At 39.4% G+C, this 72,089-nt stretch overlaps 3 protein-coding genes and 1 long non-coding RNA gene across 4 annotated transcripts; 3 read left to right on the top strand and 1 right to left on the bottom strand.

Annotated features, from left to right (window-relative positions):
• Window positions 1–12,657: 12,657 nt before the first annotated feature.
• Window positions 12,658–14,117, top strand: LOC144057237 (uncharacterized). Its single transcript, XR_013295192.1, has 2 exons — window positions 12,658–13,026; window positions 13,665–14,117. It is a non-coding gene; the product is annotated as an uncharacterized LOC144057237 (long non-coding RNA).
• Window positions 14,118–22,335: 8,218 nt separating this feature from the next.
• On the bottom strand, window positions 22,336–26,175 carry LOC144057224 (uncharacterized). The gene is made up of 2 exons (XM_077574522.1): window positions 26,053–26,175; window positions 22,336–25,592 (listed from the first exon to the last, which is right to left on the bottom strand). The coding sequence occupies exons 1-2, from the start codon at window positions 26,072–26,074 to the stop codon at window positions 24,115–24,117; spliced, it is 1,500 nt and encodes a 499-aa protein (XP_077430648.1). The 5' UTR covers window positions 26,075–26,175; the 3' UTR covers window positions 22,336–24,114.
• A 2,090-nt stretch (window positions 26,176–28,265) lies between these two features.
• On the top strand, window positions 28,266–31,613 carry rrp15 (ribosomal RNA processing 15 homolog). The gene is made up of 5 exons (XM_077576352.1): window positions 28,266–28,349; window positions 28,780–29,093; window positions 29,334–29,431; window positions 29,508–29,700; window positions 31,181–31,613. The coding sequence occupies exons 1-5, from the start codon at window positions 28,307–28,309 to the stop codon at window positions 31,274–31,276; spliced, it is 744 nt and encodes a 247-aa protein (XP_077432478.1). The 5' UTR covers window positions 28,266–28,306; the 3' UTR covers window positions 31,277–31,613.
• A 2,080-nt stretch (window positions 31,614–33,693) lies between these two features.
• Window positions 33,694–71,827, top strand: tgfb2 (transforming growth factor, beta 2). The gene is made up of 7 exons (XM_077576350.1): window positions 33,694–34,708; window positions 60,655–60,818; window positions 64,328–64,460; window positions 64,546–64,656; window positions 64,780–64,954; window positions 66,297–66,450; window positions 66,528–71,827. Exons 1-7 carry the CDS (start codon window positions 34,321–34,323, stop codon window positions 66,684–66,686), a joined length of 1,284 nt encoding a protein of 427 aa, XP_077432476.1. The 5' UTR covers window positions 33,694–34,320; the 3' UTR covers window positions 66,687–71,827.
• Window positions 71,828–72,089: the final 262 nt, after the last annotated feature.

Below are 72,089 nucleotides of genomic sequence, written 5' to 3'. Positions count from 1 at the left end.
ACTGAGCAAAATATATCCAAGTTAGTGTGTCTGACGAGAATGAAATGCCGCTAGTGTTTGAAAACTGGATGGTCATTTTTCAAGAAAGTAATGCGCGATTGGATAAAGCTGCCAAATCGAAGGTCTCTTCAAGTAGTAGTGTGGATTGTGACAGTTACTGTCTAGATTACATCAGATAGTTATATCTGGGTACCTCCCACCCCACTGCAAACGGGGGCGATTCTCACCGTTATCCTGGTCTTATATCCAGTAACTCGCCCAGATTTGGTATCATATGCGCAACCAACAACTTTGAGGCAGGTCAATCATCTGCTCAAAACAGTAGGTTTATAATCCAAGGTCGTTGACACATTGGCTTTCCTGAAGCGCAATGTGCACTTGACTTCAATACAATGCAAAGTGAATGGGAAGGTGTTATCAAGGGTTGAGTTGACTCAAATGCAAGAGAAGCACGAGAAGCAAGCCATTAGTTATGGCAAAGTTATTAGTCAACAACCCCCCCCCCCCCCCCCCAAAAAAAAAAATCTAAATTCAAAGTAACAAAAAATGACTAGGAAACAAAAAAGTCACTACTACAAGTGCCAAGGGTACGTGACTTATGACAGCGTCGACTATCTGACAGAGACTGCTTCTTCTCTTGGTTTAATGGTGGATCACAGCTCATTGGTGCATACCGCCACCTACTGTACAGATATATGAGGAGAGATATGTCTCAAAATTATTCACACACGTTTTTCTGATCCACAAAAATATCTGTCATTTTTATGTTTTTTTTTTAAATTTTGTGTATGCATTTTTCATGACTTATCATTTGTAAATATTCACTTCTTCTTGCCCTAACCCACCACCAACCCACAAACACACACACTGTACGCATACGGTATATAGAATAACTGCATCCTTCTTATCAAACCTGCATCATTAAGAAAATGAAATAGAGATTTAACCCTCAATGTTTATTCTCCTTGTAGGCCTATTCCATTTCTCGTTCCCTTTCACTCTACTGCCATCTGTGTTCTGTGTACTTATTACACTTGAATAGTACATGATCTACATCCTCTAGAACTTGGCAAACACAACACAGCCCATCCCTATCAACCTTAGTGTTCAATAAAGATCAGTGTGATCCAACCTTAATCTACCATATACTGTACTCCACTTTTTTTTTCGTTTTTACTTATTCCCCAGGTGACCCACCCTCACAAATTTTTCTAAATCGCATGATAGTGCCTTGAATTTTGGTTTGCCTCCCATTCATTTTGCCATTTCAACAGAATTTCAGATTTGATTGTGTTTTTGGCCTCTTCCTTCATTATTGCAATATTTTTATTTATTTATTTTTTTTTTCAAAAAAAAAAATTTCTGGAGAGCTCAGTTCATTCGGTAATTTTACCGATTTGACATGTCATCATCATTGCTCTCTTTTTTTTTATTTTTATTTTTTATTATTGCAATACTTTTAGTGATTATGTTCTTTTTCCAGCATTGTCTTCACTATTTTGTCTCATGGCCTCTAAAAACCCAATGTGCCGAGACCCAACAAAACTCAACCATTATTCCATTTGACAAAGATTGATATAAAGCAGGGAGATGAAAACAAACAAGGAACACCTAGACAAGAGTGGCTGAGGGAGCTCATTGGTACTACAAGGGACCAGGTTAAAAAAACAACAACTGATGAGCTACACAGGATGGAATACACATCATTAAACCATGCTAAATATAATTTAGAAAAAAAACACAAATCAGGTGTGTTCTGAAGTAAAATACAAGATAAAAAGTACTCTTTATATTTACACACATGCCAAGTTGGCCTTATTTTGGCGCTCATGAACTTGACCAAACACAAAGGAGATGTAAAGTGGCCTGAAATGGTCAATTAAATGCTGCCACCTACAGTAGAATGCTCCACGATAGAAGTTCAACTTGTTATGTTATGGAGTTCTCAGTAATACGATATGTCTTTCAGCTGTCACACATGGTGAGCAAAGCCAGTGGTGAGGTATAACGTATGTTGACTACACTGCACTAGTGACTCCCTCAACAGAAGTCAGCTGATTTGGCCCTGGATACATAACCAGTACTGAATCTCAACGGATCTGCCCCCTGATGGAAAGCATAAACATTCATGATTTGATTTACTAATCCCATGTCGATTGTTACAAATATAATAAAAATATCCGAATTTATGAATCTTGGCTGTTCTGATGTAAATAACAAACAAACAAAAAATAACACAAACATCATAAAAAAATGTAAACATTGTTCTATATAACAGCAAGGTATGGTCGGCATTGTGTTTGCTCTAAGTAGACATGACTGTGGTAGCGGCAGAGGCTGCAGCTGATGATGAAAATCCAAAGTAGACAAATGGAGTGCTTGTCAGGGAAGGAATTCAGTAAGAGAAACAGTAGTTAACCTTGATTTTTAGGTCTCTAGTTTTATTGTACGTCCCTTGTCGTTCGTTATTTCTTTCCTTTCCTTTTGGCTTGTCCCCTTAGGAGTCGCCACAGTGTGTCATAGTTTTCCATCAAATTCTATCTTCTGCTTCCTCTTCTCTAACACCGACTGCCCTCATGTCTTCCCTCAATACGTACATCCTTCTATTTGAGGTCTTCCTCTTGCACTCTTTTTTCCCCCAACAACTCCATCCTCACAAATTATACCAATACTGTAGTCAGGATCTCTTCTCTGGACTTGTCCAAACCATCAGTCTGCTCTCTCTAACTTTGTCCCCAAAACATCTGAACTTGGATGTCCCTCTGATGAGCTCATTTCTATTCCTATCCATTCTCGTGACTCCTCAAGAAAACCTTAGCACCACCAGTTCTGCTTCCTGTCGTTTCTTCAGTGCCACTATCTCTTATCCATACGTAAGCCTCACCACTGTTTTATAAACTTTCCCCTTCATCCGCTCCAACCTGCTTGGATCAATTTCTTCTCCTCCTTACCACACTCCTTGTTGCTCTGGACTGTGGACCCTAAGCATTTAAAGTCCTCCACCCTGTCTATCTCTTCTCCCAGTAGCCTCACTTTTCCTCAGGGGTGCAGTCCAGCCTCTGGAGGATAGGGAAGTTTTGGTCCCAGTCTTTGATGTTATTATGTATGGATGGCTCCTCCAGCTGCATGGGAAGGGGCGGCCCCCCGTGTGGCTCCTGGTGCTGGCGCCGCTTGGTTCTCAGCCACGTCTCATCAGTCATGTCATAACTATACTGTTTTTACACGTGACAGGGATTACTTCTTTGAGCACTTTTAAAGTGATCTACTTTCTGTTGAGAATGCCATTTAACAGATTAGCATAATGGCAGGTTATGTCAAAGAAAGGCTGCTAGAATTAGCCTGTGATGCTAACGCTAACAAGTACAAGGTCAAAGACAAATGCAAACCAAATAGAAAGTCAACTTAAGGCACAATGATGAAACTTCAACACTGTACTGACTGTTGGTCTGAATTAGCGTGTGCATCATCTTCTGTGATTAAGGTAGCGTTCATTCATACACTACGTACTATACAGTTACTATTACGGACTTTTCGGCGTACCGCATAATTAGGCACAACATCAATAAACGTGTCTATTTTAAAACATTTACATACATAGGTTGTAAGGCATATTATCTCTGTGACACATTGTAGGTTAAATAGTTTATTCTAATTGTACCATATGTTTATTTGATAGATTTAGCACTATTATGCTAGGCTCAGATTGGACACAAAATAGCTTTTGTTCGCCGTGCCTACATGGGTGGTGCTTCGAGAAGAGGAGGGGGGATCCTCCGACAGATGAAAAAATGCACATATCATTGTCACATGGAGAAGGTTTATAACCAGATGCAAACCACAGGTAACATTCAAGTACAAGAAAGCCTCATGACACTTGGCCATAAAAATCTCCCCCAAAAAAAAAACAATTATGGAGAAATACCGGAACAGCTCATGCCAAAAATTATGTAAGCAGCATAATACAGTAGTATTGACGTGCTAGTAGCTACTGATGGAATGGCGCCACTGATCTTTATTTATTATGTGGCTGTTGACAGAAGTAACAAGAAGATAATAAATGTTTCTTTTGAAGCATGTTTGGCTGTCTGAGTCTTGCTATCAAGTCCACCAGCTGTGGCCCTGATATTAATCAAGATGATCTTACTTTGCCTATCCCTTCAAAATGTTTATTAATTTCACTCTAATTCTGGCCCTCTTTCTATAGAGGTGTATGTTGTACTGGTCTGTTAGTTTATTCCCCACTCCAAACTCAAATGCCTAGTGCCAAGCGTAGGTGACATGCTGAGGATATTTATGGGTTGAGGGCCAGGGTCATTTTCTCAGTACTGAGATCTCACAGGCTCATAGCTGACCCATCCAAGATGTTTTTCATGGCGAGTTGGCTGGAAAAAGAGCTGATGTTATGCGACACACAAGCACGTACACACGAAAAATAACACTAGTAAAAGGTGCGTCAGAAAAGTCCCAGGACTGGTATCACGAAATCACTGCTCGCGAAGTCTACATAGCTGGCCCACCAGTAGCAATAATTAGCGTATAATTGAAACCCATTATAAATGTTTTAAAAACTCCAAACCCCTCAAAATTCTGAAATAAGTGTGAATAAACCGCCAATAAGGACTTTCCACGAAAAATGGGGGTTGGCACGTTCCCAGCCTTCTCAACACTCCTGCACTCCTGTGAGCCTGGGAAAGAGGGTAAAAAAAAGTCTTATGGAGCAAGGTCGGGTGAGTAGGGAGATTGTTAAACATCTGGATGTAAATAAATAATAAAGTCCTGTGTGTAGGCTGTTGGTAATGAGACTTTGTCAGTGTAAAATCATCTTACTTGCAGGTTGACTAGTCTTTGGGAGCTGACTAGTGGTTCTGTGGTTCTTGGGGTCATAGTAATGAATTTGAGCTTGATTTGGTCAAGGTGGAGAGAATTACGAACAGTGTGTTGCTACTCCAGCGAACTACGGTCAGAACTCTTATCCACAAATGGAGAAAACTGCGAACAATAGTGAATCTTCCCGGGAGTGGTCGGACAACCGTAATTGCTTTGAGAGAAATAATGACTCATCCAGGAGGTCACTTAGGAAAATGCTGCAAGAAAAACACTGCAGGCATCATTGGCCTCACTTAAGGTCAGTGCTTATGAACCAACCATTTAAAAAACACACACACACAAAAACACTGGCAAAAAAATGCAATACTCTACAGTGTATTGTCATATATTTAAAGTACAAATAGAATAAGTATGGTATTAAGTATAAATACGAGCGAGAGAGAGAGAGACTTTTGTTCAATTCCTCAGTAACATAGTGCATATAGCTAACAACGGTCTTTTGTCAGTCTCAGACATATTGCAACTGCAGTAGGAGTCCATTGACCATGGCCAGTATGTTCAGGGATTTACTATCTCCCAAATCAAACATGCATCATTAACTTCTTATTAGTAGTTCAGCAAAAAAAAAAAAAGGCTGTACTTACTGCCGGTGACAGCAGTTTGATTAATATCATCCCATGCTGATGTGAAGGAGCTGATGTTTGTTCCACAGTAAAGCACTGCCAAAGTACATCGTGATATTGTAACAGATGGAACAGTAAGATGTGCTAAAATCAAAATTCTGTCATCTGAATCAAGCACTGTTGTTAAGAATGGTACAAGGCATATCCCTACAATATGGCTGACAAACTATAATACTTTAAGTCAAATATATTTATACAGTATAGTGCAGTACAACAGGCATTATCCCCTAATTCCTTATGTGGATCAAGTCTGGAACCCTAACAAAAGAAAACCAACTGAAACCCTCATGACCTTAAACACCCCAGTAAATGGTGGCAACATGTTTTGACTTAACTATTATTAATGACAACTATTGACCTTTTGCACGTGAGGTCACAGCCCTCATGGATACGCCCCCTTTGAGCCACTTGCCTGTATTGTAACCATTGAATCTCGTACAGTGTAAAGTCTTTTATCTAATTGATTATCTTATAAAATTGTCATATCTTGCTGTGCGGTCGGTTGTAAAGACAGACAAAGGAGTAAACCAAATGTTGCTTTTTATCTCATACCTACTAATGAAGACGAACGACGTCGATTGATAGCAGCAATCAAGAGAAAGGACTGGCAGCCCACAAAGTATTCACGGATTTGCAGCGATCGTTTTTTGCGAGGTTGGTAGATAAATGTTCAAACATTTTACTGGTAAACGTACACTCTAACAAAGATTGTAAGAGAGGTGTCGAATTGCGTGTTTCAAATCACAATAACGAGCCAGATAGTTAGCGTCCACTCCAACTGCACGAACACACAGCTTAGTTTTAAAATGCACCTTCTTTAAAACGATTATGTGCATTTGACTGTTTAATAATGAGGGATTTTTGTGCTTGGAGTTTTTTACTCTGGAGCCGGAGTCATATTCATGAAATTACTGCATAGCTTTCCACTACGATAGTCATTTGTTCCATGCTAGTAAACATAATAAGAACATAAGAACGGACTATGTAAAAATAAGTCAGTTAGCATGCTAAACAAGTTTAACCTTTGCATTACGAGGTATATTGTCCCCCGGTGTGAGCGTAGCATCTTGTCCCAGAGACTCAGCCAGCGACAAGCTTTTGAATTAGCCCCGGTGTAAGGAGAAGAGACGGCATTGACTACATAATGATATAGGTCGTGCGCTGTGAATTCCGGCAAAGTCGGCGATTTGATTAACTTGGTAAAAACAGCAGGCAACAGAAGGTAAGGGTCTGTTTTCAAACTAGCGATCTACAACTTAGTAAATAACGCGCTCTATGAGGCCCGACTAAATGTGTAACTTCGACTGACAGGCAAACTTTGGTTGAAGTAGTAGATTCCATGGCTCTATGGGCAATAACAACTTTTAATTTGTAAAATAACAGTCGCTAAGTCACTAAGTCGCTCCGGGTCACGTCCACTTCCATTCAACAATCATTTCCTTCCGCCGTCCGTCATAGGGCAGTCACGTGATCACGTGACGTCGGTGCAAATGGTCAATACTAATTATAAAGGATGGCGTTGATGTTGTTGGCGGCGGCTCTGAATACACAATCACATAATAAAGGGAAAGAAAGAGGGAAGAAATAAGTTGAGTGACAGGTTATTAACATACTACATAAACAGGGATCAGACAATAGCGCACATACACTGTGATTGCTGTGATATTAGTAAAAGCAGTTGAGGCATACTGTACTATCAACAAAACTGCTGGAGAGGATTTTTGCATATAACCAAAAACCAATGAATGTAAGGGAAAATGTACAGAAAATTAATCCATTCTTCCTGTTTTTTGGTCTTAGTTTGCGTCTCTGAATTTGGGAATTGTAGCACAGGCCGAGCTTCTTTCGGCTTCTTTTGCCAAAGCAGCCCAATTGAATTGGTAGTTCATCATTTGAGCAGGCCTAAGACTAGTGCCAAGTCGCTGTCGCACCCTTTGAGCTGATACATGGCAATTAATTGAAGATTGGAGAAATAACCTTGTATTATCCGACATTATCATCTGGTAGACATATGGTAAGAAACATTTTGTCTGCTAGTGTGTATTCAACTAGTATGAAGTCAAACATTATTAGGACTTGATCAAATAAAAGTGAATAGAATGACCATTGCAGTTACAATTACGGTGATGTGCCAGTTGTTGGACGGGTCGAGCGAACGAAGCGTGCATTCATGCCTATGCGCACTGCACGATGCTAGTAAACCCGACTTGGACTGAACTAATGGAAAAAATGGCAGTTGGCCACTCAACCCCGCACACCTGACAATTTGATATATGGACACCCTGTGACTTGAACTGCACAAGCCTGTATCGGGTTCTGAAGCTCCACATACAATATGTTTTTCTGTATCACTTTTTTTCATCCATGAAAAGATAGTGTCAGTCAATGAGGAAGCAGATTGCTTCAGAAAGAGGACATGGGTGAGAATAAAGAGGAATGTGTGATTATATTGAAAGGAGGGTCTCGTTCTCATGAATTTGAATGTACCCAGTGTGGTACGTACCGCTACAGGCGTCGCTATTTCATCCTCAGGTGCATATGAAAATATAAGTACGGTTAAATATAGCTATAAAACACAATTATGTGTACCGTATATAGTGTATTTTCATGGCTTGGTATTGGTCTCATTCTTGTAAAACCTGCAAATGTATTTTTAGCCAGTGTAGAAGTTTCAATGCATTTTGATTAGCTGCAATTTGCAACGTCAACATATGGCGATGAGTTCGACTGTGACACAAATTTTGAATCGCCGCAAAACCAGTGGCCAGTTTCCTGCAGTGTGTGAGACTTTAAATTGCCACTGATTGTCACACCCACCTAAGTGGGGCCAAATTCTTTCTCCGTATATGATCCATCCTCTGAGGGAGCGGTGAGGAGCAGCAGGGGCCACGCTCAGGAATCATTTGGTGATCGAACCTAATGCAGAGTATTAAGCAGGGAGGTAAATGGGTCCCATTTTTATAGTCTTTGGTATGACCCGGCTGGGGATTGAACCCACAACCTCCCCATCTCAGGGCGGACACTCTACCACTAGGTTACATGGCACCCCTACCGGGCTTCCCTGGTTTCTTGGCTGCTCTGGATCTGTAGGCAAACACTAGTGCTCAGCTGACAAAGTGTAAAGCTATTATGGGGAGTCGGAATTCCATCTCGAGCAGATCAGAGAACTCGACCTGATTTGACTAAAAAGGCAACCATGTATTTGAATCTAAATCGGTGGAGCTCCACTTTGCGTGGGTGGCACTTTAACAAGGAAAACACTGGTTTCAAGAAATTGTGTGTCCAGTGGCACAGTAATGATAGGCTTGTCAGTCAGAGGACATGAACAGCCTTCCGTATTACAAGGCACCCGCGGGGATACCACAACCCCGCCAAAAAATGTTTGGTATGGATGCCATTCTTGTCACGTTACTTTGCTGTTAGAAATTTTAGGCTTGACAATGTTGAGCACAGACACTGCCTTTCTTCCTCAAATTTCCACATAAAGTCTAATTAACAGCCTTAAAGCGAACGGGATATGCTAGGAGAAATAAAATCTATAATTTACTTAAGTTGCTCAGTCAATCGGCTCAAAATAACTGTGATTCTTTCTTAAAATATGGACAGTATTGTCTGCATCCAATAATTATGGCCACTTCAAATTGTAAAAGATGAGTACTGCATCTGTGTGAATCAGCAAACGACTACTGTGAGGTAGCATTCAGATTTGCTGCTAGTCTGAAGTTTGTCTTGGGTTACTTTTACTTTTTCCATTTTTTTTTTTGCAAGATAAATAGCAATATGTTCATGAAGCAGTTTGTTCTTGAAAGTATTCATGCTAGTGTTGGTGAAATTATATCTCCTAAAAATATAACTTTTGGTCACCTCTTTACGCTATGACTAAGCAAACTGAGGTGAAATCTCTGTACATGATGCATTGGTCGTGTTTTAACCTGATCACATATATTATTTAATTTTGATGTTATTTGATACTGAAATGACTCACTTTTTTAGCACTAGTTGGCCCTCTCTTGGGAAAAAGGCTTTGGTGTCTGGAACAGTCTTTGTCATTATTAGAAACTCATAGTGCATAGTCTTTATTCTTATCCGACATACCACAACCCCACCCTTAACCAAAAAGTCAATCATTACCAAACTTCACCTGAAATTAAAGACCAACAAGTCCAAGGTGTGCGCTTAACCATTTTTTTCTTTTCATGTGAAGTCATGCTGGTGCTCTTCTTTCACAAAAGGTTTGGCTACACCCCTGTTACATGTTAGTGCTCCAGTCTGGACTGGACTGAAATGCTCTGGTTATTTTGGGTCACAACCCCTTTTTCATGTCCTTATGTGACCTCTTTTGAGGCCCTCTCCAAGCAATTTTTTCTTTCTCGTCTTATGTTTGTGCACAATGTCAAGAGAAAAAAAACACTGTAAAAAAAAAAGTCTGGATTTTTTTTTTATCATAGAATAAAATTTTCATAGACTGACATACGTTATGATTACTATAAGAGATGTCCCACTGAGAAGGTTCGGAAACTGTGTCAGGATTTTTGGAAAGACTTTGCACAGTACTGTACAATCCAACTTTCAGGGGTCATAGGGTCCACTTTTGAGTCACTGGGTTGTTTCATAGAAACTTTAATGGCACAATTCAAATCTCACTATGTGTTTTAGCTGGATCAGGACAAGTGATGCCAACAACATAATAATCACAAAAGTAGTACTTTTGTCTTGCTGCATCTGATCCTCAAGATCCTCAACGGAATGCTAGATACTGCAAGCGGAACATTGTTCAAGTCTTTAACAACTGAAATGTCACAGAATCTGGAGAGTCGTGCGCCTTCATGACATTTTGCAATTGTCGTAAGCCCAAATTCATATTTTGGAAATGTATGGAAGTAAGGATCAGGAAATCATTTCTCATCCTAGCAGTGAACATGCGGAGTGGTGTAGGTAATTTATGACCTAATTTGGGACCCTTTGTTAACTGCCTTTCCTTCCCAAGAGAGGGCCTCACAACAGACACCAAATGCTGCACACTTCCTTGGGGTCAAGAAGTGCATTGGCCAAGGTTGCAAAGGTCTGAAAGAAACACTTTTTGGGCATAGTTAAAACTGTAGTGTATTTTTTTTCTCCAGATTTAACAGGCATACTTCTTTTTACTTCCACTAAATGTAACTCCTGCTCGTTGACTTTTTTTTTATCTTAACATTTTCAGGAAGGTTTGTATTCCTGAAAACAGGACAAATTTTATTTTTTAGACACAAGGCACCCAGGTCTGTCATTGACATTGGGAAGACCCAAGTTTACGAAATGTTGACAGTTCACTTCAGCCTTTGTTATATGCAAATTTGGAAGCTTTACTTCAAAGAACTCTTTCTGCCCAGAATTTCCGTTTCGTGTGCTCGCTAAAACTGTCCAGAACTGTAATAGTCTTTGCAATGAGTATGAAATCTTGTTCATCGTCTGTTAATGAGGACAAGCTCTATAGTTTTAACTTGTAGTCTTAACCACATTTGACTGCAGCCATGACTCTTTCAATGCCACTTAAATCATCATCCATCAACCCTATTATCATCACTTGGGTTGGCAGGTACAGGGTTCGCAGAAGCAATTTCACTTGTAGTTACAGTTTCTGTATAGTTTTTTTTTTCATTCTCCTAGGCCTAGATCATTATGGTTCTCGTCAACAGCACCAATGGCTCGGGTTAAGAAATTGTGTGGCATACTATGACTATGTATTCTTATGCTGCTCACTATTTGTGGCCTCCAAATGTATTAAGTCATAAACCAAGAACCCCATATATTTTAAGAAGACAATACAAATTACAGTAATTAGAGAAAGTTGATTTCTGATTAGAAATATTAATTAACCTCATATAAGTCAATTTAAACAACAGATTTCACAATCTGCCAAGGTCATAGCTCAGATCAGGAGGCCTACATGTTTCTTGAGAACTATCTATGGCTCACCATAAAATGCTTACAATCTGTTGTCTTGGAGGCAATGATCATATTTGTAAGCCTTGTTTGGCAAATTCGTCACAAAACATCAGTTCAATGCATTTATTTTGAAGATACTATACACACAGCATTTGCAACATCTTTCTTGGATGCGGATCAACAAACCTGACCATCAAATGACTCCCCCACTGCACTACAAAACCAAAACATCTGAAGAAAACCTGGCAGTGGAGCAACATACAGATATATTGAAGGGGTTTATATTTTAATCATCTTCAGGACTGAGCTGCTGTGGATTATTTGAAACATGAATCGCCAAGAGATGTGAGCCATCTGGCAAGAGAAATAGAAGAGTGTTTCTTAAAAGGACCAAGGGAACACCTTCTCTCCTGCTGCGTTCTAACATAAGTTACATAAGAGTTGTGTTTTTCCATAACAAGCCAAGTGTTGAATTATTAGCCACGTTTAAACAGAACGCAGGAAGACTCATGTGACACCTCTCAGAAGTTGTTGATCTGTGGTAAAACAAGTCAAAGAATGTGCTTGGTTAATCTGAAGGATTACTGGATACCAAAAACCTAACTATTACTTTAATTTAGTTCTCAGTTTTGTATTTGAGCATGAGTAAGGCATAGTAACTAGTTGCCCTCTCTTGGGTGTTGGTCCACTTGCTTCTGTGGGGCTAGCGGACAAGCCTAGGTCCCTGGGCGTGGGTGGTGTCCTCTCAACGGGGTCTCTACGGTGTGGGTTCCCTGACTCACATATTTCCCTTTAGGATGGCCGAGGCTGAGTAACCCTGCCTGTCCTTATTGTGCCAAAACAGCAACACTAGATGGCAAACAAGCATTTGTGATGTTGTTAAATTACAAAGATATCTTTGTTGACACTTCTTTAGCATTTAGTTGTTTAAAGGAATACAAGACTTATGAAAAACAAACCAGCTATTGTTGTTGTTATTGAAATGGTTAATTTCAACTCTTCCCTGAAAAAAAATTGTCAATCTATGTTGAGCGATTATGATTTTATGAAATTTTTTATGAATATTTTTGCAGTAAGTACAGTATCGGCCATTTTGGATAGTCACATGATCAGCGCGCATATGAAATGGCCGCTAATGACAACAAAGCCACTTACAAGGAATTATTGCGCCCCGTGGCGGACATCAAAGGTGCAATTACGCAAAGAAGCACATCTTTAAAAGCAGTACAGCCACGGAGGACTCGCCAAAGATTTGTATCCAGCCGAAAGCCGAGATAAAACTGGCCGACTCATTCAGCCGGCCGGCTCATAGCGAGTCGAAGTTGGGGACCGTTTACAAGTTGCATGTTACAGAGGCTCAAATTACTAGTCAAATCACCATTGACATTGTTCACTCTGGAAATATAATTTGTGGACGGTCACTAACCTGGACTGCAAACATCCGGGTGACTTTTACTCTGCTAGGCCAAGCTACATGTTGTATGCTAAGCACCCTTTGCCCACATTAGGAGAGACCACCCCCCACCGCCCCACCTTCACACGGAATGACATGAAACCTGACGACATGACCAGGATAATGGCGTTCACCACGGTATGTTCTTATTTTGATACTTAATCGGTTTAAAAGAAAATTCAGGGAATAAGATGCCAGAGATATTTGCACTATTACTATTTGTAAACAATGCCTAATCCAATATTGGAAAATGAGTTATAAGTCTTGTATCGCTTTAATCAACTCACCGGACCGTCCTCTCTTTTGGATTCTGCAGTACTGCAGCAGTTTTAGACCTGCATAGCTAGTTCCAACACGGGCTGCTACCCCTGTCCTGTGTCCCTTTTTCACACGGTGTATCTTTTCCTTCAAAGATAAGAACGTGTATCCTTTGTTAGCATTATAGTAGTCAATATACCTGCTAGGGTTCTGTTGTTTTTTGCTGCTGTTCTGTGGCGGGTGTTTCAAGAGTACGGGCTGGGGTACCAAACACCCTGATTCGGGCTGTTCGGTCCATGTACGACTGATGTAATAGTCCGCACTGTAAGGCAGTAAGTCGGATTCGTTTCCAGTGAGGATTGGACTCTGCCAAGGCTGCCCTTTGTCACCGATTCTGTTCATACGGTTTATGGACAGAATTTCTAGGTTCAGCCAAGGCATTGAAGGGGTCCGGTTTGGTGGCCTCAGAATTGCATCTCTGCGCTTTGCTTTGATATGATACTGTTGGTTTCATCAAGGGAGGCCACCTGCTGATGAGTCTGGGGACTCTGGGTCCAAACCACAGGCAGAGCCCGTGCCGCTTCCAGGAAGACCACGCACAGAGGACCCCAGCGTGGAGTACAGGCACCTGGTCCAAATTGAGGAAGGCAGAATAGCAGAGGAGCGAGCAAAGATGGAGCAGCAGAAACTTTTTTGTTGGTTGCAAGGCTCAAATAAGCAGTCTCGCATCGTAGTTTTGCCGTCAAAATGTGGATTTTGCAAATCAAATGGAAACATTGAATAGAAAAACTGCAAGTAGGCACACATTTACGCAAGGATTAAACAACACAACCAAACTGTTTAAAAAAAAGATTTGCACTTTTACAGCGAGAAACTTTTTACTTTCACTTAGGCGAAAATGTAATTTGTGCACAGTAAAATGTCTGTTCTTGTTGCACCTTGTCACAGTAAAGGTATCTTGACAGCTGGAATGTATAGAGGCTTTTATTTTGTAAATCCTGCGGGAAGTGTGAGTGAATCTTTACAAAGCGTCTTCCAAACGATGCACTGTGCACGGCTGCTGTGAAAACAAATTTGCCAACCCTTCTGTTCCACCAAGAAACAAAAATTCGAAAGATAAGTAAAGCTTAAACACACTCATTAAAATCGCCAAATTAACCCGTGGGCAGTATTTTATTTTGAAATGGCTTGGTCAGAACCAACAAAAAGCCCAAAACGGGTCACAATACCGCCTAGGGGTTTTAACACGCACACATTCTACCATTGATAAAGCAAGTAAACTTTGGTGAGTCATCACTAAGGCGGCCCCGCCATTATCTACATTACTGTATTTGATGCAAACGGCAAAAAGATTAACTGTATGTTTAGCATTCAGTTTACACGCTCGAACTATCTATCAAACTACCTGTCAAAAGATTACGGCTGTATGTAATGTAATGTAAATGTAACAGCACTAACAAATTATGTTCCTCTACTGTCTGTGTTATGGACTGCTTCATTCTAGTAGTTGGCAATGTGAGAGACCAGTTCTGCAGCTCAACATGGGATATATGCCAATATGGAGTAAAAGGAAAATTTATGTGGCATAAATACATTTTCACAAAAATCAGTGAAAACACCCTATATAGCTAGGACATGATTTAAATGTCTTCTTTGTTAACTCATTCACTGCCATTGATGGCTATAGACGTCAAAAATTTATTTGAACTATTTCTATTACAGTAGTTTAACATTTTTTTCCCACTTTTGTTAACGAGAGTATGAAAACCTATAATTTTTTTATTGTACATTTAGATATAAAATGTGTGATTAATCGTGAGTTAACTAGTGAAGTCATGCAATTATTTACGATAAGAATATTTAATCGCCTGAGGCCCTTCATTTTTATAATCTTTTTTTTGAATCGTGTCAGGCGATTAAATGTTTTTAATTGTTATTAATCTCATGACTTCAATAGTTAACTCATGATTAATTGCAAATTTTATATCTGTTCTAAATGTACGCTAAAAAAATTCTAGCTTGTCATACTTTTGTTAACAAAAGTGGGACAAATGTTAAATAGAAATAGTTCAAATGAATTTTTGACGTCTATAGCTGTCAATGGCAGCGAATGATATAAATATTGCTCTAGAATATCGTTGTACAATGTTTTTGCAGAAAGATGCATGAAGGTTGTCTCAGATTTTGCACTAGGAAGAGCACTTATTACAGGCTCTAATCTGGGATTGTTGCATGTTCAGTTACGCATGCAACTGCTGGTTGTGCAACCTAATTACTTATATAATGGGCAATTTGAAACTGTTAATTGGTTTGGTTGTACGTGCTGACTGTCAAGTCCTGAGTGTTAGCTCTGTTAGCTGATGTCAGTGGGTCTCTAGGTTGAGGTCCCACATCCTGCCTTGGATAAGAGTTGAATATGGCATGATATAACTAAGCCAACAACAATTGGGCAGAAAATGAAAACTGAAATTTTGGGGGGAGGATTATTATTATTATTTCTATAAAAGAAGGCGCATGTGCAGTTTGTCAGTAGAGATTCATCATCATCCTTACATCTCAAGCAGCTGCTCCACTTTTACTGCTTTTGCAGTGGCAAGTTTAAGGTCGGACAACACCAGGCATTACATCATGTCATATCCACAGCAGGAGGTTCTTGGAAAAGTAGCCTTTCATTCTTGATGGTGCACTTTCTCATGCTGAATCGGAACCTAAGGCTCACCGTTCCTGCACCTTCGCATGAGAAAGGGTTGCAAGGGTCAGGGAGGCGAGGGGTGCCATATTAGTGGCACTAAATCAAATGACTTACATTTTAACAACTAAAACCTCAGCTAATCTCCTGCAGGGAAGTTTTGGATCAGATATCAACGTCTGGTCATCAAAATTTCTATGCTCAAGGCAGAATGTTTTTGAGACAGTTCAAAAGTACAAAAGAGAAAAGCGGCTTTGTAGGATTTTTGTTGTTGTTTTCCAATACATACATCCATTTCACTGTCCTCAGGCTCACTGTATCCAGCAACTCTATGTCAACTGGAGACATTTGTGGGAAACACAAATTCCCAGGCAGTAAGATTCAGTGAAATGGCACTGACTTACTCCTGGGGACATGAACTTGGATGTCGTGCCATTAGGCCTCTGTTTGCACATTGATCTCATATTATCAGATCTGTCTGTAATTTTTACAACCTTTAGGTGTATTATGAGTAGCCATCATGGCCCTATATAACATGTACACTTGTACAGTATGTACACACTTGGCCATTAAAACAAAAGGAGATATAAAGAGGTGGATTTGTTCTGACTGGTTAATACAGGGCAAGCGTATACTTTTAGAAGTTGATACTGATGACATATGTTTGCATTGCACTGTCAAGGGATGTAACTATAACGGTGATATTAACATTGCCACTATTTACATAGTAATTCAAGATGACGGAGAGAGGCAAACCTAATGGCATGGATTTAGCAGAAAACTCTGAGATTGAGATATAAGGTATCATGAGGGGTTTTTTTTCTTCATCATATCAACAATCTCCCCACAATATTGTGATAATATCATATTGGTTCATATGGTGATAATGTCATATCGTGACGTTTGGCTATTGTTACATCCATCCCTGGTTAAACCATGGTTTGTTGGCATTCATTGCAAAACTGACCCAAAAATGCAAAAGACAATCAAACAATGTATGTATACTGCTTTTAATTATGTTGCTATTGCAAGTAACCTAAGTGCTGCCTGAAATGTGGTACATTTTGCTGCACAGAACGCATGTGACTCTTAAAAGTTGAACTTAACCAGTATACTGTAAAAGCCAATAAAAACAAAGTGATAGCTTCAAAATTGGCGTTATAACGGACATGCGAATGATGAACTCCGTTATAGTTGGGATTCACTATACAGTGGGCCCTCGCTATTCGCGGACAATCTGGACCAAGCCGGGCCACGATTGCGAAAATCCTTGTTTAATTCATGCCCATATGAGGGGTGAGTATGTGGGGGTTTACTGCAGTTTCAGCATTCGAGAGCAGGACAAAAGGCTTAATTATTTTATGTTTTTAAGCTTCGTTTTATATACTTGGTGTTTTGTTTTTTATTATTTATTCAAATTTTGCAGGATTATCTACAACACTCTTCGATGTGGTTCTATTTATTTTCACTTTACGGACATTAAAGGCGTATTGAAATGAAAGAAAGAGAATGTATTTATTTTGAATAAATTGTTAAGTGAGTAATGTTTTATTTATATAGCACTTTTTAAAGCAGCCAGTAACAACTTGCTTGCAAAAGTGACACTAAGAGAAATCAACACTAGAATAGAAATGAAAGAAAACAAACAAAAAATTAAAGAATAAAAAATAACGAGAATGGGAATAAAAGGGAGGTCTATCGTTCTTCAGAAAGGCTTGATGAATAACAGGTTTTCAGATGTTTGAAACAGTCCAAATATTCGGGAGATCTAACATATTGTGGAAGATGGTTCTATAGAGTTGTGGCTAAAAATGCAAATGCACGGTCCCCATTTGAGTCACAGTTTGTATGGGGGATAAATAGAAGGCCATGGTATGTTATGGACATTTTAAGTACCTTATTTAGCCATTTTATAAACCCAAAAAGTCTTCATTTTTGTATCGTTAAAACAAGATATCAAATGATGGTTGATAGATCACTGATATTTGTTTCCTAAAATGTTCATAGTTTATAGTTTACGATACAGTGCCTAACCAACATGGGGGTAATAAATAACAAAATGTAATACCAGCTGGTTGTTACTCTGCAAATGCACTATGGATGTCCCCCATTTAAAGGGTTAAGTGGTTGCTCTTAGACTTCTTTTGTAAATGTTTTGGCATATATGATCACACACATTTAAAAGACACGAGTATGACTCGGCATTTTTTGGTGTTTTCCTCTGTGGATTCATCTGAGAATGATGGCAGCTGGCAGAAGGGTGCTGACCCACATTGACCCCAGGCGGACCAAAAGGGGGCTGCGTGGGAAAGACGTGGGTGGATATGGACCACTTCCCCTCTAACATAGCAGAATAGGAAATAGGAAGACCCGGGTAAATCTGGAAGACGCAGCAATATATCTTCCATAGCTAGACCGCTTGACCAATAAAAATATGATAACTGTCTTTAAAAGTGTAAAAACGACTCCACTACCTTTCATCTTGTGTATGTTTGCTTGTATGTGTGAGTGTGTAAGTGGTGTGGTGTAGGATTTTTATGTAGAGCACCTTTAGTACAAATGAAGTGCGGTATAAATAAAATTTTGATTGATTGATTGATTAATTGATTGGTTGGTTTGATTGATTGATTGAAATGGGCGTCTACGTTGGACAGGTCAGCTGGTAATGAGTTCCAGATGAGGGGAGCAGAGTTACTAAATGCACACACAGTAATGAAGCGGACAGGCAGTGAGGTGTTGTGTATCGAAGGGTGCAAGACGGCATAACAATCTGTATAATGTCCAACAGGTGTGGTGGTGTGCGGTTATGGATGGACTTAAAAGGGAGCAGGAGGGTTTTGAAATGTATTGTAAATTTAACCGAGAGCCAGAGAAGCTATTGTAAATCTGTGGTGGAAAGATGGGGTTCTAGTAATGAATAGCTGAATTCTGGACCAGTTGGAGTTTGTGGAGAGATTTGTAAGGGAGATCAAAAAGAAAGGAACTACAGTGGCCCCTGGCTACTTCGCGGTTCACTCTATCGCGGTCAATCGCTACAGTGTAGCGTCATTATCGGTTTATTTATAACAACATTTCGACGAAAAGAAGCATTAAAATTCCCACTCATGTGCATTAAGTACACTAATACAAAAAACCTACGGCATTCCTGCTTGATAATTCAACGTGGATGGCAGTGGATTGCATTTCCACACTGCTTCGTGAGTGTGGACCTGTTTCGCTCGCAAACAGGAAGTACGTCTGTGTAAACCGGAAGTACGTTTAGGGATAATACTTTTCCTTTAAACATGAAAAAAAAAGTAATTACCCATCCAAACTTAAACATTTTTTAATGACAAAGAAATATTTTTAACCTTGTTATTAAAAAAAAAAAAGTATTTAAAAGTAAAGTGCCCAGGCTATGAACAAGGATGGCTGTGCAATGGAAGATGCAATCGTGGGCATCTCATGATTTTATCTGAGCTTGAAATGATGGGGTGAAAGACAATTGGGCAGAGGGAGAATAGGTGAAATTGTCTATGGTAATGGAAGAACTGTTAGTTTTGGCAAGTGTGGATATGGGCCCAACTTATTACAGTCTGTAAGGTGTGTGTGCGTGTGTGCGTGCGTGCGTGTGCATGTGGGGCGGGGGGGTTGAATGATTTACAATGAATGAAATGACCTTGAATGCCTTCCACTGACAGACAGAACTGGGGAAACAGTAAAAATTCCGACAGAGCTGTGAATATGAATTGCAGACGACACAACTTAAGGTTGTCCATACTTCGTACATGTGCCCCTCACCACTGAATTCTCTCCTATTCTTTCAGTGGTCAAAGAATAACGCACATCTGGTTTACAAGTTGTCATTTCAGCCAAATAAAGAGTACATAACACCAAACTGGCGCTCCATGTATCCACTTTTAAATTTGATCACCCACCCCTCCAAAGTTCTCTGCATGGCCCTTTAAAAGCAAGACCACATGCTGTGTGCACCTTGACCTCCTTGAAGCATGGATTCAGAGGCCTTCTCAATGACTCTCAATGTGGTGCTTCTGAGAAGAGGCTGAGAGGAGCCTTCCAATCCATGGCTCCTAATCTTCAGAAATATCTTACATACTGTTTCTGTAACCTTTTAAATCATCTTAATTTTTGGGATAGGCTACATGGGAAAGGAACGTCAAGTCAGTTCATAAAGACCACCATGTAGGTCGGTTATGTTGTGGACTGGAATGAATAAATGCTAAACAATTACGTTATCTGAAAAAACACTAGAGCTGGACCAGGTGGTACGCATTGTTGTTCCCAAAATCGAGTAAACCTGTTAATATTAACACATCCGATTCCGAGTTTGTCAATGTGATGCTGATGCTGTCAAGCTGATGTATGATGAAGTAAATTCATTGCAAGCGAAGCTGCGCTAACAAGAGACACAAATGCACCAATTCATCAGACTTTCCTTGTTGCCAAGAAATCTTGAGCTAAGGCAGCTCCACGGTGTTCCACAATCAACTCTTTGCTGATAAACTGAGCACACTTAGCACTCATTTTGCACAGCGCTTTAGTGATTTGTGACTGGCTGAGCATAGAAAAGTAATTCACAACACACTTATCAACAATTTGGAAAACAGAACTGCAATGCAACGGGAGTACGACACTGTGGGGCCTGCACGGTTCATTTGATTTCAATCCTAAAGCATTGACCCTGCTTCATCGACCTCTTTTGTGATTTAAGGCTATGTAAATAAACTTGTGGCTCAAACGCTGTTTTTGTTTGGTAGCACTGTATCTATATGACTGAACAGCTGTTCTCTAAAATGAAGATTCACAAAAGATGAAATCCGGCACATCTGATGAATACCTGCAGTCCGTCCTGAGTCGCACAGAACCCCAAACATAAATGAACTTGCCAAGAAAAGATGCTAAGTATCAAGCGTGAAATAAATAGCATAAAGAAATTACATTTAATTCATTATTTGACATTTGCAAATTATATATATTTTCATTGCCCTTTTTTTTTATCCTCAACGTCTTGCCATACGCTACCCCGTTTTTTTTTTTTTTTACTTTGATGTTGTTTCTTTTGACTTTCCCTGGATTGCCTCCGTGTTTTGTTTAATTCAAATAAACCCCCTTTTTTGGACTTCACCTCTGCCTCCTCGCCTTCCCTGCATTTGGGTCCTCAACACGTCAACCTTGACACCCATATGCAGAAACGCTTGGACCATTTCACAAATTTGTCATCCATGTAAAACACAGCCAAATTAACACGTAGTTTAAACTTTTTTTTAAATAAATAAATAAAAAGAAGAAAAAAAAAGTGATTTGTGAAAAAATTGTATCGTGCCCATTTTAAAGTACTAAATAATGTGCAAGTTTAAATTGTTGTAACAGTTACAATGAATCTAATCCACAGATTTGTAAATCAAATAGATTTAGAATGCTAAACAAAACAAGCTTAAACAAGCTTACCTATCCCAATCCAAACGGATTTATTTTCCGTGACCTTGCATCCCTTCAAAAGTGAACATGGAGGCTCACAGTCTCATCAAGTAAGTGACTGTCTTAGAGAGGGATGAGCAAGGCCAATACTGCATGTTGGAGTTGCAGCACTTTTCAGTGTACACTGCCCTTCAGTGGTGAACCACGGTATAATACACATTCTGAGCAGTTTCCAGGATTTCTCTATTAAAAATTTGGAAGGCTAAAATAAATTATCATAGTTGTCATTTAGTGAAGTAGTGAAAAGTATCTGTTGGAAAGTCTTCTTTGCCCTCAGAATGTACTGTTAGATTCATGAATATTTAGACTTTTTATGATTTTTTTACCCTCAATTCACAACCACAATAAACTTGACTTAAAAAATGCAACGTAAACACATGTCTGGAGTTTATGTCAGTATATTCTCTTCATAACATTAAAGACCCTATAAGTAAATTCTGAGATTTATTTCTCAATGCAATATACATGTCTCAAAATAATTGCTGACAATATGTATCTCTCCTGTAGGACACAATTTACCGAACTTTCTGTGTCATTACAGCATTTAAATATCTTATTTTTGTTTTGATTGTATTATGTGTTCTGTAAAGCGCTTTGTGAAAGCTGTGGCTGCTTGAAAGCGCTATATAAATAAAGATGACTTGACTAGACTTTGCGACTCTCTTTGCTTTATCTCACAAAGTTCGCAATCTCATGAATGCTGAACGCTGTCAAAACTCAAAACTGGCCTAAACTAGATTTTTGGCGGTGCTGAATATGGGCAGGATCAATGCATTTTAAATAGTTGAAATAGTACAAATATATGTAGTGTATGATTACAATCAGATAGGCAATTCAAAAGTGCAATTTACTCAAAACTTACTATAATTAATAAGTAAGTATAAGTAACAAATTCAACATCTCTTTCAGTTGAGTAAAAATCTGTTTTTACAATTTATGGCTCATACATTGTCATATATGTCATGTATGATGTCATGCAGTGTGAGCCACAGGCTGAATAATATGCACACATTTACAAGACATTTACAATATTTTTACTTCACAAGTAGGTACTTGCTTTATTGAACTGATGATCCAATACAACTAATTGTAAGAAAATCTCTGCTTGGACTGCATGAAATTGTACAAGTGAAGAAATGTGAGTATAAACTAGGGATGTTCAATACCACTGTTTTCAGACCAGTACCACTATGAGTACCATATTTAACACTTGAGTAATTAGTAATGCTAAAAAATTCCCTCCCAAAAAAACAGTGACAGATCATTTTAGAAAGACCTGTTTCCTAATACTGTATAACATTTTCATTAAATTTGGATTAAATTAATGGCAATGTTCTATTCTTCTAATCCGTTGCCGTTGCGAGTACCAAGGCCTGGTATTGGCCCAAGACTCATACCTCCTATCAGTACTCACCCATCCCTATTATAAACCAATGTATATTACCCACTCTGATCCAGATATTGTTTATAATATTGTAGTAAATGTTTGCCATTAAAGCTTTTTTTGTATCTTAAAATATAAAAGGGGGTTGGGGCGGGACTATTGACTCATATACCGTTGTTGTTGTTTTTAACTCATTCACTGCCATTGACGGCTATAGACGTAAAAAAAATTCATTTGAACTAGTTAGTTTAACATTTTTTTCCACTTTTGTTAACAAGAGTATGAAAACCTAGATGTTTTTTTTTTTGAAATACAGATATAAAATGTGTGATTAATTTAAAAAAATATAATCGCCTGACGCGACTTAAATATTATGAAAAATTCGGGGCGTCAGGCCATTAAAGTTTTTAATCGTAATTAATCGCATGACTTCACTAGTTAACTCACAATTAATCACACATTTTATATCTGTTCTAAATGTACAATAAAAAAATATAGGTTTTCATACTCTTGTTAACAAAAGTTTCAAAAAATTTTAACTAATAGAAATCCATCCATCCATTTTCTTTACCGCTTGTCCTCACAAGGGTCGCAGGGGTTGCTGGAGCCTATCCCAGCTGGCTTCGGGCAGTAGGCGGGGTACACCCTGAACTGGTTGCCAGTCAATTGCTGGGCACACAGAGACGAACAATCATACTCACAATCACACCTATGGACAATTTGGAGTGTCCAATCAACCTGCCATGCATGTTTTTGGAATGTGGGAGGAAACCGGAGTACCCGGAGAAAACCCACGCAAGCACGGGGAGAACATGCAAACTCCACCCAGGAAGGCCGAAGCCCGGACTCGATCTCACGTCCTCAGCACTGGGAGGCGGACGTGCTAACCAGTCAGCCACCGTGCCGCCCCTAATAGAAATAGTTCAAATAATTTTTTTACGTCTATAACTGTCAATGGCAGTGAATGAGTTAATATTTGTTTTCAACACATTGTTTTCATTCACTTTCTTGCCTAGACAGAATTGTCCGGATGCTGGTGGTGTTTTAAGCATGCAAAAGAACTTGACTAGATAAAAACATGTAGGTCAATGGTATCAATGTGCTTTAATGCTAAATTAAAGTTTTAACAAATAATGACTGAATATTTATTGTTAACTCTACCAAGGAGTTTCTTTTCATCAACTACAATACATTTGGTGTTGGCACAAGTGTCTTAGGTTGGAGGTAATGTAAATGATTGTCAGATTGGCAGTCTACTCTCAGTCTCCCTACTGACATTGTGAATGTGAACCGAGTAACTTGGTCAAGTGTATTATTTGTTGCACAGTTTCTTACAATGGATTAAACCATTGAGATCTGCAAACTTGCATGTCCATACTGTTTGTATTTGCACAGTAGGCAATACACTGTACATCCTTCAGAAAGCATTAGTCATAGCAAAGACATAAGCAACAAAAAGTTGTACTCCAATCATGAAAAAATGTAAATTGCCCGTGACTAATGTGCCAGTAATCACACCTGCTAAAGCTCCTGAAGTACGCGGCCATGATGAACTCTGTGCTGCCATGGCTGCCACTGCACCCACAGACACCCCAGAAGTACCCACCACCCCCAGCAGTGCCCCAGCTTTCCCTCCCTTTCCCAATACTGGGGATAAAATCTCCACCCCAGCTAGTAAAACTACGGAAATGATCGCAGCCCCGACAATGACTTTGCCCCCTCCAGCTGCATGCCTCACTAGGGGCCCCCCAACTGTGGCTCCCAAACTCAGTTGGCAAAGTTTTGCTGCAATAATTGCTGTCTTCAAAGCTTCTCGAGAGGAGAGGTCACTCATGCGTTCAGTGATGCTGTTGGCGTTTACGTCCTGCGCTTGCCCTTTCTGATTCAAGGATCCTTTTCTGACCTGGTCTCCGGCTTGTACGGTGAGCATGGCGATAACGAACGTCGCCAGCATTCCCATGCATCCCACCAACATCCAGAACTTAAAATCAGATGACTTCATAATCAAATAGCCAATGATTGCGACTAGAGCGACGAGTACGATGAACACAGAATGGTGGCCTCCATACCCGAATAAGCCAAATAGTGATGTCACAACAGCAACCACAGTCATTGGAATTCCTGAAAAAGCCAAAAAGTCCACATATTTGATCATCACAGTTTTGATCCAGTCTTGGAGGGTCCGTTGTTTGACCTGCGCCTCTTCAGCCTCCATCTTCTTCCTCTCGAGTCCTTCTCGCAGCTTCCGCTCGGTCGCCCATGTCGTGGCGTCATTTGCGTCAGCGGTGTTTCCCTCATGATTTATTGTCAGGATCCTCTCTTCTATTTGCACGGCCACCCTTTCTCTCTGCTCCAAATCTGAACTCTCTAACGCTTTCCTTTCTCTGTCCCAAACCATAGAGCCTTGAGTGCAACAGGCCTCTCCTTGCTGCCAGAGGATGTTGAATACAAATCGCAGAGGTTGTTTGAGGATGCTGAAAATGGTCAGTGCACACAGAAGGCCAGTCATGCCATAACGATTCACAATCACTTCAATAAGAAAACCTAGCGTGGCGCCGCTGATTGTGGTCCCAAGCGCACCAGCAAGTCCCGCGTTTACCCACAAGTTTGCATGGTTTGGCTGCGTTGCCCCACAGTTACTCGTGGTGACGAACACTGAAGCTACCACTGCTGCCATGATGACGCCGGCTACAACCGAGGTCATGGCGATGGTCAGCGCAGAAGCTCCCATGAGGGTCCCGAGTCCGAGAGCACCCACTGTCCTGATGTCGTCGATCAGCGGTTTCAGTTGACTCGTTGAGGTCATTGCAGCCAGGGTCGTGTCAACGGGGTCATCTGTCGCTCCCATTATGGAGCCTCCCACTGCTCCTAGTGCAAAACCCAGACCTGCTTCCCCTAGAAGGACAAGATGTAAAAAATATGTTACATTTAATGTGAGTGACTGTAGAGTCCAAGTAAGAAAAACAAATATCTGATCAGGATGGTTTACCAAAGCAAATCCAGTTTAATCATTGTTGTCTTTGATTATAGGAAGCTGAGACTTCTTTTGATTTCGCCAACAGTCATACGGTGCAGTCTAGCAAGACTGGTTGATCAGGTTTAACCAGCAAACAACCCATGCTTCTTTGTGTCACATCATCCGCCACACTAAGTTAAAAATGGTGGACATGATGTCAAGTTTTGCAAGTATTCTATTATAACTTGACTTGGACTAACCTAACACGCTTGAAGCAGAATTGACAAATAGCCATTTTTTACACAGTTAATAACCCCAAGAAGAAAAACATCACATGTTATCAAAGTTAGATTTTAAGAGCCAGTATCCTACCCATTTAGTCAGCGATGATGTACTTACTCAGTTTTCTCTTTGTCAACATGTTTGTTGTGCAGAAGACTAAAGAGGGAATCCTCCAGACTTGTCCACCTTTTTTCTGGACCGGGCCCTGACTAGTCACTAGCTACACTTTGTCTCCTGTTGATATTCAAACTTTAGGACACACCCACACACAGACCCACATGCTCTAATCGCCATAATCACTATGCAATACCGGTTTAGGTTTTTGTGTGCACGTGTGTAGCAGCATCCTGGTATGTGAGTTTTGCTCACAATCTGACTTTCTCACCACCTTTCGCTTTCTTAAAGAGACAGTGTGTAATATTTACCGCCATCTAGTGGTGAACTAGTAATTCATTCATTTTAAAATTCCACTGTTGATTTCAATAATATACAAAAAAAATATGTTCTATTACCTATCATATATTTTTTAAATTTATATGTATATATATATATATATATATATATATATATATATATATATATATATATACAATCTGAGGTCTACTAATTGCTAATTATATTACATAGGTGGCAGAGGTCCTTACATGACTCTGACATGTACCTTCCACAGCTGAGCCCTGCAGGTGGTCGTCACTGAGCCCTGTAATTTGGACTCCCACCGCTTATCACCTTTTTACTAGCTTCTCAGGATAGCCGCTTTTGTTAACCAGTTTTGCTTATGGCTCCAGCTAACTCCCGCTAGCCACCCTTGTCAATTGCTCCAGCTAACTCCGGCTCGATCAGTCAAAAAAATAATAATAATAATAATAATTGGTAGTAGGCTTGCGAAGTGTGGTCTGTCTGAGTCACCATAGTGCACATGCTTCGAAATGTATGTGCTTCGACTGCATTCTATTATTTAGCGACTAGTGGTGAACTATTACACACTTTAAACAGAATTTCTGACATAGAAAAAACAACCTCCGATATTTGTGGAGAGAAATAACATAACAGGAAGTGAGCAAGTCGTACCGTAGATGGCGGGAGAGTTGTCTGATAGGACACAGTGGAACAAAATTAACATAGACGTCAGTTTAAAAAAAGGCAGTTTACTCATTCAGAGGAATGTGATAACGGATATATTGATATTGAAGAAGAATACAAATCAATTGTGAAATGAATTCAATAAGGTGCTTTGTTTGATGAGTGCAGTCCAAATCAACTAACCTTTTATGAAAGAATGTTGGTAAGGCACACATGACCATAGTGCACATGTGCTGTGGAATGGAGGGTTATCTGCAAGGAAAAATACCAACATGATAGCATCGCAAGTCTTACCAGAAAAGCTGGAAATGCATGCAGGCAATAGCCATTAATCACTCCTTGATGGTGCCAAATTTTACACACGTGCAAAAACGCATTTTGTCAATTTTTTCACTAAAATGAACACTGTCACTATCACTCTAAATTTTAAAAGTATTGATGTACTATGTTTGTTCTACATATCATTCCAAATCTGCAAAAAAGTTTTTAAAAAATTATAATTAGTGGGTGTACTGTACATGTAGTATAGGGAAGTTTACAGTCAGTAAGACCTGGTATAAATGCAATTAAGCTTAGTCTGCCATCTAGTGGTGAATGGTGATTTTACTTAAAATTGCACTCTATGTATATTCACAGTTCGACACCAGCAAATTCGCATAACCACGGATTCACCACCCCAGTTTTTTTTTTTATATATATATTTAGTTTTTTCCCCTCGTTTTTTTCTGAATAATAATAATAATAATAATCATAATAATTGGTATTTCGTATGTGCAAAATGTGCAGTTGTACTTTTTTTTATTTGGGGAAATAGCGGAGGGGTGGCTTCACTATGTAAAATGCTATAACTTGAGGAGAACATATTAATTAGTATAAAATTATTCAGCAAAAAGAAAATCAAAGAAAGGAAAGATCCATTTTTTTTCTACTTTATTGAACATTACTATTAACATTCGCAGAGGATAACAACATCTGAACATGGCAGCAATATGTAACCAAAAATAATATATAAAATAAACAAAAAGGGAATACATAACAACTTGTCATTTACAATTCTAGAAGGAGCGTAAACGTAACGGGGTGTTAATATTTTACAGTATTAGTGGTTTTAGTGTAGATAATGATATTTATGTTTTTACTTATCGACATTTCAGTTCGGTAAGTGATTCGTTAATGTTTCTGAACGCTCGTTGCCAACTGCCGAACGGTATGAAGAAGAAGCGGAAACAAATACTTTTCGTATTTGCACTCTTGGTTGCACTCGGAACCATTTCCTTGTTACTCTAACATGGCCGCCTTGGTGGGTACGCGTGTACCGATGGAGGATATCGGTAAGTACTGTATTTTTCTGCTGTACGGTATTTCAATTATTTTACGAATGTTTGTTATAATTCTAAGCAGTTAGTATATAAAACAGCGCCCGTGTTTTACGTGCAATGTTGTCAATTTTACGGAAATTAGATGTGTGCAACTATTAATAATGACGGTGTAACATTTAGAAAATAAAACTTAATACTATGGAACATTTGTTGCTGTAATTCAAATTTAATTACCTAGCTTTTCCAAGTATTACATCACTTTGAATATTGGCAAATTAGATGCACTTGATAACGTCAAAGTTGTTTTAGTTTTTTGGGGGTCCGATTTTTGTCGTTTCATTTCTATTTTACAGTATTCACGTGTCAAACGTGAAGCATTTATACAGTACGTAAGCGTTAAACTAGCTGTTGTTGCCTGATGAGTGAAGTTATTTCTCGGCAGATGATGCGGACTCTCCTTTGGAGGACACAAATGAGCTGACTAACTCAGATGGGGGCAGTGATGATCACATGTCATCTGATGGAGAAGCTGACGGAACGGAGGATGGAAAGAATGATGGAGATGATGCAGAGGATGAAGATGGAGGTCAGGAGGAAGAGGAGGATGGCAATCCCAATGCTGGTTGGGCAGAGGCAATGGCCAAGATTTTGGGGAAGCCAACACTCAAGAACAAGTCCACCATCTTAGTGAAAAACAAAGAACGGGACAAGGTGAAGGCAAAAGAACGACAGGAACAGCTGGAGAGGAAGGAACAGGTAATTATCTAACTGCTTGTAAAAGTAGGAATTCCCGACTAGATAAGTTATAGTTAAGTTAAAAACAATATGTATACGCAAATCCATCTTTAATCAACAGTAGAGCATGTTGTGAATGTATACATAGTAATATAACTTATAACTAATTAATGCCTAACATCACACCTGCAGCTGGTATAATGGCAGACGTTTTGGACGTGTTGCAAATCTATTATTGTGCTTCCTTTTCTTGTCCATCAGACTGACAAGAAACGAGCATGGGAGATGATGAGCAGAGTGAAACCTAATATAGTGAAGGATCGAGAGGTTGAAAAAACGCTGCAGAGGACCGCCACGAGGTATGTTATTGAGTATTTTGGTGGTGTTCCACTGGAAGTGAGTGTAAAGGCTGATTGTGTTATTTTTTCCTTCAAGAGGAGTGGTGCAGCTGTTCAATGCCGTGAGAAAGCACCAGAAGACCATTGATAAGCAGGTGAAGGAGGTTGGTGGCTCGGAGAGGAAGAAGGCAAAAATACTTGCCTCAGTTACCAAAAAAGACTTCATTGATGTACTAAGGAAAACAGAAGGTGGCGCCAGAGTCGCAGTCAAGGATGAAAAGGACACGAGTGTAAGTGATTTTTTTTGTGACTCCTACCCCCCAAAAAAACACTTTTAAGTACCCCATATTTTGTGTAAAAAAATTTTTTGAATTGATGCAAATTGTCTCCCTGTGTGACTACAGACTCCTTTAAATACTTTTTTTAAACACGGGAATTCACTGTATGTGCTGTCCTTCATGGAGAAATTATATTTTGTAGTCATTCTAGTTGTGTGAATGTGATAATTGTGTCAGAGGCAGTCGCGCAATTGTACCTCTGTTAATCAGTTTATGAATAAATCACTGATTGTTATTGCTTAAACGCAGTACTGTAAAATGTGGTCTGTAGAGCATACTGCACATATTAGATATACAAATACGAGAGTGTACTTTGCCCCCGCCTCCTTAGGTGTACACACCTTTGCCGGGCTCGTCGCACACTGAGCGACTTTGCTCAATGGCAGTGAATCGTCGGGCAGAGTTCTGCCGCTGGTTTTCATACCCGGCCACCCGTCAGCCACTAGTTTTACTGTGATTCGAAGTTTGAATGATAGTGTGGACAGTTTCATGTTTCTACAATTCAAATGCATGATTTGATCAGATTTTCATTGGTTCATTTTCAGTTTATTTGGATGATTACTTTTGCACATGCTAGTGTGTATCTTAAGTACCGTAGTAGTAAAATAGTGCGTGAGCAGTAGGTGAAAAAGAGCTTCCATTTTTAAGTTCTGTGACAACCATCCTACATACATTTGCTGATTTAAATAAGAAAACATATTTGTTTTTGAATTATTTATTATTTTTTTATGGTCCTAAATACTGAACACACATATGTAACAATTCTCAGTTCTTTATTATTCAAGGGGGGGGGGGGGGGCATTTGATAAGGGGCACATAAAGCATTATAAAAAAAAAAAATTATTGCTAAATATTTGCATGATTAACACTTTGCAGCACATGCCAATATGCGCCTATAAGGGTGCAACTCTCTCACAGTCCATGAACTGTCCACCCATAATTCAAATTATTTAAAAGCTTCATCTTGCATAATCTTTTGCATAGTTAGCACGGTGGAGACCAGCAACCTTTTAGAGTGGGCATAAAAGATTCGACATTGGCACTGCATCTATTGAAGTCTGCAGCGTGTGCTTGCACAAAACCTTGTGCAATTTTGGCTATACTTGCCTCAAAATATTTCCACTAAAGCACAAATTCTAAAAAATGTTTTTTGTTGCTTGATAACATTCTGTCTAAGAGTATCTTGCGTGTTTTGTAAGTAAAAAAAAAAAGTTATGAAATTACCGATAGTACAGCGCTTCTAATTGGTCAAAACCGACATGGCCGTCTTTAGGGCGTCTCTGATTGGCTAGTGAATGTGAAGCTCCAGCAATCAGGGAAAATCTGTGAATAAAGTGCATTGCTATTTAAGATGCAGAGGTTTAAAGCTGGAGGGAAAAAATGTGCATCTCAGTCCTAATTTGACGTTTGTTGTGTCTGTTGATCTCCATAGACTGCTGAGGTGGTGGAGAAACCGGCATGGAGTGTCCTCAGTGACGACTACATGATGGGAGCGACTATGAAAGACTGGGACAAAGAGGAGGCCTAGGCTTTCTAATTGATGATTGTGATTTGGTTGAGACTGTAACACATCAACAGGGGGCAGTGTTGTATTCAAGGAGCAAACGGTACTCTGCTTGGTTCTGTGAATGAAAAATTATGGGAAATTCTTCATCGGATTGGGGCCTGCTCAGAAAGGATTGAGGAGTTCCAGAAACGTTGTCCTTTGTTGATATGAGAGAGGAAGTTCAATATTCAAAGCTTGTTTGTGAACATGTTGTGTACAGATGATTTTTATGTTGCATAACCTTGTGTAAATATCACACTTTTGTACAGTGCCACCAAAATAAAAAGCAGTTTTGCCTACTAAGACTGCAATAAATGTATCTGTGTCGCTTAATTACATTGCTCACTGTTCACTCTTTTTGGAATAACTTTTATTTCTTCATTGAATGTCAAATCCACTCTGGAGAGACAAAGCTATAAACGGAAAAAATTTGAAAAACAAATTTTCTGAACTCAGAATATCTACTTATATATAAAATGTATTTAAATTTGAGGTATACAGGTCAATATTAACTTTTTTTCATTTTTATCAAAGTCTCTAAATTTCTTATACTTGGAATGCATAGATGACAAGCATGAATGTGTCTGTTGTCCAGCAATGAACTTCAGCAGGCTGCCAGTGGTAACCTGACGTGATGACGTGGCACCAGCATTTTTTTTTTGCTGACTTTAATTCCTGAGCTTCCTGTGTCTGGCCCACGTCGTCGTCACAACCTGGGGAAATATTTGCACTTGGTGTTATCAACAAAGGAGGGAGGAAAGCGGCGAGTCAGGCTGTCTGCACTGCTGGATATGCATCTGTCATAGCAACATTGTGGCCTGCCATTGTGGTATGCTGCCTTTTATCCTGGCACGTCGACACAATCTACCAAAGACACGGGACCTTCAGTCACCATCCCCATCTGTCCCACTCTGCCTACTCAAACAGTGTCTTCATAAGCTAAAAACTCAGGAGTATGTACAGATTTTCAGAATCTAATGCTAATCTAATGATGTTGTTAGCTAAAATGCTAATCTGTGCTCCTAGATGCAGCGCTGCATACTTTTTGGCTTTGACATGTTAGTTCTTACCTATAGTCCAGCCTGGTGTGGAGGCGGTATTATGTAAATTAGTCATTACACTGTTTCATCACAATCTGAAATGCAAAATTCAGGACAGCTTGCTCGGAGACAGATTTTTACAAATGATTTACGCGGTACAGTACAAGCGATTTAAAATGTAATATTTCCAGAATATGTCTCATTATGCTGTGTGCAGCATTTGCAGAATTTTGACTTTTTTGTGCATATTTTGTCCTGTTACCTGGAACTTTACAGCTACCAATTAAACGTAGCAATACCATCAGAAACTGTTTAAAATTTGGTTCAAAATGAATCATTTCCAGACATTTTGAATACCAATGGAAATAAATCACAATCAACATACCTTGAGGTGTTACTGCCATTGATGTTCACTGCTCAGTTTGAAACTCTTGGGCTCAAACGTACACACCGTATCGCTAATGATACAAAACAACTAAGCCTACATGTAGATATCTCCCTTGCTCATGTGTCGCTCTCTATCATTTTAATAATCATTATTTAAGTCGAGACCTTGTCCAAAAACTTGACCGGCCCCGGTGGATTAATTGCTGAAGGTGAACTCCACAGCAGTGGACGCACCATTTAACTTGAAGACGTAGCCTCCATTGTCCAACATTGTTCATTCGCAGGCTACGTACTTTGATATCAATCAAGTATTTATGCATTGTAGTTATTTTTTAAGTTACTTTTTAATACCTGTTAAAAGATAATAAAGCAAAAACAATTAGAATAAATATCCACCCCAGCAGACATCACATTCAGAATGAAAACAAAAGTAACTGGTAAAATCATGTGATATGTTCACAAACTTTACACAGACAACAGAAAGAGGAGGAAACCGTTTTTGCTTCTGAAAGTGAAATAGCTTACATTTCTGTTGTAAATAGTTGTAAAGAACAGCTCCACACAAGCCAAATTTATTTTTTGATTCCACACTTTTTCTACACCCGCACCCAATAAGTGTTGCAGGCTTGTGTCAAATGATTTTAATACCGTATATGCTGAGAGCTGCTAGAAAATGGGCAACAGGCCACAAACGGCCCCCGGGCCATAGTTTGGACACCACTGGTTTAGTTCCAAAAACAAATCACCTTTTATTGTGTTACAATGTCACAGGTGGTGCATCAAACACTCTTATTTAAAATAAATCGCCTCTACTTCCCACCTAACAACAACAAAGTTGAACAGAAGCGCGCAGGGTGGGGGTGCGGGAGTTGGGTTGGGGAGGGGGGAACACGTGGTATAATCGGTCCCTTATAAATATCATTCATGTGGCCACAGAGGTCGGCTGCCTGGCACGCGTTATTAGACGAGCTGTCGATGGAGTGAGGAGGACGTGCGAAGGCACTGCAGCGCACGGGAGGAAGATCATCAGCTGGAAGGTGGAACACTTTCGTGCGTGTGGATTTTATTGAGGAAATCACCTTCGAGCCCGTGTGAACTGTGGGACCAGACTGGCGCAATAGAACAATTCAACTAAACAAGTTGGGATTATTCATTCGGGAATGGGTCGTTTCGCTGTTTTGACGTTTCGGAAGCTGCGATGAACCTTCTGATGCGGTGAAGGTGTGCTTTTGAGTCCCGCGGGGTGAGAAGCGCAGTCATCCAACTAGAGCTGGTACTTTTCATTCTTCTTTTCAGTCCACTTTTGAGCAGTTTAATGGCGGCAAACATAAACACAGCCAACACTTGGCTGCACTTTTACGCACACTTGATGTGCCAATGAGTGTTGATCACTTCCAACCGAGTAACGGACGTACTAGCGCTACATTATTGAATTTGAATTTCGCAGCTGAAACAAACATCCAGCTGCCTTTTATTGATGAAACGCATTTAAATTACTCGAGAGGCTGTAAATGACACTTGCGCGCAAATGCGGTCAGAAGCTTTAGATTTGTGTCCCTAAAATGTGTATTCTTGGCGTCTTCTAAGTCACCGTAGTGAATGCTACTTTTTATCAGTGTGCTTTCAACCCTCGAGGAAAAGATGAACCTGTGCTTTGTCAGCCTTCTCCTCGCTTTGGATTTAGTTAGTGTTGCGCTCAGCTTGTCCACATGCAGCATTTTGGACATGGAGCAGTTCAAGAAGAAGCGCATCGAGGCTGTCCGAGGGCAGATCCTGAGCAAACTCAAGCTCGCCGGTCCTCCGGAGGACTTCCCCGAGCCCGAGGACGTTTCCAAGGACATCGTGGCCATTTATAACAGTACACGGGACCTTTTGCAAGAGAAGGCCAATGAACGAGCGGCAACGTGCGAGCGGCAGCGGAGCGAGGAGGAGTATTACGCCAAGGAGGTGCACAAGATCGAGATGCAACCCATCTATCCATCTGAGAGTAAGTGTATTTTATATCAACTATGTAGACAAAAGTATTGAGACACTTGCTCTGCTCTTTCATTTCGGCTTTCAGTCACTGGGATACGGACACGTCCATTTACTTTTGTCTGCATAATCAACATTGAGTATAGTTAAAAAACACAGAATGTGTGCCTGAATTTACTTTGTTGTTGTTTTAAAAAGTCTGTCCTCTCCTTGCTGGTTCAGCCAGAAATGAGAGACTATGTTGTGCAATCATCAACAGTGTCAAAAACCTTTTCAATCGATTTTGGAGCTGTCCACCGTTAGTCCAAGCTTTTGATTTCTCCGCCAACGTTTGCTAGTGTTTGCCAAGGTAGCAAATGTTGATCCCTCATTAGTGTAGGTTCAAGGTCGCAAACGTTCACCAGGCTTTCACCGACAGTGTTCATGTTTTTTCTTGAGCACCCCCCCAAAAAAATAAATAAATAAACCAATGGAAAGATCAATGTAGCATTTTCCATAAAAGTGCTTAAAAATGAATGGCAATTTTCTATTCTTCTCATTTCTTTTTTTCTTTAAGAGCTCAGTATTGTTCATTCGGTAATTTTACCGATTTGACATGTCATCATCATTGCTCTCTTTTTTTTTATTTTTTTGTTAATTTTTTTTAATTTATTTTGTATGTGTATGTGTGTGTGTGTGTGTGCGCGTGCGTGTGAGTGTGTACTCATTATTTCCCCTAAAACCTATTAAAAGTCCCACACCGTTCACCTAAACCGAATACTTCAGAATCCAGCTAGAGTCAAGAGGTTGTCAGGAGACCCGAGGAAGGATCAAAGAAAAGAAAGGAAAGTGAAATCCAGCACCGACCAGACATCACCTACTACCCACCGGGTTACCAACCAGAGTCTTTCACCAACCCCAGAAACATCTCAATTCCAACAAATTAGGGGGACCTCAAGAGACCAAAGGAGAGACCGAGGAAAGGAAGGAAGGATAGATGAAGCAGAGTAATTCTTCTCATTTCTAATCTCTACAGTAGTTCTCGATCGCAAAACGGCCAAAAGAGGGCTGCCGATATTGGTATCGGCCACCGTCCTGAGTACCGATACTTTGAAATAAGGCTCGTATGTGTAAATACCAAAAGAAAGAAAACTCCACCTATGCGGACAGTTAGACTGCACTTTGCGCAAAAATAAGTTCCCATTGTAACAATAAGAAAATGCATTTACCAATGACTTAATCTTAGATGATGAACAGATCACATTTTATTACAAATGTATGCAGAATAGAAATCCAGGTAATTCCAAAGGCTTCATATACTTTTTTTTGCAACTGTATGATATAAAGATGCAACGGTAACATCAGTGAACATGTGAGCACAAGAACTGAAGCAAAAATAAACTAGGATGACATTCTGAATGCCCTTTTCCTTTTAATGTTATCCTTAGCTCTTTCTGCTGTGTAAATACCTTCAATATGAGGCAATTGGGCCTGGATCCAAGTGCAGTCAGGAAAGCATTAACAGGTATAAATAATATCAATGGGAGGGAAAGGAGCCAAAATGGATTGCTATTCATGTGAACTGGTGACACTGGCCAGAGACATAAAAAGAAAGATTGTGTAGCTACTCCTTCAATTCTGTTTATTTTGTCTCCTTCATTTGATATGTGAGTGTCGTGCAATTTGCTTTATGGAAAATCAACCACACAGTAATAGTATAGAGGGTCACAATCTCTGACTCTTTCTTTGTGTGCATTCACAAGAGCCCACTGTCTTCTTGGTAAGCAATATCGCTCAAGGTCTGTGATACTGAAATCACAACCAAAAGGGGAATTCCAACAATTTTACACTTAAATGTTAACTTGTCAGTGGGAATTTTTCCAGTTACGCAAGCGGGTCTATTATACATGTGGCTCTTCAGCTACTTTGTAAACCGTGACAAAATAAACACTATGATGTCACAGCGATGTCATTGGTTTGTTTTTCAAAAAAACAAAACAGGATTGATGTTTGTGCAGTCTCTCATTGTTTATTCAAGTCTTAACTGTTGGCTACTTTAAAGAAAATATTCATTCTGGTTTTGTGATATTTTTAATAAAGCAGAAAAGCATTAGACACTAAAACGAGTCCTCCAATGTCCCACTTAATGGTTAGTGGGTCAAATCTGATTTGTGTCAACGCATGCGTGTGGATAAAATTATCTTCCAATAGAGGATGAGAGGTGTAGGGTGTCATGTTGAGGGGAAAAAAAGGTAAATAGTACTTTTTACAGACCTAAACTTGTCTTAAATGATATTGTACCTTAGTTAAATACACAAAAATGGTGTCCTTCAAACTTTGCACGGAAATAAGTGGCTGTGTAAATGAGTCACATGACCAGGAATTTATTTGTTATTAGTTTTTATCTGTGTGTAAGGCAACACATAAAATATCACATCAGACAGTAACAAAGTTTTAATTTTCCTGATATTTGGCCACTCAAGTAGTTTGTACCCCACCGTTTTTCACATAAAACACAACATATAATCATTTATTACAGCCACTTCAACCTATCGTCTGTTGTAAACAGTCTTGGCTGCTTGACAGTGTCTTTCTGTAAGAGTAAAACGTAAGTGGACAGAAAGGCTGTTTGTTAAGGCCTGTGTGTCCCCAGTGTGCTAAATGTCCCTTGGGTGTTATCTAGTTCCACGCACAACAAAGTCTCTTATAAAACAGTTTTCTTTGGCAACCCCCAAAAAGACAGCTTATAGAAGTACGCTTTCAGGACCGAAGCACTCACTGATGTAGTCAGGATTTTGTACTCTTGCTTTGGTACATAAAAATTTAAAATATATATTGTATCCAAATGACAGTGTTGGGAAAGTTCATTTTCTGTAGTTCAAAGTTCAGCTGACAAATTTTAAAATGAGCTAGCTCAGTTCATAGTTCGTTCATATATATATATATTTTTTTTTTACTTATACTCTAAATATAACTTAAAAAGACAATGAGAAATTAAATGAGTAGGAAAGTAATTTAAGAATACTGTACACTAAAATAGATAATGCATGACTTGACAATTTTAAAACAAATAACAATGACAGACTGTTTCTGCGCATGTTGGCCTCTTAAGGGCAGTGTGGTGCCATGTAGGTATGTAGTACAATGGGATGGAAGAAGGTCGCATTTGAGCTCTGTTAATACAAATTGTTTTTCACAGCTTGGGGGAAAAAATTGTGCCGTGTATGTGTTTCCAAAGCGTTTGTGCATAAATAGCCGTTATTTGAAGGAATACCACTCCTGATGTTGATGCTAATTTGCTGTTAGCATTTGAATAGGATCCGCCATTGAATTCAGCATTAGCGGTAGCGATGTTTTATCAACTACCGGTAAGCATGTTTTGTATTTAAATATACGATGTGTGTATTTCTTCATTTTGTGTGTTACTCTTAGGGATGGCAGAATCACATACGCTCCGCGTTTGCTACGCAAGCAACACGCAGCGATGCTGCATCGGGCAAGCTAGCGTCACATTTTGATGACGTAAGTGCCTTGCGACCGTTCGTCGCCGCTGGGATGACAAATAATGGCATTTCCCGAATAATTAAGGCACTTTTGCCCATTTATGGTGTCGTTACTCTGGTTTTCTATCAAGAGAAAGCCTGGCAACCTGGAGAAAAAATTAACTGTGTTCAAAGCCGTTTATTTACCCCAAAATGAACTCGTTCACAGAAACATTACTGCTCAATGAAAATTATCAAAGATTAAATGCCAATGTATTGTCCTTAGAGGTTAAATACAACTGAACTGTATTGAACCAATGTACTTTACTGGATTGAAAAATTCAAGCTACTTTAATGTACGATATACAGTTTGAATTTCCTTAACACTAGAGGGAGCTCTTTTCCCACTAGTGGTAATCGTACCACACATTGAGTACGAGATTAAGGCCACTTTACACTTTCCCTGAACACAGGGCCATGTGATGTAATATCGTCATCGGCCTGTGCTCACGACGGTCAGCACGGACGGACACAGACCCTTCAACAATGCGCTGACCAATTTGTTACCACGTGTATAAAATGCTGATGATGCTTCTCCTTGTCGATGATTTCTTGCCTCATTGTGCTTAATTCTCCGTTCAGTGGTCAGACATTGTATCTTCGTTTGACTTATTTCGTGTTTCCAGGCAAATGGAAGAGACATGGGCTGTTTCTTTTCACTTTTGCGGAAACACCAATATGATTAAATGCACATGCTTTGTTGCCTTGAGTCGTTTAAAAAAAAAAACTTGCATTGTGAAATGCGCCTTACTATCTGTTGAACCCTTTATGCAAAATACGACAGATCCCGTGTGAATGTTAAACCACACGCATGACCTCCATCCACTACGTTTGGGGGCGTGCTGGAGTCCATCTTAGCTGAATCTTGGGCGAGAGGTCGCCAGCCAATCCACACGCATTACCGTAAAAACAGGGGTGGGTAATTTCTGTCCTTGAGGGCAGGTTTTAGAGGTTTCCCTTCTCCAACACAGCTGATTCCAATGAACAAGATCATTATCAGAGCTTGCTGATGAGCCGATCATATGAATCAGGTGTGTTGGAGCAGGGAAACATCCAAAACCTGCAGGACTCCGGCCCTCGAGGACAGAGTTTGCCCACCCCTGCTATTGGCAATGATAGCCTCATTCTACTGTGGCTAAAAAAGCAAAGTGTGGAGAGCCTCTGTGGCCAAAATGCACGAGCGTATGAAATCATAAATATATGTTGTTAAGTTGGCCTGTCATATGCTGCAGCTCCTGACTGTTGGTTCAATTTTTCGACCTGGCTGCACATTAGAGTGTGGGATGAGGGGCAGACAGGTGGGCAGGGTAAGGTTTTTCTTGCAGGTTTTCACGTGTACATTCCGACTTTTTAATGATGATGATGGTTTTGCGTATTTTATTTACTGACACTGCTCAAATAACTGCAAATGGATGTGTAGAGGTAAAAGGTTGACCACAAGTATATACTATAGCACTTCTTCTTTTTTTTTTTTACCTTCAAGGTATAAAAGAAAGCTTCCATACCTTTATCCATTCCTTTATGCAGCCTTGGAAAGAAAGTCAATGACTTATTCAGAGTGATGAATCAGGAGCAACCTTCCGTATTTTGCCCCCAAATCGACAGCACTAAATAGGGAAACTCGGAATCACACCAGAACGCTTCCAATTGTTGGACAGCACTACAGAAATGAGGAGTGTATTTCTGTGGGACACTGTGATAAAACTTGATCGCTTCTTATAAGTCAACAGACTTCTTCCTCATGGCTGAACTGACTGTCTCCTTTCAAAACCAAATTTTCCACAGTTAGTAACGATACGAGTCGTCTGATTTATTCTTTTGTGTGCTTTGGAAGTGGCGTAGAAATGCACTTAAATAACAGTACACACTTCATCAGTGCTTCAGTCACTGACACAGTTTGCCCACAACTATAAATCTTCTTACAAAAAAAAAAAAGTCAAAAGAAACCCTGTTTGTAAGACACAGTGGCCGTAGTGAGCCAAAGCCTCATGCTTATTTACAAAGCAAATGTGGACCACATGTTGCTGTCTGCTATTATTTAGTGGGCTGGATTCTAAAGCAGTAATTAGCTCCCCATTAGACCTTTATTCACTACACTGGAAACAATTTAAACAGCTTTAATAAGCATCATTTGTTGTGATAAATAATTCATAAACACAATTGTGGTTCTGTATGTAGCAAATTACATAAAACCCGTGAAAATGTGCTTTAAAAGTGGTGACAAAATGCAGTACATCTGATACAATAGTTTTTCAATTGTCATTTATCGTGTGTGTGTGTGTGCGCGTGTATGCGTGCCACATTATAAAGTGGCAAATTTGCGAGGAAAAAAACTCAGAAACTTACGAGAAAGACACGTAGCGTAGCTATAGTCTAATGTGAGGATTCGTTGGTGGTTGATGGGACACTGTTTATAAAATGAAAAAGGCAGGATGGAGCAGATTCATTCTTGATTTCAAGTTTACTCGTCATACTAGTGCGACAACACTTCCTGATCTCCTATCAGCTGACTAAACACTAACCAATCAGAAGCTAGCATACTTTAGGTAAATGCAAGTGAATGACGGAGAGCAGCAGATTCGACACATCAATTTAGCTACTTGTACAAAAAGAATAATAATGTAATGTAAATAATAATTCTGTAAACATAAATGTACAAGTAGATATTTATTTTAACAAATTAACTTAAATGCTTAATCCTCAGGTGTGGACCTTCGCAAAGCGATGCGTCTTTGTCGCTCGCAGTACCCAACGCTTCAAAGTACGAATGCTTAACGTGATATGGTTAAAGCCATTACTATCTCCTTATTTGAAAACCAGACCGAAAAGTTTTGGCACAAACATCCGACTAGTATGCTACGTGTATTTCTTGTAAGTTTTTTTCTCTGAATATTGCCCCCGCCCTCTACAAAAAATATTTAGACGTGGCCCGAATACGCCAACGTAATATACATCCCAATTGGAAAAAAAAACAGAAAGGGGAAATAAACAACTGAGATAATGTGGTTGCTCAAGTGTGCACACCCTCTTATAACTGGAGATAACAAATCACATTCAAACTCATATTAAATGGGAATCAGCACATACCTGCCACCAACTGAAGTGCCTGTTGTGGTAGGATTGTCCTGAAAGTTTTTTTTTTTTATTCATTTATTTATTGCGTTTTAGCAAAAGCCTTTTGCACAAAAACTGAGCAGTATGTGTAACTCTTCATAATTCCCTCCAACTGAAGTAAAACCACCACCGCGCCGCCATGCTTCACTGTTGATGGTTTCCTTTTGACAACAAGTAGGTGATTGCACCAAACTTGCCACCATAGACTAGAATTTTGAAGGAGATGAGAGATTGTTATGATACGTATTTAACAGTTAGAAATTCCTTCAGCTCTTTCAATGTCGCCAGCCTCTTGGCAGCCTCCTTGACCAGTTTTCATCTCGTTTTTTTCATCAATTTTGGAGGCACGTCCAGTTCTTGGTAATGTCACCGTTGTGACATATTTTCACTTTACGATGTCTCTCTTCTGTGTTTCATTGTAGATTTAATTCCTTGCATTTACCCATAAATAGTGATTTTGTGTCATGTTCAAATTTGACAGCACCCCTGAAATGTTGATATGTTGTAGATGTAGACAAATGACGTTATGATTTGCGCAGTCCTGACACAACGACAACAGTGAATGGCAAAACTATATTGTGTAATGTATGTTGGGCGTGTGCATGATGGATTGTGTTTACTTAGTTGGAGTGAAAACTCTGGTTTATCTCTCCTGCGCTCTAACTAAACCCGCTCGTGTGGCAGCTGATGGTTTGTAAAGGGAGGCTTGTAAAAACAACCAAAAGAACACAAACAGTCTCAGGTAGGTTTCGGTGAGGGAGGGATAGTATTCGCCAAAATTTTATGAGTAGAATTGATGTTAATTTGTGGTCATGATGAAATGGAAGACAACTGCTTCATAAGATTGGAACATGAAAGCATCTTTTTCATCATCTGCCTGCAATGCTTTTTTTTTCACTGACTGTATTACAGCACTATAGTGTGCACAATTTACGTCTCCCAATCTTGAAATACGGTTTTAGCAAACACACACATAAAAAAAAATGCAGTTAAAATAAATAATATAAATTGTTTGTTTTTTACAGTAGTAAAGAACGCAATTCTATTCAATCAGATCTGAAACGTAAAAATTAACAATAACTGCACTCAAAATTAAAAAAAAATATTCTGATAATAGATTGGATTGGGTAGTTAATGCACTGACATTACTGTATTCTCCAATCTTGGACTAATAAAGGTCCTTAAATTAAAAATATTTATTAAATAACTAATATTCTATTAACCAAACAATCAAATTGTGAATTGATTGCCATTTATGATTTAATTACTTGGAGAGCAAATGATTGATGAATGAATGATTGATTTTATTTTGTTTTTCTGTGTAGAAGAGTCCAAATTCTTTATAGTACTGTAGTGCTGTTTTAGTTGTTAGCCAACATGTTTGTGGTTTTGTTAAACAGATTTATACAAACACAAACATGAATCAGATTGTTTTAGTATGTTACCAAGCCACAATTTGGATTGAGGTTTTAGCTTTTTTTATATTGGAGCTAATGATGGATGTTTTAGACTGGAAGTAATAGAGACAAAACAATAAGTCACTGTTATAGTGTTTACATATTACATGGCAACTAATTATTTTTGCATTTCTGCAAGCATGAAGTGAATACTTTTGATGAGCAAAATGGATTGTTTTTGTCTCATATTCTGCATTGCATTCACCTTTTAGAGTGTTCCAGCTGAGAAGCATTTGAAGACCTTGCGCGACCTTGTCGCTTTGCCTGAGTGAGGGACTTCACCAGAGTTGTAGTGGAGAGCTCGCTTTCTGTTCCCTTATGCAAGACCCGGACACTGTTGCCATTTGAACTACTCCACTACTGTGGCCAACTATGATTGCATAATAGAGCATCAGAAAGTGAGCAATTGAATGAGAGAAATGAAAAACAAGTACCGATTCAGGAATTTCTTTGATTATTTACCGCAGTGGCAAAGTCTTGTGTAAGATGATAGGAGAGAAGGTGCAAGCAGAGGAGGGTGCATAGTGCTCATGCTCAGCTGTGCTGTGGCTCACAGGCATGGACAGAAAGTCTTGGCCAGCATTTCTGACCGTGCCAACACTCCACTCAGCTTCGGATTATACAGCAGTCTGTGATCACAATGGTGTGTGCACAGTGTCACTCACAATTAAATCATTTGGTGGCACACACAAACAGCCTCGTGCTGAAATTTTAGCTTGAGTTTGGGGAGATTTACCTAAACTAATGGAGAACTTCCACCCCTTTAAAGAACAACAACAAAAACATCCCCTGTTTGCTAACAACTGAGCAGCGAATAGGAACAGAACAAAGAGACCTCAAGCAACTTTTCGGAAGTGCCTCAAACTGATCAAATTAGTGTTATAGTCACACTAAGTCAGGCTAGCAGTGTCGCAGCCATGGTTGATGATGGCTTGTTTACAGTGCTAATGCCAGCTTTGTATTGCTAGTGCTGGTATTTTATGGAAGTTGGACAGTGTTTCTGTGATCACAACAATGCACATGAATAATTTTAGGCTATTATGAATGATCATGTTTGGAAATTGCAACAGGTGCGGCTTTAGTCATACTCAGGGGAGAGGATTAGTCAAGTGAGGCTACATTCGAATCTTGCTAGCACTTCTAAAACCGCAAAGTACACCTTTAAGTTAGTGTCACCAGATTTTCAAAATGAAATACCAGGACACTACAATTTAGCTGAAAATCAAATACTGTATAAATAAAGTATAAATTCTCACTCGGAACTGATTTATTTGATGCTAAATGCTATCTTGGCTTACAGTTCAACAGCGCTAAATAAGCATTAAATAAATAAAATAACCATTATCCAACATTTAATGCTCAGTCCCGGTGTTGTGGCAATGTAGTTACCCTCGAAAAAATGTGTATCCTCTGGAACTTGAGTTGACAGGCAGCTGTTCTTATTTTGGTGCGTCAAATCAATTATGAAATATTTCGACGTACTCCCTGCAATGTGCTCATGTACTAGTCATTGCTGTTTGGCACATTGAAGTTGAGTTTATAAATTGAGTTTATAAAACTGAAAATCAAGATACACAAAAGTGTATTATTAATGTCTTTAAATGAAAACAAATGTGCCGCACCACACCAATGTGAATGTGGAAGTAAATTTTATTTCTTTTTAACTGGTTTATCATATGAATCGGATTGGACGTGGAGTTGAGAAACAGTGGGGCTGGCGAAATCCGCCGAGACTCCGGACATAAAGTTTATAATCCGGGACTGTCCCGGTCAAACCCAAGACATCTGCTCAACCTACTTTAAATAAATGTATTTTTTTTTCTCTCAAAGCGAATTCTACACAGTGTATAAAACATGGTCCATAAATCCACATGAAGAGTTAGGTGAAGAAGAACTTGACTGTCGCGCATCACCTTTGGCATCATCAAACACACTTCAAAGAAGTCAATGGGGTTAAAGTTGTGAATAAACGCCATATTCATATTTCAAATTGCAGCTAATTAAAATGCTTGCAAGATTTCCCAATACGTTTATATGCAGTGCGGAAATTATTCACAGCACTTTACTTTTTCCACATTTTGCTATGTTACAGCCTCTTGTCATAACACAATACATTCATTTATTTCCCTCAAAATTCTGCACACCTCATAATGACAATATGAAAAAAAAAAACATTTTTGCCAATTTATTAAACTACGGAAGAGGATTAGTGCCAGTGAAGAGTAAAAAAAAAAAAAAAAAAAAAAGTTTGGCAGGATTCTCAATTTAATCACAGAAATCACAATTCTAAGTGAGAATTCTGAGGATAAAGTCAGAATTCTGGCTTTAAAGTCAGAATTGTGACGTTGGAATTCTTTATTCTCAGAATTTGAATTCTGAGGATAAAGTCAGAATTCTGACTTTAAAGTGAGAATTGTGACGTCAGAATTCTGTAATTAAAGTCAGAATTCTGAGAATGAAGTGAAAAGTCAGAATTCTGAGATCAGAATCAGAAGTCAGAATTCCGACTTTAAAGTCAGAATTCTGAGAGTAAAATGAGTGCCAAACTTTTTTTTCTCTCTTCACTGTGCCTAACCCTCTTCCGTATTAAACAACTCATTTGCTCCCAAAAACGTATAAAAACATTCAATTTTAAATATTGCCAAGGTCCCAAAAATGTATTTATACTTTTTAATGGTTTTTTTTTATGCTAGAGCATACAGAAGGCTCTGATGCTGCCACTGACCTGAAGAGGTTGCTTAGAGCAATGGTCGTTTTTTACAAAAAAACGGCGAGCAGGTGGCAGCAGAGTGTAAGAGATCAACCAGGGCCATGTTACAACAAGCTCTTTTCCCCAGTGTTTTCAACAGATATATGAATAATGATGAAACTTAAAAAAAGAAAAGAAATCACTTAAGTATTCACAGCTTTTCCAACATCTTATTTCGAGCCCAATGTGGTAAAACTCAATTGGTTGGACATTATTTAGAAAGGCAAACACCTCTCTATATAAGGTTATGGATGTCAAGCTGCAACATAAAAAAATGTGGAAAAAGTGAAATGTTGTGAATTCTACTTTCTGGATGCTCTGTATCTGGAGACTGAGGGACTCATTGAGTCCATATGTTACATTTCAGTAAAGGGCTGTATTGTATGGGTAGGTATGATTCACCTGTATTAATCATATTTTGTGGACCATGGGAATATATTTGGCTTCATAATTCTCGCATTTTGATGCTAAAGTTACAATATTTGACAAATGGCATCTTTTATTGTGGTTTTATGCTTGCAAGGAGACAACACCAAGAAAAATCACGGTACCATACTGGAGTATATATACAATAACGAATTCCATCGAAAAAAATGTAAATCCCCAGCGGGTGGATCTCAACGTCACCTTGAGAAGAAAGCTCACCTAAATATGATCTCTATTTTCGAACCAACTCTTTGTTTTCCTTGCTCATAGTTCAGCATGCCAGGTGTTCCTCTCATGTGGTGGAGAAGCCCTAATAGGATTCCATGGCTTGCTTCCAGTCACGGAAGCTTTTGTGGTGAAGGCTGACTTGAAATGGCTCCCCTGACCCAAATCAAACGTTCAGCTGTTAAACGTGTAGCAAGGAGAGCAGGCTGAAAATTAGATTCGGTCATGAAGGACGTCGGCCAGTGCATTCACTTGCACCAACAGGGTTGTAGGTTAGGTGTGAAAACCATGCTACAGCTTCACTTCAAGCGGCCACAGTAACACCAATGCTGCCTGATTTAGAGGCATCGTTCGAGATTTGCTCACGTCTGTCTTGTGTGTCCGTGTTGCTGAGTGATACTTAAATAACAGGTACACAAAGAACCTGGGATTAAGTGGGGAGTTGTTTTCAATTTGTTACTGGCAGGTGAGTAAGCGAGCGGAGATATCTGAAAACCTCCATCCAAGTGGGAATTACTCCCCCGACCCCTTGTCATCTTCTTCTCAGACTTTTCTTGTATTCTCTTGTAGTAAGGACCTCAACTACCCCCCCCCCCCCCCCACACACACACATCCCACATCCCCAGGCCCTGCTATCCCATCCTTCAGTCGATCCGCCTTCATTTCCTCTTGGCTCCGATGCGTTTCAAGCTGTCTGCTCCTGTCATTTCCACTCTCATTCTTTCATTCCTTGCCCTGTTGCTTGTCAGAATCACTTTAATAGTGTCTGCTGAGTTCTTTGAGATCTTTCATCTCTCGCCTGTCTGCTTTTATGGTTTTGTATTCACTAAAATGGGAATCGGTTTCTTATCTCATTAGCAATACCATTCTGATTTCTAATATTTTTCTTATTCTGCTTGTTCCTAGCAGCTGATTTATACTCCATTAACACATATCTATCATTGATATAGGTATCATATACTACAGGTATACTGTATATGGAGTTTTCCCCCAATAATATGAATGGATGGTGTTGAACTATCATGAAACCTACGGTACATATTATTTTATATTGTATTTTTACTTAAAAGTGCATTTGTCTTTTCCTGCATGTCAAACCATTTTAGGTGCAACTCCATAATATTGCCATTACAGTTAAAGATCCTATAATGTGACCAAAAAAAGTCTTGTCAATTTGAATGACAATAAATAAATTTAATGAATAAATAAATAAATAAAATCCCCAATTAGATAAAATAACGCTCCAAAAGCATGAAAAATAGAGCCCGCCTTCCACCAGCAGGGCTGTTTGGGTGTGTCCGCTGAAGCCAACCTTCAACTGTTAACCTGTTAACTGCTAAGTTTATATACCCTTTTACGATGGCATATTAGGGCCACATATAAATATATATATTTTTTAGAGAGAATGGAGGCAATATTCCGGAAAAAAACTCGCTAATTTGCGACTTTATAAAGTGGCAGATTTGCGGGAAAAAAAACTCAGAAACTTACGAGAAATACACATAGCGTACTACTCGGATGTCTGTGACAAAACTTTTCAGTCGGGTTTCCAAATAAGGAGATAGTAATGGCTTTAACCATATCATGTTAAGCATTCGCACTTTGAAGCGTTGGCTACTGACAGCGACAAAGACGACTCGCTTTCCGAAGGTCCACACCTGAGGATCAAGCATTTAAGTTAATTTGTTAAAATAAATATCTACTTGTACATTTATGTTTCCAGAATTATTATTTACATATTCATACTTTATTATTATTTTTGGACAAGTAGCTAAATTGATGTGTCGAATCTGCTGCTCTCCGTCATTCACTTGCATTTTTCCTTCAGTATGCTAGCTTCTGATTGGTTAGTGTTTAGTCAGCTGATAGGGGATCAGGAAGTGTTGTCGCTCCAGTATGACGAGTAAAGTTTAAATCAAGAATGAATTTGTCTCCATCCTGCCTTTTTCATTTTATAAACAGTGTTTATTAGTTTGTTAGAGTTTTTTTCTCGCAAATTTGCGTTCCGAAGGTCCACACCTGAGGATCAAGCATTTAAGTTAATTTGTTAAAATAAATATTTACCTGTACATTTATGTTTCCAGAATTATTATTTACACCATCATACATTTGTTTTTTTGTACACGTGGCTAAGTTGATGTGTCGAATCTGCTGCTCTCCGTCATTCACTTGCATTTACCTAAAGTATGCTAGCTTCTGATTGGTTAGTGTTTAGTCAGCTGATAGGCGATCAGGAAGTGTTGTGGCTCGAGCTGCCGTGTATTTCGAGTAAAGTTTAAATTAAGAATGAATCGTCTCCATCCAGCCTTTTCATTTTATAAACAGTGACCCAATAACGAATCCTCACATGATTAGACTATAGCTACGCTACATGTATTTCTCGTAAGTTTCTGAGGTTTTTTTCTTGCAAATCTGCCACTTTCTAAAGTCGCAAATATTTAAAAAAAATTCTCGCACATTTGCCACTTTATAAAGAGTTTTTTTCTTGGAATACTTCCCCCACTCTCTAAAAAAATTCTTACGTGGCCCACTCTACATTAGAAGAAATGTGTATGTACATTTTGGTGATGATTCATAGCATTTTTGTGTCATTAAATTGTGTTTTGTACATGTACAGTTGTGCTCATAAGTTTAAATTCGTATGTAAATTTATAAGTACAACTGTACATGCCCTCCTAGAAATGCACGCAGAGAGACAATCTGTGGCGGCCAGGCAGTCTCTGACTCCCGGTGGCCAGACCGGGACAATTTTTGTCTCCTTTTTGTCCAAGTTTTCTAAATGTATACTAGTTATTCTGGATTATGGTAGAAGTTACCAGGATCATTTAGAATGCAGCAAAAGACAAGAGTTCCCTCAAAATTAATTTGAATCATTTACAAAATCTAAAAAAAACTATGAAAATGGAAACCCTTCATCTATCACAACTTTAGATAACAAGATACCCATATTACAGTCTTGTATCGCTGCCACATTCAGCGACATTGTATTTGGGGGCGGGATATGCAGCTGTGACGAAAACAAGAAGCGCTGAAGCCGTGGGAAAAAACAAACCAAACATGGCGACACCGGTGGACAAATGCGTGGACGCTGCAATTAATTCTAGTTCTCGCTGAATTAGTCCCTTGTATCCGCATGTCAACATTGCAAAACCGACAACAGTCAACGCCTTATCAGCTAGTCGCAACAGTCGCATGTCGGCGACGGCATTTTCAGCCTTTGCCGTGATTGGTCGAAAAACAAAAGCTTCGTCCAATCAGCTCGAAGTGTTGTACAGCATGCCCCGCCTTTCCCGATCAAATCAACGCGGAGCAGTCCCAGACTGATATTGTGGAGAACTCCCTTGAGTGAAGCACAAATTAAGGAAACGGCAGGTGCATGTGAAATACCAGGTATTGGTAGACACTCACTCACTCTGGTTCTCGTTCAGTGCAACTGACAAACATCATCTGTATTCCTTGATTTTGGAACAAATATAATTTCCGTCTTGTCACAATAGAGTACAAAAAACATTCGCACTTGTGATATCCTTCAACACTTCATAGTGGCAGTGAGAGGCTTATGAGCAGGGTAGATGGAGTAGGTTTGGGAAAAAGTCGATCTCAACTGTTTTTCTTGGCCAAAGTCAAGCCCTCACAGCAGGAGATCTCAGCCTTGCGCAGATCTCGGCTAAAGGCTCACCACACTGCAGCAGCTCCCAAAAACTGAGTAGGCCAAAGAGGCCAGCCAGTTGTGGCTGCTGGAATTTTCATGGTCATGTGGGGCTGCGATATAAGTAAATAAATAAATCAGTGGTTCTTAACCTGGGTTTGATCGAACCCCAGGGGCTCGGTGAATCAGTCTCGGGGATTGGGCAGAGGTCAAGAACACCCACCCGACTCATATGATTGGTGATGATACGACCCGCTTGGCCATCATTGGCTGCAGGTGATCACCCTACATTGCTTGGCCTATCTGTGCTGCAGGGAATTTGATGCGCTCAGTAGTTGACTTGCGGCTGTAGTGATGGTACGTCGTGCGACTTCTTTATTATTATCATCCCGTCATACTATGTCATGCAAAAAAAGACACCTACACAGCCTTAGACATCTAGTTTCACGTTTCAGTGTTTGTTGTTGTTTTGCTGTGTGACTCCCTTCCGTCTTCTATTTAGCTGGTAAAATGCATGCTGTATAAGCTTGAAGTCTACGTTATCGTCCACCAGTGGTTTATTTCTTTTTCAAGGCACTTCAAATGGTTATTTTGGCTATGACTGGTCGTGCCATGGCTCTGATTGATTTTCCATCATTCTCTCAGCTTCACAAGAGAGGGCTGTTTTTCCCCTCACAAGCTTTGGGTTTTTCACGCTGGGTACACCTCTATCAAGTACAAGTGGAGTCCTCACCCAAATCCCCCAAACCCAATTTTGAAACTGACCATAGATATTCAGTACTATTTATTTGTGTTTGTTAAATGACACACCCTTGCAACAAAACACACCTCTCTGTCATATCTGCAGGGTTAAACAACAGGTGCTATGTTGCTAAATTATGTTTCCGGTCCAGATGTAAATACCTGAAATGTTGATCTCATCTCATATTTATCTTTTGATGTCAATCCCAAATGATGTTCATGTTTAGCAAAAAATAAAGTAATTGACCTCATTGTTCCTCTACTCTTGATCTTCTATAAATCCATCCACATATCAACATTTACCAGTGAATAAACGTATCGTATTTACTCGTGCGCAATACTTCTCACCTCTGTGCAGGTCTTACTGCAGTGAGAAATATTAAAAAGTAGGTCAAATAGGTTTACTCAAGTCATTCCCAGAACTTTGCTCTTGCCGACAAGTATGCAGTCTGTTTCCATTCTAAAATTCTGAGGTTGTAGACAGTTGCATCCGGTAGTAAATCACAAAATCCATGCACATTGTCCAGCCTAAGGAAAAAACAACAGATAATCTTTAAATGAAAAATAGAGTTACATAATGTTATGCAAATTTCAATCCTATATATTCTACTTCAAGGCTCTTCACAATAACTACAAATGATTTGAAAACACAGTACACCCAATAAAACGAGCATGTGTAAGAAGAGAAAGATGATAACGATCAGGATGTGGAGGCCAGAAGCCACTAACAGCACTGAGGAGTCGCAGAGCACATGTGGATTTCTTCAGGCCAGTCCTTCTGAAACATCTGCAAAAGCAGTCACAGCTGAATTCCTAACAGCTCGGGATCACAGCGCAATTATTTCACTGCAAATGTTTTCATTTATGTATTCCCACACTTTCAATCTGTTTTTGTTAAGCTCATGGTTTGGGCTGAATTGTACGGCTGTCACCTGTTCAGGTCATTGAGGGGAGCTGAGGTTTGGAAAATAAAACTGGAAATGCTACAAAAATGCTCCCATGGCCTGATGTCAGTTAAAAAAAAATGCTGAAGGGGGAGGGGGGGTGTATAGTGGCTGCCTAAATCCTCATATCAAGATTCCAAATGAAACAGTTTTACCTCAAATTGTTCTTCATGTCTTCTCGGTCAGATATTTGCCCACTGCAGGTGTCCTGTAGCCAAGGTTATAATAACCTTGCAAACTCGCAAACTCCAGCTCCCTGACAGTACTTAAAATGGCCATTAAAATTGGGGCCAGCTGATCCATAACAATTATTCCACAGAAACCATGGAAGTGTGAAAAGATCAGAATTTGGTCAGCTGCAAAATGAAACACTAAACAGCTCTGAAAGTGTGATCCTGGTGAGTATGTAGTAGGTTACAGGGCAACTGTGTTTCTACGCTTGCGTACATTTGATGTGGTATTGACCCTATCAGTAAACCGTTTCGTAATCAAAGTATTAGACCAGTGGTTCTCAACCCGGGTTTGATCGAACCCCTGGGGTTTGGAGAGTCAGTCTCAGGGATTTGGTGGAGGTCAAGACACGACTCAAAGGATTTGTGATGATATGCCCCGCTTGGCCATCATTGGCTGCAGGTGATCATGCTACATTGGTATACTCGATAGTCGACTGTTGTGATGGTATGTCATGGGATTTCTTTATTATTGTAATGAGTTCATACTATGCCAAGCAAAAAAAGAAAGTGGTCAGACGAATATGTGCAATATGATTTCACATTTATAACGGATGTACTGTAGGGTGTTCCACAAGGTTCAATTCTGGGGCGTCTGCTGTTCTAATGTCATGGTTGAGTGAGTGGTTGAGGGATGTTGGACCCAAATGCAGGGAAGTAAGGCAGTGAGACAGGAATCAAGTGCAATACGTGGAATTTTAATGAAAAATAGGAAAAAAAGCAGACAACCATGACTTGATGGGCGTGGACAGGACGTAACTGGACTGGCCCTGACATAGCGTAGTTCGACCGGACAAGTTGTCGTGACTGGACAGTACGCGACGTGACAGGACAGGGCAAGACTGTGCTGGTCGCCGTGACTGGACAGGACGTGACTGGTCACCGTGACTGGACAGGACGTGACTGGTCGCCGTGACTGGACAGGACGTGACTAGAGTGGAACGAGCGTGACGTGACAGGACCTGACTTGCCTTGACTTGACTAGCTGTGGAGTGGCTTGGTTGTGACGAAGGCTTGGCTGTGACGAGAAGAGACACATGAACTTCCACACATAACGTTGACAATGCACCCACACCGACTGAACAAACCTTTGCTAATCACCTCTGCTAATTACTTGACAAGACACACCTGAGGGCACTGATAGGTTGACGTAGAGGGGAAGGGAAGACACACAGGCGACGTGGTTATACAAAACGAGACGAGGGGAAAGACAAACAAACACAAAACAAAACACTGACACAGACAAAAAAAGAACATGAACACTCAAAATCAAACAAAAAAAAAAACAACCCTACAGAACCAAAACATGACATTTAATTGTATCTAGCTATCGAGCAAAACTAAATCGACACTTCCTTAAACTGCATAATACAAGAACACAATGCTTTCTGAATTCAAGGTGAAGCTAGATTAGATGAAAAGGCCAGTTCCCAGTTCATTTTGATCACTAGGAAACCCTGTACAGTACTAAAACTACAGTGTGTTTTGAATTTGAAAAAGTATTTTCTGTTTCAATAAATAAGGTTTTTGTGAATGTACATAGGGAACTGGTGGGGTTCAGTACCTCCAACAAGGTTAAGAACCACTGTAGACACAACATTGTATTCGGTGTGTTCATGCTCACGTGGCTTCATTCGGGGTGCTTTATGAGCTCACTCATGTAAGGTTTTAAATGAAAACAGATATAGTCAAATTAATCAACAACATAGAAATGCAAATTTGCTCATAGTCCTCTACAGTTGTGTATTTATTCTGGATTATGCTGTATTTGCTGCTAGTTTCTTGGCAGGGATTTCTACTCTATTTGAACTTCTTGGTCAGTGAAGTTTCCCTGGCTCTTGCAAGGGCTGTTTCTTTACTTAATCTTTGAAGACATATTTAAGTGCTGTAATCATACCAATTCATGCCCATTTCTGTCCAAAAGTAACAGTGAAATAATATTTGGCTGTTAATTTTACTCTACCGAGAGCTTATTGTTAATTAGCACAGTTTCCGCCATGGTGGGCTCACCCAAGAATAAGAATAATATATAATAAAATATACCAAATACTTTTAATCAAAGAGTTGTATATTTGGGTTGGAGGATCCCTTCAAGAGTTTAAAATTAAAGCTGCTGCCAATGTCAAGTGCACCGCTTTTGAGTGGTGGAGTGTGGAAACTAGAAGTGGAGGGCCCAAATGAGAGGAAGCGGGACAGACAACACCGGGGAGCAAAGAGTAATATGTAAAAAGATTTAATTTGAAGAAATTTAAAGATTTGAATGTAGCCTCTCTAACTTGTTTCCTCGTTAGGGTGATTGTCTCCACTTGTGATGTCTTTGTGTAACCCTTTGTCAGATTGTCTTGACAAGAAGTGTTTTGTCCTGAAACCATCTGCATAGTGAGTTTGACCTTTCTTTGATATTACCAAGTATCCATGCGTTTTTTGTTTCTTGTGCTTCTTTAGTTAGCTTTCACTTCTAGTTTTTGCTTCTGGGTCAACCGCCGCTTACCTTCCACTGAGTCCCGTAATCTGGTCTGCCGACACTTGTCTCCCTCTGCTTTGCTCTTGCTAGCTTCTCCCACTAGCTGCTCTTAATAGACTCTCTAGCTAGTTTTTGCCATCCTGCGCTTGTTACCCGCTCCTGCTATTTCTTGCTAGCCGCTCTTGTTAGCTGCTCTAGCAATTTCTTGCTAGCCACTCTTGCTCACTGCTCCCGCTAGTTCCTGCTCACCGGGCTGCTAGCTCGTTCGCTCAGTCCAAATAATAATTGGTAGTAATTGGTGGTAGGCTTGTGAAGTGTGGTCTCTCTGAGGCAGCATAATACGTGTGCTGGTTCACCACTAGATGGCACTGAATTCTTCACACTGTCACATTAATTAATTACTATCTGTAAAGAAATAAATCGCACCTTACCAAGTTATGAATGTGTACTTTTCATGTAGAGATCAAAGATGTTTTCACATAAGAATTCCTGTTTCAATCAGTGTAGCTAATCTCTACATGTTATTATGAATTACTGGATAGTATTGTGTCACACTACACCAAAAAACAATTTATTGCTAATACTGTACCATTAAACAAATAGATGAACTTTCAGTGCTCCTTTAACACTTTGCCAAATAACAGATGCTTTAGTACTTTACTATTGGTCTGTGAGGTAATGGGAGTGATGAGTAATGAAGTGACGGATTACAGGAGTCAGGGGGCCCAGTGTCGGCAGTGTGACAGCGTTTAAGTGACATCAGCCCAAAGGGAGGAACTAATAGAGGCGTAGCAATGCCATCTGTCATGTGATGTCACCTGCCTAAATTCTTGCTTAGACCCGTCAGTTTGATGTAGCAATTCACACATACATAAGACTAAACATCACTAGATGCTTTATAGTATTTTCATGACAAGTGTAAATGTAATTGTGTTCTGAGGACCTGCGTAAAGCCCACCGCTCCCACGACCGCTAATTTCCATGTCACTAGAACCAACTTCTGTAGTCGTGGATCAAATGAAGTACCCAAACGTCGTGGCTTCCCATGGGTGGTGATCCCATGTCATCTCTTTGGCATTCCTGGCCATCTCTAGGCCTGGTTCCAGACAGGAGCCCCAGTGACCCACGTCCACTGAGCGAAAACTTACTCTATTGATATTCATTGTCCTAGGAGTTCTTGAGCCATGCGTTTGCTGATACTTCATCTACAACTTGTTTGACTTGGCTGGCGCTACCGGGCGCACAAAGCCCCTGACAAATTCCTTGGATTAGATGGACATGCAACACCCTCCACTACATTATTATGACATTTCGAGTAGGGCCACTTGCTAACTAAAATGTATGATTTGCTGTACCAAATTCTTTGTTTTGGTTTTGAGAGGGCAACTGCTGACCCAAATTCATGTACACTAGATTAACTGCTTATACAGCAAAACTTTCAACACAATCTTACACGATCTAAAGCCCTTTTCACACTGCACTCGCTCAGTGTGAAAGAGTCGTGCAACAACACGAAATGAGCGCATATTTAGAAGTGCTGATATGGCAGCCTACCAGGAGTAAAGACTGAGATTTTTGCCGCTGGTTAGACAGCACCTTGACAAGAAAGCCATAACTTTGCACAATTTAAAAAGGAGGAGGAGCAGCAGAGAAAAACTAACAGCCCTGCTGGATTTTGGATAGTTTAATAATGCCATTACCTGTAAATAAGTCTGCAAAAATAACACTAAATCACTCTGCCAGCTCCACTCCAATTTGAGGCGGCATGCCGGCTTGCTGCACTGCTCCATGCCTCCATTCCGTGGTCTCGGCCCCTCGCCACATACACAATGAATTGGTTTGACAATGGCTGCTGCTAAATGCAGGGTGAAAGGGGTTTAACAGTCTAACATTTGTTCTACCACAATCCACTCTGAGACTACTAGTTGTACAGTAACAATACATTATAGTTCTATTTACAGCTACCCTTACCTTGCTTTGCTTCTCATTAATCCCTTGATGCAGTGGTAACTTGTGGGACATCGTGTTGGCCGACGCAAGTATTTGGTCGATTTCTGAATTGTACTACACTAATTTTCATTGCAAAAGAGGAACTTAAGCCATATGTGTTCTTAATATGTTCTATGTGCCCCTACTAAGTCTAAACATAATATTCAAAGTAATATCAGAGGTGGGCGTGGCAATTAATTTTGAGCACCCATCAATATTTGAAGCCGAACACATTGTAATCATCAATCCGTCATTCCTAAGCCAAATGGTAGTCCATAAATATTTCCGTCATTCGAAATGGGAATCCATCAATGTTTCTGTCATTGGTCAGCAAACTGGGCATTCTGCCATTGACAGATTGACGGACAGTCAATAGTGATGGAATGTCCACCTCTGGGTTTTTTTGTATGTATGTATGTGTTTTTTTTTTTAATGCATTGACAATTACATTGAAGGATGAAAACCAACTTGGGGAAATGCTTAGTCTGTCAGTTTTTCCAAGTTTTCGGGCGTCCGTCATTGTTGGGCCTTCCGTCAATATTGACAGAATGCCCACCTCTGACTAATATTACGTCTGTGAAATCTAGAATTAAGCAGATTAATCCACCCTTTTTCAATCCATCTCAGGGGGCTGACATTTTATCCTGCACCGCCCCCTTCTGTGGACTAAAATTGACGTCAAAATGCCCTCAGGCTCGCATTGCGAATGTCACGGCTCATCTGTTTTCTGGGTTTTGGTCACATGACGTTCTTGAATTGGACAGACTCCCGCATAAAATCCAGAGAACTTTGGCATTACGTCACTGGCCGCCACTGGCAATCATTCAATGAAGTTTGTATTTACACTTAGGCTTTTTTTTTCCAAAACTGTGTGCACTATTTGTCATAAATGTTGGGGCTACAAAAGCACTGAACATCAATATGTGTCCGCTACCACATCAGTGTGGGTGAAACCTTCTAGGGAACCCCTGCTCAATGTAAGCAGTGTTGTGCCAAAGCACAGTACACTCTTTCACAAGGGTCTGAAGCGGTTTGTGTAAACAGTTTTCATTCAGGTCCCCTTGGAGCTGGAAGTTGAACTTTCTCTGTTGACAGATTGGAAGGAAACGAACAAGAGCATCATTAGTCTTGGCTACTGCTGCTCACTTTATAATGGTGAAGGGGTGTCAAGTGATCAGCACCAGAGGATGAATGACTTTGAGTGTGTGAAAAGAAGTGCTTTTCACATAAAGCAAGCAGTAAGGGTTCTGTTCAGAGTTATTGCAGGTACAAATTGTCATTGTTTTTTTTTAGCTGTCGCTGTTCAAGTCAAGCCTTCCCAGTGTTTGATACTTTGTATATGCTTTTGGGACCGAGGTGGCAAATCCAGTTCCAGAAAGTAAAAACCCTGTGACAGTTTGCCTTAAGCCCCTTGTGCTAGCTAGCTAGCTCCCTAGCAGGTAATGGAGCACAGAGGGAGCTCGCTAGGGAGCTTTCTCGCTAGCACCTGGTGCTAAAGTCAAACTGTGGCAGGGTTTTTACTTTCTGGACCTGGATTTGCCACCTCTGTTTTTGGACTCTATTTAACAGTTATTTTGATGGTCGCTTGTTCTTTGGCTTAAATGTTTTATAATTAAATACTTTTTGATTATGCACCTGCATTGCCTCCCTGCTTTCCTGTACTTGGGTACTCAACTTTGTCATAACGTAACATGACAAGACAGAGAGACCTACTGTATTCCTGGTTAGTGAAAATATTGAACAATGGTTAAAAGAATGCGAGTGACTGCCGGATTTGTGCTTTGCTGCAGAAAATGTAAGGATAGAGCGATGGACACTCTGGCAGCAGAGATATTTCACAGGTGTCTGTAAGAAACCCAAGACTTGGCTGGACAAACACTCCGAAGCTGAATCAGTAAATCTGACACAGTAAATCCTTCTGTTGCTATATGTTTGCCCTGCAGTCTTCCAAATGGAAACTTCAATTCCACTTGAATAGTAATGATTCTCATTGGATTGTTGGGATCCAAGACAAATGTATGACAAATTAAAATGATTTAATACATAATGTGATATGGATTTTGCAGCAAGCACGCAATTTGTCCAATTCATTTTGTGTATTGTGCACAAACTAAAAGGAGAGTTAGGGTGCACTCACACTGGGCCAGTTCAACCGTACCATCAATCACCGCCTGTGTCTCCCGTTGGTCTATACTCACACTGTGCTGGACCGAGCCATGCTTCACCACATTTACTCGTACGTGTGAAATCGCCTCATAATACCACACGGTATTACAACTTTCCTGGCTTTGTGACTTATTTAAAATCCATCCATCCATCCAGCCAGCTATCCATCCATCCATTTTCTTAACCTTTGGAGTTATTTATAATAATTTGCACATAAATAACCTTAAAGTGAAAGTCAACCTTAAACATTTCTTGGCAATAATATGTTATATGTGACCGCACTAATGTAAACATGACATTCTGATTAATATCACATTTGTGAAATAAGTTATGAAGCAAAATCCAGACAATTTCATCCATCTCATGGGGCAGCCATTTTGTCACTTGCTGCCGACTGAAGATGACATCAATGCTAACGGACAGTGGAATGAACCAATGAGCGAAGAGCGGACGTGACGTCAAAAAAGCAACTCGTTGGAAGTCTTTCTTTTTTCTTTTCTTTTTTGCGGAGACGGAGTAAAAATCCAAAATGGCTACTAGCCAAAGAGAGACAGTAGTGAATGACTTATGTCGTTGTTGCGGGAAAAACTTGAAGATGAATCAGTAAGCTCGCCGCTGTATAGAAACAACGTCACACAAATAGACAAATTATATTGGTCGGACTGTTTTTGGCCGATGCCAAATTGCTGTCTATGGACGCATGTCCAGACTCACTTTCTTTTTCAATAAAGTGGATGTGGCTTGCCAGGCTACCGGAATACCATGTTTAGACTAGTGGAGCTGCATAGAACATATTATTATCAATAAAAAAATAAAAAATGAAAAAATTGGGGTTGACTTCCCCTTTAATGATTGATAATAAATTACCTTCCCGAAATGTAATTACTAATGAGAAATGTAAACGTGTATGGTGACTGCACATAGTGTATGGATGTCAGTGCTACACGTGTCTAGCCTGGCAAGCCACACCCACTTTCTTGAAAAGGAAAATGGGTCTGGACAGGCGTCCATAGACAGCGATTCGGCACCGGCTGAAAACAGACCGGCCAATCACATTGGTCTATTTGCGTGACGTCGTCTTCGTGAGAATATCAAAACAGTGACTCGTGACACCATGAATCTTCATGTTTTTCCCGCAACAATGACATGAGTCATTCACTTCTGTCTTTCTTCGGCTCGTAGCTACAGTATGTTGGATTTTTACTCCGTTTAACCCAAAAACTTCAACGAGTCACTTTTCTGACATCACGTCTGTCTGTTAGCTCAGGTTTGCCCCGCCTCAGAAATGCGACTGATAGGGCGATTGACCAGACTCACTCTCCGGCAAAGAGTCTGGATTTCCAGGCTAACACGTGTCTCCCTGCTCATGTGGAAACATCTGTCTAACCTTAGTACATGCAAGTGTGTTTGTGGGGGGTTGTGGGACTGCTACTGTGCATGGTTCCTGTGATTTTGTGAAAATCTTCTGCTGCTGGGGTTCTCTACATGAGAACTGACATATTTGGCAAGACTGATCTTCTAGGGGAACTTAGAAGTTAACGTAAATATTGCCAAGGTTATCTTGGGCATGCTTGAGATAAGAATAGAGTTGGTCATGTCCTGTGATAATCTTGTTTGTGTCACACTAATACCAGTGGTGAAAGTGGCTAGAATTTCTTGCCGGAACTCCCTGACATAAAGGTCGCTGCGCATCCAGAACGTTTTTTTTTTTTTTTTTTTTTTTTTTTTTTTTTTAAATGATGTGCAAAATAGCAGATAACAAAAACACGGACGTGACTCAGATACACAGAGAACGGAGCCGGTGGGTAGAACTCCGTGGGATAAATAAATAATAGATATAGTTGGAAATGGATTACGCTACACAAGCACACTGGAACAATTTAGAAGCACTTTATGCTATGTTCACACCAAAATAGGGGGAGGCCAAAAGTATTTACCCACGTACAAAAATTGCATCCCCTGCCATGAAATATTATAACTTTTACCACAGAAGATTCTTCGAAAAAGTTCCTCGTAAACAGATATTTAAACATCTAACATCTGGAACAAAACAGAAAAACAGTAACATTCAGTCGCCTTCTTTTGCTTCTCCGAGATGAATACTTTTTTCTTGTTTCAAAACAAAGCCCACGTGTGCTTTTTCGAGTATGGATTCGTCATAGGATATGACTGCTGAAAATATGAAGTCAGCAAATGAATTCTATTATAAACTTTTATTATCACCAACTTCCTGATTTCCGCCTGTCGACCACTTTGCTGAATCTGTCTCTTTCCTGTGTTTCAGATGTCATTTCTCCCACTTTCTTCAACCCTTACTTCCGACGGCTAATGTTTGATGTGTCCTCCATGGAGAAGAACGCCTCCAACCTGGTGAAAGCTGAGCTGAGAATCTTTCGCCTTCAAAATCCTACTGCAAGAGTATCTGAGCAACGCATAGAGCTATACCAGGTAATACAGCTAACAAGGTCTCGAACATTATTTTGCTGAGATTGCTGATGGAGTTCCAAGTAAGAAAATGGCCTGACCTGGTTTACCAATTTAAAATTCCCTTTATCTAGCCTCATTTTCACCAGTTCAATTCCTTTTTTCCCCCGCAGTGCTTAACTCATTCACTGCCATTGACGGTTATAGACGTTAACATTTTTTTCTTCTTTTTTGTTAACAAGAGTATGAAAACCTAGAATTTTTTTTATTGTACATTTAGAACAGATATCAAATTTATGATTAATCGTGAAGTCATGCAATTAATTATGATTAAAAAATGTAATCTCAACGCTCCTCATTTTTAATAATCTTTTCTTTCTTTTTTTAAAATCGCGTCAGGCGATTACATTTTTTAATTGTAATTAATAGCATGACTTCAATTGTTAACTCACGATTGTTCATATATTTTTTATCTGTTCTAAATGTACAAAAAAAAAAATCTAGGTTTTCATACTCTTGTTAACAAAAGTGCAAAAAAAAATTAATAGAAATAGTTCAAATGAATTTTTGACGTCAATCGCCGTCAAGGGCAGTGAATGAGTTAATTGTAATTAATCGTATGACTTCAATAGTTAACTCACGATTATTCATAAATTTTTTATCTGTTCTAAATGTACAATAAAAACATTTTTTTATAGATTTTCATACTCTTGTTAACAAAAGTGGAAAAATTTTAACTAATAGAAATAGTTCAAATGAATTTTTTACGTCAATAGCCGTCAATGGCAGTGAATTAGTTAATTGTAATTAATCGCATGACTTCAATAGTTAACTCACGATTATTCATAAATTTTTTATCTGTTCTAAATGTACAATAAAAATATTTTTTTAATAGGTTTTCATACTGTTGTTAACAAAAGTGGAAAAAATGTTCAATAGAAAATAGAATTAGTTCAAATGAATTATTGTCGTCTATAGCCATCAATGGCAGCGAATGAGTTAAGGGGGACACTACTTGATTAAAGAATGGTTTCCAACACAGTAGAGAATTTAGATGAGTGATTTGGTTTTGCAGCCACCCGGAGCTGGCTGTCGGTCAGCCAGTGTGCAGCAGCCGGTTTCCATGCTATGTTTACATCCAGACAAGGGGATGACAGCTGGGCTAAACACAGCTCCAAACAGGGAGACTCTCACGCCTGTAAATGTGTGAGGGAGGAAGGGACAGGCCGGTACGACGAGGGAGACTTGATAACATCCACCTTACACACATATATCTTGTACACACACATACACACTTACTCTTGTCTGTATACATAACTAAACACAACATGTAATCGAGACGCGTTTGAAAATATACGAGCTCCTGAATTGCTTTTAAATATTTTGCCGTAATAAATACAATATGTCGAGGTTGTTTCTAAGATCTATAGATAGATATTAAAATGCTGGAATTTGCCAACTACTGTTTAGTTTGTATTTGAGATTATATTTGACTCACTGGCTTGTTTAGCCTGTTTGGAATCTATGCCATGTTGGGTAGACCAAGGGTGTTTTTTTTCTTTACATTTTCTTTACAAATTTTAAAATTTTACATCGTAATTAACCGCATGACTCCGATAGTTAACTCACGATTAATCGCAAATTTTATATCTGTTCTAAATGTACAATAAAATATACTTTTGTTAACATAAAAAAAAATCTTTAATAGAAGTATTAAAGTAATTTCATAATAACTCATAAAATTGAGTTACAACTAAAAAGATGTACTGTACTGTAAGTAAGTGTGACATTGATTTGTGTTGAGGCCATTTTTCTGCCACTAGATGGCATAATTGCATTTGTAAGACACCTGGTGACAGCTTAGTGCATTTTTTTTCACATTCTCAAATCAAATCAAACTTTATTTACATAGCACCTTTCATACATTAAAAATAGATATCTAATCTTCAACATGAAGTAAATTCTGCACATTTTAAAAATTGTCTCCACAAATATATGCACTATTACATTTATTACTGCTAAATTTTGACGAGGATGTGTCTGCTGCATTGCGACTGGACTTCCCCTGAGTACAGGCTTTCCAAGTAAGGGGCGGTCATTAATCGCGCGTTAAAAAAATTTAGTGGCGTTTAAGGAACTTTAAATTAACGCACTAATTTTGACACCCCTATTAATCATATAAACCTGGGGGGAATCATTGAGTTAAAAAAAAAAAAAAACTTCAATAAAAATGTATAACTACTAACATAGCAGTCCCAACTAAAAAAAAGAAATCTGAGTTGAAGCTACAGGAGTTGTGTTTTACACATTAATTTTTAGATGAGCCAAAATAAACATACGGTTCTGAAGGAGAGGACAGCTGAGTAATAATAGAGGCCTGTCTGCCATCTGGTTTTGGGGTCCGCTCTTGCTCCTCGACAATCAATCAAAGAGAGAGGAGGCTAGGCAGAGCTCAATTAAAGCTTTGGCTTCCTATCTTAATAGACTGGGTATGAGATGTTGACCATTGAGACAGAGTGAGGGATAAATCAATACTTTAAAAAGAGTTAAATATTTAACACTGGGAGAGAGATCAGGTTTAACTCTCTGCCAGAGTAGACAGGTAACTCTTCTCAGAAACAATTTATTTTTCCTCTCGGTTAGTGTTAGTTTGACGCCTTAGAACAGGGGTGTCCAAACGGTGGCCCCGGGGCCATTTGCAGCCCGCTGTCCATTATCTCGTGGCCCTCAGCGTATATGAAAAATCATTTTTGACATTGATTGCGGGTGTTGACAAAGTACTACTACTAATCATACATTAGACTTTGAGAGCTTTTCTAGATATGTGAATAAACTATTTACAGCTAAGAGCAAGAACATTTTCCTTTTCTTATTTCTTATAAATTAAGATATTGCATTTTTAGAAGCAAAATGTATTTCTTCCACTTTCGACCGTCTTTCAAGGTCTAATATGTGACCATATAATGATTGACAAAGATCCTTAAGCCAAAACTGCTTTAAAAATTGTCATGTTATTACCATAGGCAATTACTCTTAAATCTAGGGCAGGGGTGGATCTACTTAAGCAGGTTGCAGGGTCATGGGCCACCCCAAAATCATGAAAATTCCCAAACTTTTCGCCTTATCTTTAACAGGTGTTAAAATTAACTAAAAGAACAACAACAAAATCATTGCTAAAATAACGAATACATAACTGCTTGATTGCTTGGTTTAAGTGTGTTTAATAAAATCGGACAATATCAAAGTGGCCCTTGCATCATTCGATTTTTCTGTATGCGGCCCCCAAAGGAAAAAGTTTGAACACCCCTGCCTTAGAAGTTCACCCTCACTGGGATTTGATCCCCTGTCACCCGAATCCTAACTCAGTGGTGCTGCCACACTACACATTACACATTATTCAAAAGATAAGTTAAAATCGACTCCTAAAAAATTAACCCTGAAATTTTAACGCTGTGTATCAATAAGACAATTAGACAATTTTCCAATTATTTCATATCTTCTGCCTTGGATTGAATGTCTCCTACTGTGGTCAGATTTTAGCACACAAAGACCTGACATCTCCAACCCAACGCTACATTGACAGCCGAGTGGTACGAACGCAAACAGAGGGCGAGTGGCTGACCTTTGATGTGACGGAGGCAGTGAGCGAATGGATGAACCACAGAGGTGAGTGCAATCCAACACCCATTTAGTACTGGATATTATTTAAGCACTGCGAAATCAACTTGATGTAACATTTGTCTCTTTTCAGATAGAAACAGTGGATTCAAGCTCAGCCTACATTGTCCTTGCTGTACTTTTGTTCCGTCAAATAACTACATTATTCCCAACAAGAGTGAGGAGCTGGAGGCACGGTTTGCAGGTTATTTGATCTGAAAGCTTCATAAACAATGTTAGGTTACGATTGAATCTCGTTGACGGGTACGGTTACATTCTAATCAGTTGCATCCCTCTGAGATCAATTGCTTCTGTGTTTGTGTTCTAGGTATCGATGACAGCTTCATCAGCGGCGGTGATCTAAAAGTGTTCAGGAGGCTGCGCCACAATACTCGAGCGCCACACCTTCTAATCATGCTGCTGCCCTCGTACCGATTGGAGTCGCCGTTTCACCACAAAACACATCGGACTAAGAGAGCCCTGGATGCAGCTTACTGCTCCAGGTACACACGGAACTTGCTGTTTTGACAAAAGTTGACTTTCTAATGGTTTGTATTGTATTGGTGATGGGTTGGATTTCTTTGTACAAGTAGCTAAGTTGATATGTCGAATCTGCTGCTCTCCGTCGTTCACTTGCATTTACCTAAAGTATGCCAGATTCTGATTGGTTAGTGTTTAGTCAGCTGATAGGCGATCATGAAGTGTTGTCGTTCTAGCTGACGTGTATGTCGAGTAAAGTTTAAATTAAGAATGAATCGTCTCCATCCTGCCTATTCATTTTATAAAGTGTCCCATTAACCACCAACGAATGCTCACAATGGACTATAGCTAAATCTGCCACATTATAAAGTCGCAAATATGCCACTTAATAGTGGCAAATTTGTGAGTTTTTTTCTCTGAATATTGCCCCCGCCCTCTAAAAAAATAAAAAATAAATAAAATACAAAAAAATATATATATATATTTATTTATTTATTTATTCGTGGCCCTAATACGCCGTCGTACTCACCTGTACCTTGGAATTTATATACTTGCTTTTTTTGGCTCAGGACTCAGCAGGAACAGCAATGAATCAACACAGAGGGGAGACGAGAGACTATATACACACACACTGATGACATAACGAGAGACACCTGAGACACAATTGGCTGAGGGCACTGATTGGTAGACACATGAGGAGGGGCAGACAAACACAAGTGGGCAGGACAATGCTTGACGAGACACACTAGGAAAAAAGAACATAACGCAGATCATGACTTACTCACTTAAAGAAACATGAGGACAAAATCAAACAAAACCCAAACTAAACCTGACCATGACAAAAGTAAAAATTTAAAAAACGAAACCCAAACCAAACCATGACAAATATGTTCTATAGAGCACCAATAATCTAAACTAAGCATTCTGATTAATATTGGGTTTGTGGAATGTAAGCAGCCGAATCAACCCGCTTTTATCCTTCTCGGGGCGGCCATTTTGCCACGTGCTGTCATTGCTTAGGGCTTAAATAATGACCAATCACGGCTCACCTGTTTTCTGAAGCTGAGCAGTGATTGGTCGTTACCTGAGCCCTGAGCAACTATGTTGTCATTTTCTGTCAACAGTAAGTGGCAAAATGGCCGCCCCCTGAGATGGATGAAAATGGGTGGATTTTGCTGCTTTATTCTCATAACACAAACGTAATACTCATCAGAATGTTGTAATGGTGGCGCATGCAACATATTGTACAGCTTTGTACACCTTGGTACAGTAAATGTGTGTGATAGAAAAAGGCCTTCAATATCACATATAAGAATAATAAAACTGTCAAAATGACACCTCATCTTCTCCCTTTCTGCATTGTAGAAATGTTCAAGACAACTGCTGCTTAAGGACCCTCTACATTGACTTCAAGAAGGACCTCGGCTGGAGATGGATTCATGAGCCGAAGGGCTATGAGGCCAACTTTTGTGCTGGAGCTTGTCCTTATCTATGGAGTGCTGACACACAGCATGCGAAGGTACGACAAAAAAAAAAACATCAACTGTGAATAGGGAACTGTTCACAATAAAGTCACCGGTTTGATTATGTTTGCAGGTGTTAGGCCTTTACAACGCCATTAACCCCGATGCGTCAGCGTCACCCTGTTGCGTGTCCCAGGACCTGGAGCCCCTCACCATCCTCTACTATATCGGCAAGACGCCGAAAATAGAACAGCTCTCCAATATGAAGGTCAAGTCTTGCAAGTGCAGCTAGAAACGAAAGCCAGCACAGGCCACGCCCGCCTTCCTTCGCACAATAACGCGCACACACGCCAATCGCAACCATGCTATCTCTTCTATTTTCACTCACACGGGCCGGTGTCATGTGTTCAAGATTAGAGGTACTGAACAAATAAACCTCATTCCAAAATGGCACCGCAACGCTCTTACAACTACACGACGCAGACCGTGATTCCATGAAGACTTTGATGCCACGTGCTTCGTTTTTGTTTGTTTTTCTTCCATGCTGTTTAACAGACAGCAAATCTGGCTCGTGGGTAAATATTTTGATGATGAACATTAGTTCAAGTCGAAGTGCGCTTCCAGTTTGCGGTGCCCTGCTCGCCTTGCCAAGCATCGGCCCCGTTTCGGCTATCAGATGTCAAGATTCAAGCTGCCATTTCAAATCGAGCCTCTTTCTCCTGGAAGGGTAACAGGGCAGTTATTTTTGGTGCTGACAGAGATAGGCCGAGGTATTGTTCCCATGCAGCTAAACGAAAGGCTAGAAGAAAATGAAATCCGTAGTATTTCTTTTTTTTTTTTTTTTTTAATGACATTGACAACCGTGAAATGACTGACATATTCATACAAGACAAAGGCAATGTGTGGTACAACGGCATATTAGGGCAACGTATAAATATTTTTTATTAGAGGGTGTGGAATATTCCGAGATAAAAACTCAAAAATTTTCGAGACAAAAAAAACAAAAAAACAACCAGAGCTATATATATATACAGTATATGAAGATTCATTGGTTGTTAATGGAACACTCTTTCTAAAATGAAAAGGTAGGATGGAGACGGATTTCTTCTTAAACTTTACACGTTACACATGTGGCAGCTACAGCGACAACACTTTGTGACCCCCTATCAGCTGACACACTAGGGCCATTTCTTCCGTACCGTACAGAAGCCTGAAGCTAGCAGACTTTAGGTAAATGAAAGTGAATGACTGAGAACAGCAGCTTCAACATATCATTAGTCAGGTTTCCATCCAATTGTTTTGATTTTTTTTTAAAGAAAATTTACTGAAAATGCTCAAAACTTTTACCCGTTTCCATCTGTTCTTCTTTCGCAAATTTTGAGTGGTACCTCAGTATACCTGTAGGTGGCGGTATACACCATAGACCATAGAGAAGTGATCCACCAATAATTTAAAAGAAAAAGAAGAAGAACAGGAAGCAACTTTGGCGTGGGATTTTCGCTTCTTTAATTAATTCCAAAAAGATTTCTGTTTTGTCGTCCCCCCCAAACATACCTTACTTTATTGTCCGCCATTGCTTTGTGACTACAAACGTACGTGTGACGTAATATCCGGTCAAAACGTGCCACGTGTATCCAGCCTTGTTAGCGTTTATTCGCATAGCCAAAATTAGCATTTTCCTTTTTCGATACGCTTCAAAATCCACCCCCTCCAAGCGTAAAAACTTTTTTGTGAATTTTGTGCCCTTTTTTTTAATTTCTAGCGTTTCCATTCAGTATTATTTTCGCATTTCTTGAAAATTTGAATAAAAATGGGTGGATGGAAACACCACTAATTTAGCGACTTGTAGCCAACGCTTCAAAGTATGAATGCTTTATATGATACGGTTAATCTCTGCTAAAGCAATTACTATCTCCTTATTTGATAACTCGACTGAAAAGTATTAGCACAAACATCCGAGTATGCAACGAGTATTTCTCACAAGTTTCAGAGTTTTTTTTCTTGCAAATCTGCGGGTTTATTTCTTGTGAATTTGTGAGGTTTTTTTCTTGCAAATTTGCCACTTCATAATGTCACAAATTTGTGAGTTTATTTCTCGTAAAAAAGTTTTTTCTCGGAATATTACTCCCCTCAAAAGAAAAAAAAGAAAAAATATAAAAAAAAAATATATATATATATATATATATATATATATATATATATATGCAGCCCTAATACACTGTCGTAATGTGCGGTGTGTTTGCCATACAATTATGATTAATTACCACTGTCTTTTAGAAAACACCATAAAATTAATGGAGATCCAGTTTTAGTGAGATCCGGTTTTGACTCGCCTCATTTTACCTCCAAATTTTAAAAAAGTACCCCTCAGCAGAATTGCTGTATTATACAGTTGTGTTCGTAGGTTCAGTTTTGCCTGATTGACAAAACAGAACAGTTAGAAATGACTGCTGACTTGTCGCTACATGAGCCATCATGTATCTTAAGATGACACCCGACCTTCAATGGGTCAAAGCACAAGTTTTACATTGGAAAAATCTCACGAAACACAATTTCGCAACAGGTATGAATACTGAAATGATCATTTAAGGCCCTATTTACTGAGACATCAAAAACAGCTGCATCTTTATTTTCGTGCCCGGGGGAGCCGCTTCGATTTGCCGGAAGTCGGCTGCATTCCCTCCCACAACGGCACAAACGCCCATTTCTACCTACACTACTCTAGGAAAATACCAAACAAAAAAAAAGCTTTGAACATTTTGCCCGACACAAAAATAGAACCCATGGTCTCAATTTACTCCGAAACGCAAAGCTGACATACACATTATTCTGTATATGAATGACAACAGGTGGAAATTTTTATTGTACCTTCTGCCGTCTAATGGAAGAGCATTTAATTATTTTCCCTGCCACTATACGTCATTGGCATAGATAGATGAACAAAGATATGTTCATAATTAATAAATAATATTTTTTTGACAAAATAAGTGGAATTGTTAAATTTTGTGTGCCACAGCACCCCCCCCGCCCCAACCCCTTCCTGTTTGCCCTCGATGACCTTGTCACATTAGTGACACTGCCATGAGCACACATCTTTTTTTCTTTTTTCTTTTCCCCCCATTCGCCTTCTAAAGAAGGCCCAGTCAACATGAATCACCTCACGCACTTGTCACATGAGACAGAATAAGGCAAACACTGGAAGTTGATGTGATACGTGTCTATATGTGAAATGCGTTCTGAAAATGACACAGATCCACCCTCAATCCATCTTTTGCGCTCTCCTTTATTCATTCACATCGCATCCTCATTTGCATTTTGTCTTTGTTTTGTATCCTTTGTATTTCTAATGTATTCATTGTTTTTGCTATTTAAGATGTTCGTGCTTCAACAAACTTTGATTATATTTGAGAAGTGGACAGTTAATTTAACCTCTTCAAACTTTTGTATCTTTCAGGTGCTCTATTAAAGATTATTTTTGTTGTAAAATGTTGGTCGTTTTGGAAATAACTGCTGTTGGCTTATCTGGCGAAAGTGCAAGCAACTTCTACTTGTGTTTCCAGAAGTACAGCTTGATTTCCAAACCCTGTTTTTTTGTTTTTTGCCAAACAGCTGACTCTATAAGATAAATATTTCTGTCGTAAATTGTTTGCCAACGCTGCGATATGATTTTCGCAGCAAATTGATGGCTATTCTGTATCATTGTTTTGTATTACAAAGCAAAAAGAGCATTTTTGATATTGTTTATTTTCTGACAGGCCCGAGACCTTTGCAGGTCGAGTGCATCTTACGAAAAGGCTAATGACATCGAGTTGCTGTAGCTTCCTCATGACGGAGGAAGAGACTTCTTTTTTTTTTTACAGCAAATATTTCAGACCACTTACTGTAGTGAGCATGTTGATAACATGGGCATTAAAGCAGTTGTTATGATGCATGTCAACATTTGACATGAGCAATGCTGCAGCATTTGTTAAATGCGGAAAAATGGAAGAAGCTACTGAAATTCTTAACATTCACAATTCCACATCATGTAACCTGGCATTCATTTAACATACAGGTCTTTTCCAAGAAATGTAAGTGTGTTTTTTTTTTCTTTTTTTGCTGAACTCATATTTTCTGTAAAAAACAACAACATTGCTTACTCATGTCCACTTGTACGTCAATTTGACTTGGAAGAAATAGAGTTGCAAATTCCAGGATTAAATATAAAAACTTTCCTTGGGAGTACGTGAACATTTACAGAAATCAAACAGAAGGAATAAATCGTATATTTGCATATTAGATATTAATGGGGAACCTTATCATACAATTGTAGGGGAACAATGTCTTGTGGCAGAATATTTCTTCGCAACTTGACAGAATTTGCATTTTCATACTTTGAATCTAGTCATCATTGAGGAAATTTTCATGCTAGTGTTTTTTTTTTTTTTACTTACTTCTTTAACAATATCTAATCTTGATATGAGAAAATGTCCATTTCATTTGCATCGATTATCCTTTAACCTCAAGGAAAGATAACAATTCTATTCCCAAGTTCCTCCCTAACAAAACATGGAAACTTTAACACAATTTAGTCAAGGTTGTCCAGCCCTTTGCAACCTAAATGTCTGTGACTGCCACATAACATATTATTTTTCAACCAGCAACTGAAAAGGGACACTATTGATAAGTATTTCCTCCCCTCCCTTATAATAAATAAATAATAATGATAAAACTCAAAAATTCCTGGGATTACGTTTTTAAGGAACTCTGTTAAGGAAGCATTTTGAATATATTGTGGGTAAATATTTTTGATTTTTTTTTTTTTGGGGGGGTGTGTGTGTGTAATTTTGATTGTTTTGCTTGTGGGCCCGATCACAAAGAGTCGAACCGTCAGCCGTCATTTGCGGAACAAATAAACATAAGTGATGACATTTTCTACACATTGGGGTGAATACTGATGTCACGTTTAGTCCACAGTGGTTAGGAATTGTTTTGTTTTTTTGGTGTTGTCTTTTGGCAGGTGATGACAATTATTATGATTTGACCGATTGATAAATGTTATTTTCTAGAAGTTGAGGCCACTTTGATTGAGATTACAGTAATGTTATCACTGACACTTACGGTCCACAATTTCTGTTTGTCATTAACTTTTAAAACAAATTGCACTGATGCCATTTTATTTTTATTCTTAGTACCTTGGGGGGGGAAGTTCTTCCTTTTATACTTTTTAATTAGTTAAACACTCTCCACTCTTCATCAAACGAGGAGTGTCGATGACCAGCCCAATTGGGCAATTGGTGCCAGTGGACATCCTGACTAGCAGGAAAAAACAATTTCTACACACCTTTTTTTGTTGTTGTTGTTGTTTTTAATGTGTATTTGTTGTTTTTAATGATGTGATTGTGACCCGCTATATTGTACAGCAGGTATACTGCGGCACTCTAGTGGTAAATAAATTATTTATGTTTCAACAAATTCTCTATTGTGTCATTATTACAATGCGTTGTGTCTCCCGTTAAAATCATTTTTAGCACATACAGCACTACAGTACTGTATTAACACTGCAGCTCTATTTTTCCTCTCTTCACATTTTGCACACAGATAAGCAGAAAATGTGAAGACAAAGTTCACTTAATCCTTTCTGTTGGCCTCCACCATTCCAACCTCAGTCATGTATTTTCTTCCTGCCAATGCCTGATTAAAACTGCAGTTAAGT

The sequence above is a fragment of the Vanacampus margaritifer genome, chromosome 9 (genome assembly GCF_051991255.1).
Source record: "Vanacampus margaritifer isolate UIUO_Vmar chromosome 9, RoL_Vmar_1.0, whole genome shotgun sequence".
Lineage (NCBI taxonomy): Eukaryota > Metazoa > Chordata > Actinopteri > Syngnathiformes > Syngnathidae > Vanacampus > Vanacampus margaritifer.
The sequence above is the reverse complement of the archived record's forward strand: the minus strand, read 5'-3'. Positions and strand labels throughout refer to the sequence as shown.

Bases quoted from the DNA above. Each gene is read 5' to 3' on its own strand.
- tgfb2 (XM_077576350.1), top strand. From the start codon at position 34,321: ATGCTACTTTTTATCAGTGTGCTTTCAACCCTCGAGGAAAAGATGAAC. The intron at 34,709-60,654 runs GTAAGTGTATTT...CCTGTGTTTCAG, and splicing joins ACCCATCTATCCATCTGAGA to ATGTCATTTCTCCCACTTTC. The intron at 64,657-64,779 runs GTTATTTGATCT...TTTGTGTTCTAG, and splicing joins GCTGGAGGCACGGTTTGCAG to GTATCGATGACAGCTTCATC.
- LOC144057224 (XM_077574522.1), bottom strand. From the start codon at position 26,074: ATGTTGACAAAGAGAAAACTGA. The intron at 25,593-26,052 runs GTAAGTACATCA...TTGTCCTTCTAG, and splicing joins GTTGACAAAGAGAAAACTGA to GGGAAGCAGGTCTGGGTTTT.
- rrp15 (XM_077576352.1), top strand. From the start codon at position 28,307: ATGGCCGCCTTGGTGGGTACGCGTGTACCGATGGAGGATATCG. The intron at 29,094-29,333 runs GTAATTATCTAA...CTTGTCCATCAG, and splicing joins AGCTGGAGAGGAAGGAACAG to ACTGACAAGAAACGAGCATG. The intron at 29,701-31,180 runs GTAAGTGATTTT...TGATCTCCATAG, and splicing joins AGGATGAAAAGGACACGAGT to ACTGCTGAGGTGGTGGAGAA.